Below are 72,089 nucleotides of genomic sequence, written 5' to 3' on the forward strand. Positions count from 1 at the left end.
TGCGAGCAGGTCGCTGGCCCTGGCCCTTCTCTTTGTTCCTCTCTCTCCATGTCATCTGTGTTAGAGTGAATTTGAGCAGCTAGCCTGACTTCCAAAACATTTTAAAGTGTTGTGTGGTAAGAGGTGAGGAAGATAATTTCTCTCCAGGAAACAATATGGCACAAGTGCCATATATTCAGCAGTGGGTCAACCAAGTGTTACTTCAGGATTATAAATGAGAAACAAATTGCCAGTGGATGATGAACTGAGGCCTGACCTCTCCAAGCCCATCGTGGGCTTTCTCCTCGACAGGACATATTGACGGGAAAGGACAACAAAACCAGAGCTAGTGAAATTGGAAGTGATAGGACGTCACATGGGGGTGGGGATAGCCAGGTTTTCTTATTTGTTTTCCTGACTATAATCGAATACAATTATGCGACAGAAAGACCAAGGGAGGGAGGGAGGTGGGCAAGGAAGGAGACAAGAAGGGGAAAGCCGAAAGCAGGGTTGGGGTGGGGGGAGATGAAAGATACAGAAGATGAAAAATTGCTGGAGAAAAAACGGTTCTCCTAGTTAATTTCTTCAGCTCAGACCCAAATTAACTGTGTCCTACCAAGTATCCCTCAATACAAAATAAGCTTTATTTCTGTGCTGGCTATCCCTAAGTAAATATTTTGAGCTGTTATAACTATTAGAAGGCAAGAATTGTTTCTTTTGTTTGCTTATTCCATGGCCTTTTCAGTATCTGACACAGTATGGTAGGAAACTGTGTATATAATAAAACCAGGTTACATGAAAGAAATATGACCGAATCTAAACATGCAACCAGATTAAGATATAATGAATGAATCACATGTACTGGCTTATTGTTACATTAAACGCACCAATATACATCACCTTTGTAGATATGATCTAAGTAAAATTATTGAAATAATTAGATATTTGTGAATGGCCATAAGGTCCGTTTACACTTTTTTTTTTTAAGGCTTTATCTATTTATTCATGAGAGACAGAGAGAGACAGAGACACTGGCAGAGGGAGAAGCAGGCTCCATGCAGGGAGCCCTGACATGGGACTTGATCAGGGTCATACCCTGAGCTGAAGGCAGACGCTCAACTGCTGAACCACCCAGGAACTTCTTTTACATAAAAAAATAAATCTTAACCATTCTATCAATACCACCCAATTATATACTCATTGCTTTTTTTTTTTTTTTTATGGTCCCTCTTCCCCATTAAAATACCATCCACAAGAATGAGGATTTTGTTTTGTTGATCATTATTTCCTAAGCAGTTAGAACTCTTTCCCAATGAAAGGTGCTCCATGAATATTGGATGAATAAACAGACACAATATAATAGTTACAAGTCGAGAGGGCAGATGCTATCGATGAGCCAGCATGTCTGCCTTGGGCCATCTGAGGCCACTGGTAGCTAGAGACAGTTTGCAGCATTTCTTAATCAGAAGCCCTGGTCTGTCTCCCTTCTCTGCCTGAGAGCTTTCTCCACCACTAAGGGAGCTTGCTCTCCACCATCAGATGCAATTCTGTAGCTTATCGCCCTTGTGAGCAATGCTCCCCCTGGGGCAGGATGAGAGTTAACAGGAGAGTGCGAGAGTTGGCCTGCTTCCAGTAGGTAAGAGAGTCCTGGGGTGAGTTTCACAGTGCTGCTCAGAGGGCCCTACGGCCAGGCAGGATGGTGCCGTCCTTGCTCTTAGGAGCAACTTCCTCATGAATACATTCACTGTGGGCTCTTCTCTGTCCCACTCTCCTCTCTCTCTACTTGGGTTTCTCAGGACTACACTTTGGAGAACCCAAACTATGGACACTTAAAAGTCATTAACGAGCAAGGTGTGTAATGATTAAACTTTTTTATTTTGTTATTTGTCTGAATCAAGGGGAAAAAAAAAACAACAAATTCAGGAGTCATTAAAATTATGCATCAAACAACTCAGTCAATACTTACAAAGTACTAATAGATTTCAGGCAGGTTTTGTCCAGGAGTGTGTATTCATCCTTATGCTTTATGCCAGTGCCTACATCCCTGCCACTCCTAAGTACCTTTCTAGGTTTAAGTTGTAGAAAATAACTCATCTTAAGTAACGCATAGATAATCTTATTTCATGTTTAACAGTTATTTTTCCTGGAACTTCTAAATTACAGTTCTTTTTTTAATTTATTCATTATTGGATAGAGAGAGAGAATGAGCACAAGCAGGGGGCAGGCCAGGGGGAGAAGTAGAAGCAGGTGCCCTGAGAAGAGGGAGCTTGATGTGGAACTCGATCTTCAGAACCCTGGGATTATGACGCAATGGAAGACGTTCAACAGACTGAGCCACCCAGTGCCCTACATTTCAAGATAAGCCAGTTAAAAACACGGAAGAGTGACCTTTTTTTGTGTGTATTATCAATAAGAATCTTTAGGCTTTGTGTATAATCCTTCCAAGTGTCATTTTGAAGAGTATTTGTTTTCTAGTGAATTTTTCAAATACATTCCATCTGTGAAACATCTCTTTTTGAAAAGACGACCTTTAAACATGAAGTTGAAAAGAAATTTGTGATAACTAATTTTACCATTAAATGAGAAACATCAAACTGATATATTTTTATTGCTATATTACTTAGCAATAGTACTTTTGATGTTTGGCATATTGATCTTTTTTTTTTTTTAAGATTTATTTATTTATCAGAAAAGAGAGAGAGAGGCAGAGGGAGAAGCAGGCTCCATGCAGGGAGCCCGACATGGTACTCGATCCGGGCCTCCAGGATCACACCCTAGGCTGCAGGCGGTGCCAAACTGCTGCGCCACCAGGGCTGCCCCTGGCCTATTGATCTTTGTGTGATTTAGCCAAAATCACATAAAATGAGATCCATCCTTTTTGTTACCAAAACATACTACTCGCTAACCTATGTGAAAAGAAAGTGAAAAAGAAGAGAGATTATGAGAAGGTTGTATCTTAGCACCTCTCTTTGTATGTGCCATGTAAGAAGGTCACATTAAAATTGCCTTACCACCTTATGCTAATCAGATGACCATAATGAGTTATTTGTGTTTTATATAAGCCTCATAATCACAGTGTTTGGAAAAAAAATAGGCAAGTTTATTTCACTTTTATGTAATAGTTCTAAATTAATTGTCAACATTCACAAAACAATTTTGTTCTACATGGACACTTGGCAGCTTGGATATCTCCAGCGTCATGAAACCACATCCCATACAGCATTTCCATTGTCTCAAAGCTGAATCAGCTTGGTCCCTAGCAGCTCTGTCAGTGGAGAGGATAAGGCCACAATCCTGAGGACTCAACATGGAAGTGGAAAACATCACTTCTGCTCACACTCCATAGGTAATTTGCTTAGGTAGACACTCCTCCCTGGGAGGGAAGAGAGAAATATGTTGTTCCCATGTTCCCAGAAGGAAGGAAAGACAGGTTTTGGAGGACCGCTCACTACTCCCTAAGCAAACAGTTAAGGCTTTCGGTGTAATAGGTATACCTATTACAGGTATAAAAACATTTTGTGTGATTTTAGAATTCTTGAGATTGGTCTGAGTTTAAAAGGCGGTATCTGTAATATTCATTCCCATTGTGTGTGCCTAAGAAATGGTGTCTACCAGTCTTATGAACAAGGATTCTAGTTTTTAATGTATAAATTAAATCTAGTTTATGCCATGTTTTAATAAAATATCAATGCAAAACAATTAGTGACTTTTCACATTCAAAGAAGTTTAGTGGCAAAATGTCTCCTGTAGGCATGTCTAACTACTTGTGCACAGATTTATTTCAAAGTCGTTACAGAATCGTTCTGATTCATAACATTCTAGATTTTTGTCAAAGCTTAAAAATAGCAATTGCCATCATTGCACACATCCTTCCTTGGTGATGAAATCCATGACACCTCGCAAGTAGGTAAGGACAGCTTTTTTTTTCGATGACCGTATGCATATTAGTCATAACAAACAAATAATCTTCAAATCCTCTGCTACTGCCATGCCTTTGAGAGCAGAAAATATCAATAATTTCATCTTCCAACACATCTTAACATATAGGTGGAGACATTGATTAGCCAGATGCACAACATGTTTAGAAACATTCACACTTTGAATACTTATCACTATAATTATAATTATTTAATAATTGTCTCAGCCTTCTGTTTCAGAAACATCAGTCTTCTTTGCATTGTTCTATTGTGTAGAGATTGAAAGCTATAGATTTAAAATTGATGATTGTTATACACTACTATAGCATTAATTTTACAAAATAGAGAGGCTTACATGAGCCAGCTTGATAATGGTGTCATCTAGCTTCGTGAAATAATTTCTCAAGAATACTTATTTATGAAATAAAGTAGATCTAACGCACATAAAAAATGCAGGGATATTTATCTATTTTGTATTATTTATTCATGATACTTCTCTTTTCCTCACTCTTGCCATGGTTTAATATGGAGAAAAAAAATTCTACTTTTCCAGTGAACTTTGCCTTGACCAGGTATTTTTTCCTTTTCCTTTTTCTTTCTTTTCTTTCTTTTCTTTTTCTTCTTTTCTTTTTCTTTTTCTTTTCTTCTCTTTCCTTTTTCTTCTTTCTTTCTTTCTTTCCTTCTTTCTTTCTTTCTTCTTCTTTCTCTTCTTCTTCTTCTTTCTTTCTTCTTCCTTTCTTTCCTTTCCTTTCCTTTCCTTTCCTTTCCTTTCCTTTCCTTTCCTTTCCTTTCCTTTCCTTCTTTCTTCTTTCCTTCTTCTTCTTCTTTTTTTGCCACTGGAATGCAAATAGAACAGATTTACCATTACCGAGCAGAGGTTTTTAGAGATGTGTGTTTCCACTCACCACTCTGGGAACACATCCCATGTAAGATAGGCCCCTTCATCCTGGATCCCAAAGTGAGGAAACACACAGAGGAGTGTCTCATCCAGCTTGCATCCTACATCCAGGTCCAGCAACGATAAACCCAGTAGAGTGCTCAAGAGTCATAATAGACTCTCAGACGCTGAAGCAAGACATAAATGCAAGGCATTATGAACATCGAAGTTGCCAGCGGAATATTGTGTATGATCACGACAGAACCAGACTGATGCCAAGAGTGGCACCAGATGTAGAATGTTGCCAGGACAAAACCTCAACAGCGTGGTATTTGCATTAGAGACTCATGGTTCAGGCATTCGGCTGTTATTGCAGATGCACAATATTCAGCCCATGTAAAATAGTGGGATGAAATTTGGTAAAACTGTCACCTGACATAACTTTGGGGTAGAACTGTTCCAAATGAGCCCTGGAACAAGGGCACAGGAGTTCCCTGAGCTGGAGTGGTTTCTGCTTGTTCTGAGCAGAAACAGGAAGAGGCACTGTATGTTTCTGTTTACTCCTCTGAATCCTTCCTCTTCCCTGAAACCCCATGTCCCAGAGGAGAGGAGCTCCTTCAGGTTGTGTCCTAGAATGAGGAGACTTTAATCCCACACTTAATCTGTGGCTAATCACAGCTAAATCTAGCAGAGGTCTCTCCGCAAATTACAGCATATAGTTTAGTAGAGAAGCAGCCAAAAATGCATAGACCTGTGAGTCATTAACATTTGTCACTGTCACTCACTGGTTTCCAGGGTTATTATATGCATATGGCAGGGCAGATATAGACAACTAGATTTTCCTTTACACTGTCAGAAATATATTGTTTGTCATTAAAATATTTTGAAAAAAATGCTTTGATTTTTTTCTTTTCTACAATATTTTAAAGTATTCATGAAATGGTTGCATTTATAATCCATCTAAATGTTCATCCTTTTATAGTTTTGTATTATATTGCTTCCCCATGTCTTAGAATCATCATATAGTCTTTTTTTTTTAAAGTTCTATTTTGCCTAATGTATGTGTCTGGGATATCAGACTTCAGATTCTTTTTTTTTTTTTTTAATTTTTATTTATTTATGATAGTCACAGAGAGAGAGAGAGAGAGGCAGAGGACACGGCAGAGGGAGAAGCAGGCTCCATGCACCAGGAGCCCGAGTGGGACCCGATCCCGGGTCTCCAGGATCACGCCCTGAGCCAAAGGCAGGCGCCAAACGCTGCGCCACCCAGGGATCCCTAGACTTCAGATTCTTAAAGGGAAAAATTAATTGTTTTTTTTTTTTTGGAAAAATTAATTGTTGATTACAATCAGCAGTTGAGCCAATTAAAAAAATAATTTCTGCTAAAATAGTTGGTGTTTAAATTGCATATAATATTTCACTAAAGGAATACATCAATAATTTACCTAGAGATAATGTTTTAGCAAGCAATGTTTAAAAGAATTTAGACTAATGAATTGCATAATCATTCACAAAATCAGTCATTATCGATCAAAGATTCCTTCAATAATTTGTCTAATGTTCAGATTTTAGATTTGTAATTACAAGGTTTTTTTTTTTAATTTATTTATTTATGATAGTCACAAAGAGAGAGAGGCAGAGCACAGGCAGAGGGAGAAGCAGGCTCCAGGCACCGGGAGCCCGACGTGGGATTTGATCCCGGGTCTCCAGGATCGCGCCCTGGGCCAAAGGCAGGCGCCAAACCACTGTGCCACCCAGGGATCCCTAATTACAAGGTTTTAAGGGCTACTCCAATCAGCTGTATAAATCCATAACTTTCCCAAAAAGTAAAATATTGTATACTAAATCAGACTTTCTATGATGATTAGAAAGGTAAATTTATTTCAAAAATCAATGTGTTTGTAGCTGATATGCAGTATTTTGATCTAAATTCCATGCTAAAATAAAAGTTGGTAATATTATTATATAATAATAGTTTTGAAGCAAGCAGACCCAGTCAGAACCCAGGAGCAGGTCCCACAGGACTAGCCAAGCGGGTCTTTGGCTGCGTGTAGGGGAGGACTCAAACATGAGCCAGAGAAACTGAAAAGAGAGGTTATCGTGTAGTGTAAACGACAGGTATAGCAGACAGAGTGTCTGGACTTGGAAAGGAGAGTGAATCTTGATGTCATGTAGAGCTAAGGGGTTATATTAGGAAAGGTTCGAGGGTACACATTCCTCCAGGAATTCAGGGTAGGTTCCAATCAAGGGCAGATGTGAAGTGAACAATAGGTGTACTCCATAAATAATCAAAGCATTGATGCCAGTATCAGCCCAGGTTGGTTTGAAGCTAAGTCCTGGAACGTGTTTGGGATCTGGCTCTTGTTAGGTGTTATCAGGTGTTTGGGGCCTAGGGCAAAATTCAGAGAATGATTAACTTTGCTTTCCCTGGAAGTGGGGTCTTTGGCTTATTCAGAGGCAAAATGTGGAACATGAGTAAATGGGGCCTAGCAGAAAACCAGCAGAGAGGGAGCTGGAGTCCCGTCTGCCCCCCACCCATACTAGTTTTGACTCTTTCTTGTAAAATGATCCCTGAATAACTTCTGTGTCCTTTTGAGTAACCTGATTTTCCTGAAGGTCCTTTTGTTAAGTCATCCCTACATTGAGTCAATCCAGTACCTCTTTTACTTATAAAATATATCTCAGTCTATTATATCGGTTGTGCAAAGTGAAGAAAAAATTCATTTTTGTCATATTTCCTCATTTAAATGTGGACAAAATATTCTCATGTAGTTACTGTGAATAAAATTTTTTAACACAAAACAGAGTATCCAGTATATAATAAGTATAAAATGTTTGTGCATTTCCACGTCACTGAGAAATCCCCACCTCTTCCCTGTGTAATCACCTATCTTGTTTCCAGAAGTCTTCTTTATTCATAAAAATGAATTTTCTCTTTGTACTTAGCAATGCCTACGGGTAGTAGACAAAATATGTCCTTATACAAAGGAAAGCAATGTGCGTCCGTATACATACCAGTTATAATTCTCAACATTGATATAAGTAGCTATACTCTTAGAGAATTATACATGGATATGTATGTGCACGTGCCTGGGTGCATTTATCTACATGTTCAGATTAGTAGAGAAGAGGGAAAGGATATACTTTGTAATAGACAATATAGCATCTGTTGGAGTATAGATGATAAATAATAATAACGTGTGGCCTTTGAGTCATTTTGGAAGTCACCCTTCTTCTCAAATATAAGGGAATCAAGTCAAATTCTTTAATTTGGAAAAATTTTTAAAATTTGACGACAATTAGACTCATGTTTCTAACAAGGGCCCATTTGTTGGGCTGTCACAATAAAATAATAACACCAGCATTTATGAGGCCCTGGCTCTTTTCTCCTGGAGGAACTATCTTGCCCATTGTTTGTCATGACCCCTGGCTCTACATGTCAAGAAACTCTTCTTTCTCTGTTGTGCTCTTTGGTCACAGCTTCTGTGAACGGGTATTCTGGGGCCCTCCATCCTTGGTATCATACTCCCTCTAAAGACTACTGCTTATGGAAGACTAATGGTCTGTGATTCCAAAAGTCAGTGTGCGTTTAGTTCAACCTCATGGTTTCTTTGCTAACAAGATCCCTTCACAAGTTCAAGTTCGCTAGACATTGCATTTGTCACTAATGGCAGGCAGTTTTCCCCAATCATATGTATCAAATGCTTTATTTTCTGCTGCTTTGCTCCCATGTGCCCCACCTCAATTCAGTTCTCAAATTTGAGCACTCTCTCCTGCTCCCTTCCTCCCTCCCTCTTTTCTCTCTCTCTCCCTTTCTCTACACTGTCCAATAGAGATATTTTACTGAAACTCTGGATCTTCCATTGTTTGGAGTTAGAATCGGTGGCTTCAGCTTAGAAAGCCCTTCATCCCTTCATCTGTGCCCGCCAGCTGGCCAGTTCGTTTAGGTATAAACCCGTCTCTTCCCACCTGGGTTTTAATCCGCCCACAGAAGCTCGCAAACCTAGCAAGGGTTCATATTCTGAGTCCTGTTTCTAGTTTCTCCCCTGGAACTTTGACCAGCAAATACATGTGGGTTTTTTTGTTTGTTTGTTGTGTTTTTCTTTTTCTTCCTTGTTGCAGATGATAAGTACATCTTTTCTGTTACAAACATGGATTTACTGTTTTTAAAGTCTCCAGTATTAGTTTTTCTCACTTTTTGCCATGCAGCTGTTAAGTCAATGCCACATATTTTGGGGTTGGCTAAGACAGAGCCCTGCTTCAAAAAGTTGCATTCCTCTGTGAGCTAGGATCCTAATTTTCCGTATTGTTAGGAAACTATATTTAATAATGAGAAAGCAAAACTATCCATCCAGTGGCCTCCATCCTTGGTAGTTCAAAGAAGTCAAAAGGAATGTTCAAGAAACCATATTTATTAGTGATAAGTATGTAAAAACGGCAAATATGAGAGGCAACTTGGGAAGTAATGGAATGAAAGACAGTAAAGGTGACATCCCCACTGAAAGAAGAGAGAAACAAACGAACAAAAAATATTAGCCCTTTGAAAATACCTGCATTGCACTTCTTAAATTATGAGTTGGATATGATGCTTAAATAACTAAGTCCTTCCTCCAGATATCAAGGAGGGCAGATGAAAAAAAAGAAAGCCTTCAAATAGAATAAGTAGATGTTTGCTTATTACGCCAACAACTTTAGAAGGTCCTGACTTTTTAGAAAGAATAATAAGGGATCCCTGGGTGGCGCAGCGGTTTGGCACCTGCCTTTGGCCCAGGGCGCGATCCCGGAGATCCGGGATCGAATCCCACATCGGGCTCCCGCTGCATGGAGCCTGCTTCTGCCTCTCTCTCTCTGACTATCATAAATAAATAAAAAATTAAAAAAAAAAAAGATTAGAAAGAATAATAAGTAACAAATAAGTTGTTTAGAAATGGCTAGTAGTACCATTCTCTGTGAACCAAATAAGGACAAAAACATTAGCTACGGCGTACTTACGCATATAGTTGTATATATAACATGGGATTAATTAAAGGCACCTAGGGCATTATTCAAAGGTGGAGAGAGGCAAGTTTGAGGGAGGACCCCCTAAATATAAACAGAGTAGAGAAAAGGAAATTAGTCTGTTAAAGCAATGAGCTTCAAGAAATTGATTTTACTAATGATAACAAATAGAAATGTTCTCAGGAAAGCAAGTTCAAAAGGTAAATGAGTCCCCGGAAATCACAAAGCCGACTTTCGGAAATCATTTCAGCTGTACTTTCTAAAAGTTTATATTGAATAAGAAAAAGAATGAAATAAACCATCCAAACTCATAGCTACATAATACTGTGAAATTTAAATCTGATAACATGGACATAAGGAAAGAACAATCAGGATAAAGGTAGTTCAAAGATATGCTTCTCCCAGAACACAAGGCAGAGGAACATCCTTTAAGATGTATTTTGTATTTAGGAAGAGATAACCAAAATAAAGCATCAGTACTGTCCTTTAAAGTAAACGATATGTGGGAAACGAACTAGGGGTGGTGGAAGGGGAGGTGGGGGCGGGGGGGTGGGGGTGACTGGGTGGCGGGCACTGAGGTGGGCACTTGATGGGATGAGCACTGGGTGTTATTCTGTATGTTAACAAATTGAACACCAATAAAAAATAAATTTATTAAAAAATAGATTTGATGCTGGTGGAGCAATTAAAGTGTATAATCCTTTTTATATATTTTTTCCTTTTTATATTTTATTTACATTTATTTTATTTTTTTCCCATTGCTAACAGTAATACGTGCAGATCATGACCTGAGCCCAATGCAGACACTCAACCATCTGAGCCAACCTGGGTGCCCCAAGTATAATACTTTATATATTATTGGATTTTATATACAAATAGTTTGTTGAGAGCTTCTGCATCTGTATTAAAGAAGGATATTGACTATGGTTTTCCTTTTTTGTAATGCATTTCCCTGCTCTGGTTATTAGTAGGTCATCAAATTATTTAATAGCTATAGGTCCATTTCAATGATTGATTTCTCCTTGTTTGAGTTTTGGTTTGTGCTTTTCAATTATTCTATTTCATCTATATCATTAAATTTGAGGGCATGGAACTATCTGTATTATTCCATTATAATCCTTTTAAGGTCCATGAGATCCGAAGTGATGACACTTTCTCATTTCTGATATTTGTGATTTATGTCTTCTCTCCTTCATTTTTGTTAGACTGCCTATGGCTTTTCAATTTCTTAGTCTTCTCAAAGAACTACCTTTTGATTTGTTGATTTTCCTCATTATTTTCTTGTTTTCAGTTTTATGTATTCTGTAATTTTTATTATGTCTTCTCTTCTGTTTGCTTTAGATTTAAAATTGTTCTTTTACTCTCATTTCCTGAGGAAGAAGTTTAGGGTATTGATTTTGGATCTTTTTTTCTGATATGATGTAAATTTCCCTCTAAACACTGCTTTTGCTGCATCACACTCATGTTTTTAATATGTTTACATTTTTCTTACATTCAAAATATTTTTTTTCAAAATATTTTCTAATGAGAATTTTTTCACTAAGTCATGTGTTGTTTGGGCAGCCTGGGTGGCTCGGCGGTTTGGCGCTGCCTTCAGCCCAGGGCATGATCCTGGAGACCTAGGATCAAGTCCCAGGTCAGGCTCCCTGCATGGAGCCTGCTTCTCCCTCTGCCTGTGTCTCTGCCTCTCTCTGTGTCTGTCTTGAATAAATAAATAAAATCTTAAAAAAAAAAAAAAGAAATGTGTTGTTTAATCTCCAAATATTTTGGGATTTTCTAGCTGTCTTTATGTTTTGGGTTCTAGTTTAAATCCAATGTATTCTGAGGACATTGTATGATTTCTGTTCTTTTAAATTCATTGAACTATGTTTAATGGTATGGGACATGGTCTATCATGGTGAATGTTCCATATGAACTTGAGGATAACATGTCCTTTGCTTCTGTTGGATGAACCTTTCCATATGTTCAGATAGCAGGCATTTTCTCTGCTTCCCTTGAACCAACCAAGATCAACAATTATATGGCTGCTAACCCTGTCATCTCTCTCATCACCCCCTATTTCCTTGCCTCATTGAGAGATTGATTCCTTCAAAATTTCTCATCTATATAATTCCTCAGGGAACTATCTCTTTTGTTTATCCTTAGAATCTTTTGAAATCAAATGGAATCATTCTAGACCATGCACTGATATATCTTTTGTTTCAATTAAGGCATGTTAGGTTTTTCAGAAAAAGCAGACTCCTGTCTTTGGAGTATGGCCGATACTGTTGGTTCTACAGGACTGTCCGACATCCACAATGATAAGTAGGTCAACATACTGTGTCAGATCTTTCAAAGAGTTTTGTCAGGCTGGGCCACTCACATGAAAATTGTTTAGCGTGACTCTAATAGGAATAATTTTCTAAAAAACATTCTAAAATAAAAATATTTGAAAAAAGTCTATTAAAAGTAGCACAGCTGTGGGCTAAGTGTATAGCAGTTCAATAAAATGTGTTGATAAACTGGTGGGGCTGCATAATTGGTAATTGGAAAATGTATTATAAATTAAGCAAACACCTTATTATATATCTATCATAAAAACCAATATTTGAAACAACCATTTATGTTTTGTATGAAACATTTGTTATAATGGATGTAATTTAAAAGAAGTAGAGACAGTGATGAGGTAACAAGGTTTATATGATCTTGGGATCCTTTCCCTCTAATTAATTAATTTTTTTTTTAGAGGGAGAGAGAGGCGTGCATATGCATTTATGAACAGATGGGTGGAAGGGGGAGAGGGAGAGAGAGAATCTTAGGCAGGCTCCATGCTCAGCAGAGAGCCTGACATGGGGCTCTATATCAGTACTCTGAGCTCGTGTCCTGAGTGGGAATCAAGAGTCAGCCACTTACCTGACCAAGCCACCTAGGTGCCCCACAGTATGCTTTTCTCTTAAGCAAATGTGCTCAACAATCATTTATAACATGCATATCTACCTCTTACAAACTGTAACTGTGATAGAAAACTATAAATGTAATAGAAATTCAAGCAGTTGGTAGGGGAAAAAAAGAAAAAGAAAAAGATCTCCGTAACATTTACATAATCTCCTGGTACTGAAGTGTATATTGTTTCAAATGACTGTTACTTAATAATCTATAAAAGTCATCTGACTTCTCCATAGATTTTTCTCATGCCAAAGCCCATTAGAGTCTTTCCAGTGAAATATTAAACCCTTAGGTTATAAAACTTACAAATGAGCCATTACTGTGTATTAGGTCAGTACAGGTGTAAGTACAGGCCATCTCTTGGTTAAAATGGCTTTTAATATCTCAAAGATAAAAAAAGTCAAGCCTGCACTGCAACGATTTACTATAAAAGATGCCATAAAAATAAAATGCATACATTTTCAAGAAAAAAATAACTTCTGAGATGTTTGAAAACAATTTAAACTCTAAACATTTTAAAGGGCATTATATTTCAAAAAAATATTTTGCAGCTATAAATTTTTTAGAAAGATATATATTTAGAGATTACTCAGATGCTATTCTAATTTATTCTGTTATGCGGGAACAAAACTGGAGGAATTATCCTAATTTATATCTAAGGCTGGAAGAACAAGACCAGAGATGAAGCTGGAAAAATATCAATGTGGGAAAAAGGAAAAGACACCGAGGAGTTCAGAGATCTGTGTCTTAGTCTGGGCTCTGCTGCTAACTAGCTGTTATCCTAGCAAGGCGGTTCACCTCTTGTGCTTTTGATCTCACTGTCTCTAAAACAAAGAGCTTATCGTATAATGTCTAAGGACAATCTCTGGCTAAATTAAGTACTTAATTGTAAGTGCCTTACTTAAAGGAAATTGAATTATAAATTCAAATACGATTTTTAATTAAATAAACAGATATGTTTAGAGTATCTAACACTACCAGTAGAGTGTCAAACTAAGAAAGCTCTCTAAGTAACCAGTATAGAAACGATATTATATCAAGTATTGATTCCCAGGGAAATAAGCAAATATAAGTTTGTGAATCAAAACTGAGGTTGACATTGAACTTCAGAAGTTAGAACAATCACAAAATTCCTAATTGCTTTGGTTAAATAAATGTGGTATTGGACCCTGGAATGATAAAAGGACCCAGGTAAAAACTAAGAAGCTATTAATGTTAAGTATGAACTTTAGTTAATATTAATGGATCTATAATATTTAATTAATTATGATAAATATATATTACTAATGTAAGACGTTAGTAATAAAGGAAACTGAGCTTGAGCGTATGGAAACTGTAACACCTTCACAACTGTCCTGTAAATCTAAATGTATTCTAAATTCATTTTTTCCAAGTGAAAATTTGTCTAGTTAGCCTAGCCAGTTCGTCAATTTTATTGAAATTTTCAGACAACTAGCCTTTGGCTTTATTTTTTTTTTCTGTTGTTTTAAATTTAGTTTATTTCTACATTTTTTTTCTTTTATTGTTTCTTTTCTTCCTTTAGGCTTTAGGATTACCTTATTCTCATTTATCTGTTTTCCTAAAGGAAAGCCTAGATTACTAATTTTAGATCAACTTTTTTTCTGACATGTTTATTCCATGCTATAAATTTTCTTTTAACCACTGCCCTTGCATGCCACAGACTTGTGTGCATTGTATTTTATATTCACTTCAAAAATTTTAATTTATATTTTGACTTTTTCTTTGATCTGTAAATTATTGGTAGTGCTGATTAATAGTTATCTAGAGGTTTTCTAGTTATCTATTTTTGTATCTATTTTTGAGTCTTGTTTAATTCCATTTTGTTCTGAGAATGAACAGATTGGAGTAATTTCCAGTTTGTATAATTTGTATGCAATTTGTATAGTTTCTATTTTTAAATTTGTGAAAGTATGTTTCATGGCCCCAAAGGTGGCAAATCTTGGTTAGTATTTTATATGACTTGAGAATAATGTGAATATTGTATATTGTATATATTGTATATATTGTATATTCTGCTTTTGTTAGATTGAGTCCCTTAAAACAAGTATATTTATCTTGCTTTTCAAGTCATATATATCCTACTGATTTCTTTCTGTTTGGCCTTTAACTTACTGAATGAAAAGCACCAAAGCGTCCAACTAACATAGTGGATTTATCTACTCTATTTTTAGTTCTATCACTTTTTTCCTCATGTGTTTTGGAACTCTACTGTTGGGTTCATATACATTTTGTTTTATTTTCTTGGAGGATCAGTCCTTTATCATTATTTAATGTACCTCTTTATCATTGATAACGACCCTTGTTCAGAAGTCTGCCTTGTCTGCAACTGGTATAACTGATTCAGATTTATTTTGATTAATGTTGGCATAAAATATTTTTCTCCATCTCTTTGCTATCCTTGTATCTGTTTCCTTGTATTTAAGATGAATAAGTTACTTTTAGATGACATATAGGATCTTGGTTTTGTTTATCAATTCTGACAATTTGTCTTTTAATTGATGTATTTAGACCATTTATATTTAACTATTGATATAATTGAATAAACATATACCATATTTTAACTTCTGTATGTTGCATTTGTTCTTTGTTTCATTTCTCCCCCTTTTTCTGCTTTTTTTTAAATTGAGCATTTTATAGGATTATCTCTCTTAGCACATCAAGTATACTGCTTTTAAAAAAGTTAGTGGTTGCTCTAGAATTTTCAATACACATATTTAACTACTCTAAATATACCTTCAAATAACATTATACTGCTTCACATATATAGTAAAAATACCTCAAATAGAGAATTCCTAATTCTTTCGGTTCATTTCTAGTAATATCACCATCATTCATTTTACTTATCCATGTGATATAATCCCCAAAACATTGCTACTAAAGTAAGCAATGGATTAAGATTATTAATTACATAAAATATTTCGCCTTCATTTACTCCTTCTTTGTGCTCTTTTTCCTTATACTGATCCAAGTTTTTGATCTATATGCTATTCTTTCTGCATTTAGAATTTCTTCTAAGATTTGCAGGGAAAGTCTGGTTAGCAATTAATTGCCTTAGTTTTTGTTTCATGAGAAAAATCTTTATTTCTCCTTCATAGGCATTCTTTTTCAAAATTTAGATATATCTATACATATTCTTAAATATTTCACTCCACTCTCTTCTTTCTTCCAAGATTTCTTATGAGAAATCCACTGTAATCCTATATTCGTTCTTCATGGGGGGAAGTGATTTTTTTTTTCCACCTGGCTTATTTTATTTTACTTTTCAAAGTAATGTCTACCCCTAGTATGGAGCTCAAACTCATGACCTTGAGATAAGTCATATAGTACCCTTAATCTGGCTCACTTTAAAATTTCTCTTTATCTTGTCTGCAGTTGGATTATGATATGTTTGGCCATAGTAAGTTCTCTGTTTTAGTTTTAGTTTTGTTATTATCTATTTGTTTATGTTGTTTTTAGTATTCATTCTGTTTGGTGTTTGTTGGAGCTTCCTGGTTCTGTAGTTTGGTGTCTGTCATCAATTTTAGAAATTTAGCCATTATTAGGTTTTTGTTTTTGTTTTTTCCAATTCTTTTTTCTCTTTCTTTTCTATTCAAAAAATAAATAAATAAATAAATATATTTATTACACATATTTTAGACTTTTGAAATTGTCCCAAAGTTTTACCTTTCCTCATTCTTTTTTCTCTTTATATTTCACTTTCATAGGCTAGCAAGGTATGAAGAGGGTGAGCATTCTCTAGTCTTCCAATTAAGTCTCATTATTTTAGTGGCCTGTTTTGTTAGAGCTATGAATTCCACATCTGTTTCTCTCCCTTCACCCCCCACCTGGCCCCCACCCCCCACCTATTTTCTTCTCTAGCTACAATGTTCCAGAACCCTGTGGCTCTGTTTTTCTCTCTTTAGTCGAAACATGAAGACTCTATGGGACTTAGATGAGGCTCAGAATTGTGCTCAAATTCTTTCCACAAGAGAGTATGCCTTTGTTATGGTGAAGGCTCTGGACATATTGCATACTGACTATTCTTTCCTTCTCTCTACCAGAGCCATGAAGGTACCTTTCTTGGATCTTCACTCTGAGAAATTGGTGACATTTCTAGAAGTAAAGCTGTGGTCCTGAGGATTTTCTCCATCTCACATTACTGCACATTCAGCGGTGCATCAAAATGACAAGGTAAGTGTTCCTACCAGTTTATGGCTCCTATGCCACTTACTGCAGGTAAGCAGATCTCTTTGCTAGACAAGGCCATGCCTGTTTCTACAGATTTAGGGCTCTGCAACCTCAGTTCTCTGATTTGTCCTACATGTCACTGATTTTTATATTTTTCCAGGTTGCTCTTATAAGGATGATGTGATGACTTCCAAGTTTGTTACATGTAAAAAATGAAACTCGAAGTGTAATTAAGTGCTTTTACACTTCAAATTAAGTGCTTAAAATGCTTGGGGTACCTGGGTAGCTTAGTGGTTGAGCATCTGCCTTTGGGTCAGGTCATGATCCCGGGATCCTGGGATCGAGTCCCACGTCAGGCTCCCCACAGGAAACCTACTTCTCCCTCTGCCTGTGTCTCTGCCTCTCACTCTCTCTCTTTGTCTCTCGTGAATAAATAAAAATTAAAAAAAAAAATCTTAACTAGTGGTTTCTAACTGCCTGTTTTTTTTTTTTTTTCCAGTCAGAATGGTTGTGGAAGTATCATGTAGGCAGCTTCTCAGAAAAGCAGATACCTAGAGATTTTCTTTCAGACATTGTGACTGGACACTATTGTTAAAAACTGCCCCTGATGATTCTCATGGCAACCATGTTATAGAACCTAATATTCTAGAAAATATTTTTAGCTGATGCTATCATCATTATTTTCCATTTTCTACCTTTTCTAATATCAAACATACAGATTAACTTATTTTAAAGCAGTTACTCTGATCTTAAATAGTCTATTTTTCATATTTCTTCAAGATTTTGGTCCTACAGAATAGTATAATCCAACTTATGGTTATCATCAATTTGTCTCAGGCCTAACATAGTGTATTGGATCACATTTGAATGGAACCAAGGTATCTATTAAAATTCTAGAAAGACCTTTAAAAGATGATACATGGAAGTATTAATCAGTTTCTTTAAAATGATAGAAGTAGTCCATTAAATTCATTGGCAGGGAGGGAATACCCAAAAGTACATTTAAAATTCTATAGTAGAAAATGGTTAATTAGGAAGATATAATTAGGGTGCCGGAAAATTTGATATGTAAAGTGAAGTTGAGGACCATGCTTAATACTCGATTGATATAAAAGTTAATACAAATCCCAGAACACACTTGACCTCTCTCTATATAGCGCAACACTAAATGTATGAAGAGAATCCTGTAGTATTTGATAAAATAAATTTTTATTTTTTTAAATAAAAATTTTTCTCTCAAAACTGAGCCTCATAATTTTAATTGTGTTTATTGTTATAAGTAAGATGTATCCGTATATGTGCATCTGTATGTGTATTTATATGCTGACATGTATAATTTTCCATCAGATGAAAGGGATAGAAAATTTGCAGAGACAGGCAGGAACTGAAAGAATATGTGACCTCCAAACCAACTTTGCAAGAAATTTTAAGGGGGAACTCTCAAAATTCCCCTTTAAGAAGAAGTCCAAGGGAACAATCCACAAAAACAGGGACTGAATAGATATCATGATGACACTAAACTCATATCTTTCAATAGTAATTCTGAAAATGAACGGGCTTAGTGACCCCATTAAAAGTCGCAGGGCGTCAGACTGGATAAAAAAACAGGACCCATCTATCTGTCTGTCTACAAGAGACTCATTTTAGACAGAAGGACACCTACAGCCTGAAAATAAAAGGTTGGAGAACCATTTACCATTCAAATGGTCCTCAAAAGAAAGCAGGGGTAGCCATCTTTATATCAGAGAAACTAAAATTTACCACGAAGCCTGTAGTGAGAGATGAAGAAGGACACTATATCATACTTAAAGGATCTATCCAACAAGAGGACTTAACAATCTTCAATACAATCCTCAATATATGTGCCCTGAATGTGGGAGCTGCCAAATAAATCGATCAATTAATAACCAAAGTTAAGACATACTTAGATAATAATACACTTATACTTGGTGACTTCAACCTAGCTCTTTCTACACTCGATAAGTCTTCTAAACACAACATCTCCAAAGAAACGAGAGCTTTAAATGACACACTGGACCAGATGGATTTCACAGATATCTACAGAACTTTACATCCAAACCCAACTGAATACACATTCTTCTCAAGTGCACATGGAACTTTCTCCAGAATAGACCACATACTGGGTCACAATTCAGGTCTGAACACATACTAAAAGCTTGGGATCGTCCCCTGAGTATACTCAGACCATAATGCCTTGAAATTAGACCTAAATCACAACAACAAGTTTGGAAGGACTTCAAACACGTGGAGGTTAAGGACCATCCTGCTAAAAGATGAAAGGGTCAACCAGGAAATTAAGGAAGAATTAAAAAGATTCATGGAAACTAATGAGAATGAAGATACAACCATTAAAAATCTTTGGGATGCAGCAAAAGCAGTCCTAAGGGGGAAATACATTGCAATACAAGCATCCATCCTAAAACTGGAAAGACTCAAATACAAAAGCGAACCTTACACCTAAAGGAGCTAGAGAAAAAACAGCAAATAGATCCTACACCCAGCAGAAGAAGAGAGTTAATAAAAATTCGAGCAGAACTCAATGAAATCGAGACCAGAAGAACTGTGGAACAGATCAACAGAACCAGGAGTTGGTCCTTTGAAAGAATTAATAAGATAGATAAACCATTAGCCAGTCTTATTAACAAGAAGAGAGAGAAGACTCAAATTAATAAAATCATGAATGAGAAAGGAGAGATCACTACCAACACCAAAAAATACAAACGATTTTAAAAACATATTATGAACAGCTATAACCAATAAATTAGGCAATCTAGAAGAAATGGACGCATTCTTGGAAAGCCACAAACTACCAAAACTGGAACAGGAAGAAATAGAAAACCTGAACAGGCCAATAACCAGGGAGGAAATTGAAGCAGTCATCAACAACCTCCCAAGACACAAAAGTCCAGGGCCAGATGGCTTCCCAGGGGAATTCTATCAAACGTTTAAAGAAGAAACCATACCTATTCTCCTAAAGCTGTTTGGAAAGATAGAAAGAGATGGAGTACTTCCAAATCCATTCTATGAGGCCAGCATCAGCTTAATTCCAAAACCAGACAGAGACCCCACCAAAAAGGAGAATTATAGACCAATATCCCTAATGAACATGGATGCAAAAATTCTCAACAAGATACTAGCCAATCGGATCCAACAGTATATTAAGAAAATTATTCACCATGACCAAGTAGGATTTATCCCCGGGACACAAGGCTGGTTCAACACTCATAAAACAATCAATGTGATTCATCATATCAGCAAGAGAAAAATCAAGAACCATAGGATCCTCTCATTAGATGCAGAGAAAGCATTTAACAAAATACAGCATCCATTCCTGATCAAAACTCTTCAGGGTGTAGGGATAGAGGGAACATTCCTCAACATCTTAAAAGTCATCTATGAAAAGCCCACAGCAAATATCATTCTCAATGGGGAAGCACTGGGAGCCTTTCCCCTAAGATCAGGAACAAGACAGGGATGTCCATTCTCACCACTGCTATTCAACATCGTACTGGAAGTCCTAGCCTCAGCAATAAGACAACAAAAAGACATTAAAGGCATTTAAATTAGCAAAGAAGAAGTCAAACCCTCCCTCTTTGCCAACGACATGATACTCTACATAGAACCCAAAAGACTCCACCCCAAGATTGCTAGAACTCATACAGCAATTTGGTAGCGTGGCAGGATACAAAATCAATGCCCAGAAGTCAGTGGCATTTCTAGACACTAATGATGAGACTGAAGAAAGAGAAACTAAGGAGTCAATCCCATTTACAATTGCACCCAAAATCATAAGATACCTAGGAATAAACCTAACCAAAGAGCAGGATCTCTACCCTAAAAACTATACAATACTTCCGAAAGAAATTGAGGAAGACACAAAGAGATGGAAAAATATTCCATGCTCATGGATTGGCAGAATTAATATTGTGAAAATGTCAATGTTACCCAGGGCAATTTACACGTTTAATGCAATCCTTAACAAAATACCATGGACTTTCTTCAGAGAGGTAGAACAAATTATTTTAAGATTTGTGTGGAATCAGAAAAGACCCCGAATAGCCAGGGGAATTTTAAAAAAGAAAACCATATCTGGGGGCATCACAATGCCAGATTTCAGGTTGTACTACAAAGCCGTGGTCATCAAGACAGTGTGGTACTGGCACAAAAACAGACACATAGATCAATGGAACAGAATAGAGAACCCAGAAGTGGACCCTGAACTTTATGGCCAACAAATATTCGATAAAGGAGGAAAGACTATCCATTGGAAGAAAGACAGTCTCTTCAATCAATGGTGCTGGGAAAATTGGACATCCACATGCAGAAGAATGAAACTAGACCACTCCCTTGCACCATCCACAAAGATAAACTCAAAATGGATGAAAGATCTAAGTGTGAGACAAGATTCCATCAAAATCCTAGAGGAGAACACAGGCAACACCCTTTTGGAACTTGGCCACAGTAACTTCTTGCAAGATACATCCACGGAGGCAAAAGAAACAAAAGCAAAAATGAACTATTGGGACTTCATCAAGATAAGAAGCTTTTGCACAGCAAAGGATACAGTCAACAAAACTCAAAGACAACCTACAGAATGGGAGAAGATATTTGCAAATGACATATCAGGTAAAGGGCTAGTTTCCAAGATCTATCAAGAACTTCTTAAACTCAACACCAAAGAAACAAACAATCCAATCATGAATGGGCAAAAGACATGAACAGAAATCTCACAGAGGAAGACATAGACATGGCCAACACGCAGATGAGAAAATGCTCTGCATCACTTGCCATCAGGGAAATACAAATCCCAAGGGTTTTGATCGGTTGTATCTTCATTCTCATTAGTCTCCATGAGTCTTTTTAATTCTTCCTTAATTTCCTGGTTGACCCTTTCATCTTTTAGCAGGATGGTCCTTAACCTCCGCGTGTTTGAAGTTCTCCCAAACTTCTTGTTGTGACTTAGTTCTAATTTCGAGGCATTATGGTCTGAGAATATGCAGGGGACAATCCCAATCTTTTGGTATCTGATCAGACCTGATTTGTGACCCAGTATGCGGTCTATTCTGGAGAAAGTTCCATGCGCACTTGAGAAGAATGTGTATTCAGTTGGGTTTGGATGTAAAGTTCTGTAGATATCTGTGAAATCCATCTGGTCCAGTGTATCATTTAAAGCTCTCGTTTCTTTGGAGATGTTGTGTTTAGAAGACTTATCGAGTGTAGAAAGTGCTAGATTGAAGTCACCAAGTATAATTGTATTATTATTCAAGTGTGTCTTAATCTTGGTTTTTAATTGATTGATATATTTGGCAGCTCCCACATTCAGGGCACATATATTGAGGATTGTTAAGTCCTCTTGTTGGATAGATCCTTTAAGTATGATATAGTGTCCTTCTTCATCTCTCACTACAGTCTTCGGGGTAAATTTTAGTTTATCTGATATGGGGATGCCTACCCCTGCTTTCTTTTGAGGACCATTTGAATGATAAATGGTTCTCCAACCTTTTATTTTCAGGCTGTAGGTGTCCTTCTGTCTAAAATGAGTCTCTAGTAGATAACAAATAGATGGGTCCTGCTTTTTTATCCAGTCTGACACCCTGCGCCTTTTAATGGGGTCATTAAGCCCGTTCACGTTCAGAGTTACTATTGAAAGATATGAGTTTAGTTTCATCATGATACCTATTCAGTCCCTGTTTTTGTGGATTGTTCCCTTGGACTTCTTCTTAAAGGGGAATTTTAAGAGTCCCCCTTAAAATTTCCTGCAGAGCTGGTTTGGAGGTCACATATTCTTTCAGTTCCTGCCTGTCTTGGCATCTCTTTATCTCTCCTTCCATTTTGAATGAGAGCCTTGCTGGATAAAGTATTCTTGGCTGCATGTTTTTCTCATTTAAGACCCTGAATATATCCGGCCAGCCCTTTCTGGCCTGCCAGGTCTCTGTGGAGAGGTCTGCTGTTCATCTGATATGTCTCCCCATATAAGTTAGGGATCTCTTGTCTATTGCTGCTTTTAGGATCTTCTCTTTGGAATTTTCAAGCTTCACTATTAAATGTCGAGGTGTTGAATGGTTTTTATTGATTTTAGGGGGCACTCTCTCTATTTCCTGGATCTGAATGCATGCTTTGCTTCCCAGATTAGGAAAGTTTTCAGCTATGATTTGTTCAAATACATATTCTGGACCTCTGTCCCTTTCGGCGCCCTCGGGAATCCCAATTAAACATAGATTTTTCTTCCTCAGCCTGTCACTTATTTCCCTTAATCTATCCTCATGATCTTTTAATTGTCTCTTTTTTTGCAGTTTCCCTCTTTGCCATCAACTTGTCTTCTATGTCACTCACTTGTTCTTCCACCTCGTTAACCCTCGTCGTTAGGACTTCTAGTTTGGATTGCATCTCATTCAATTGATTTTTAATTTCTGCCTGATTAGCTCTAAATTCTGCAGTCATGAAGTCTCTTGAGTCCTTTATGCTTTTTTCTAGAGCCACCAGTAGCTTTATAATAGTGCTTCTGAATTGGCTTTCCGACATTGAATTGTAATCCAAATTTTGTAACTCTGTGGCAGAGAGGACTGTTTCTGATTCTTTCTTTTGAAGTGAGTTTTTCCTTCTAGTCATTTTGCTCAGTGCAGAGTGGCCAAAAACAAGTTTTATTGGGAAAAGGAGAAAAAGAGAGAAGAGAAAGAAGAAAAAAAGAGAGAGAGAGAGAAGAGAGAAAAAAAGAGAACCAAACAGAAATAAAACAAAACAAAACAAAACAAAACAAAAAACAAGGGGGAGTATCCTCTGATTCTGTATAGTGTAAATCCCTGGACTTCCCCTGGAACTTTCCAGTGCTGCTTGGTCAATAATTTGTTTTTCCCTTGTCAGTCTAGCTGGTCTTCTGGGAGAGGGGCCTGCTGTGCTGATTTTCAGTTGTTAGTACTTGGGGGAGCTGCGCAGCCCCCTGCCTGGTGCAGGGCTCAGTGAAAGTTGTTTAACCTGTTTATCTGGTGGTGAGGCCACTGTGAGGCTCAGTGGGGGTTGTTTATCCTGTGAGGCCCCAGGAAGAACAACAATAGCAGCTCTCCAGGCCTAGAATCAACTCCTGCAGTAACTTAAGGAGCTCTCAGTCCACAGGGGCCTGGATGCTCAGGGGGCGGGGGCCACTAGTCTGCTTCGCTAGAGGCTGCCGGGAGGCTGGAGTGTCCTTGGTGTCCTGTGCCCTCCTGACTTCTGCCTGTCCCGGGGGGAGCGCTGGATCTTGGGCTGTGTCCCTGGCGCCCTGTGCTCCAGGGCCTGTGCTGCTGGAATCGTGCTCCCTGCCCCACAGTTTCCTCTGCGTGGAACCTCTGCCTCTGCCGCCTCCGAGCTGCTCCTGGGGTTGTGCAGGTCCCTCTGTGCAGAGCCATTGCCTGAGCCGCCCCAGAGCTGCTCCTGGGCTCCACCGGTGTGAGCTGCAGCCCTTTAGGGAGCCTGGCTGCGGGGAGTGGCGTGCTCTCCCCAGGGTGCACATGCTCTGTTAGTGTCCCTGGGAGCCTGAGGGCATCCCCTCCCCTCCTAGGATCCTGCTCCAACTCCCTGCAGCACCTTTCGCCTTTCTGTCTGAGATGAGTGGTGAAGCCCCTGCTTCTCCTGGACTGGGCTTTCCTGTCCTGGGGACACTCATCCCGGCCTTAGCCTGGCTCCTGGTGGGGCCCCTCCCCCTTGGAGGCCTTTTGTTTCTTTATTTCTTTTTTCCCCTGTCTTCCTACCTTGAGAGAAGCTGAACTCTCCTCACTGTAGCATTCCAGCTATTCTCTCTTTAAATCTCAAGCCGAATTCGTAGGTTTTCAGGATGATTTGAAGGTTTGTTGTGCGCACTGCGGCAACACGATCAGGGTCCTGAGGGTAAGGGGATGAGGAAAAGAAAAGTAAAGAGATGGTGACAGGAGGGACACAGTGGATGATGTCCAAGCAGTGCCAGCTTTATTCAAGGTTTTACAACATTTTATAGCATGAGCAAAACAAAGCCAAGAAGGTGTTTATTTTTAGCAGGTTTGTGAAACCCTCCAAAGTTCCCCTTTCTCAGCATGTAAGACAGACTTATGGGTGCCAGAAGACCTTGGTAAATAGATAAGCTTGTTGCTCCAGATGTGCATACTTCAAAGGAATATTAGGTATGGTAAACAGACCAGCAAGGACAGACAGACCCTTATTTACATTTATGACCAAGTCAGAATAAGTTTTATCTATTGTGTTATGTGGGTGATCACGTACAAGCGAGCCCTGAGAACCATTGCTCAAGCCCTTTCTGAAGCGTCTACCAACTATTCACCCTTTAGGCTCTCGAGCCTTTTGAGTGAATGAGGGACGCAAGTCCGGGCCTGGTTTGGTTCAGTTACTCCAGCTAGTTCGTGGTCGCCCACAAAGGTTATTTAGGTAATTCGGTGGGGACAGGTGACTTGGGAACCCTACTCTTCCGCCATCTTCCCCCACTTCGACAGTTAGGACTTTAAAAGAGGATCTTCGTGGTGAGAATCTATATATGTCTACCGGGGTGGTGGTCACACAAACCTACATGTGTGAGAAAATCAGAACGAAATATAAACATGCAAAAATCAGTGTATGTAACATCTGTGAAATCTGAATAAGGTCAATGGATTGCATCCGTGTCACTTTCCTGGTGGTGATACTGTACTGTAATATGCAAAATATCACCTTTGTGGGGAAACTAGGTGATGGGTCTCTTATATCTCACAATTGCATTGACTCTATCATTATTTCAAAATAGTTTTTAAACATCACCGTGGATGCAGCCTAAGGATAGATGGTAATGAGCTTCTTGGATCATTGGATGAGCATGTGGGTGTTTGGGGAGAGGAGGACACGGTGGGCCTGGTCTGTGAATGACCACTGGGTTTTCTACCTTGGGCTTTATCTATCAGGAGTGACACCTGAGTAGGTGAAGAAGAAAGGTGATGAATTCATTTTGCTCTTGTTGAGGTTATTTTCCACCAACCAAGCAGAGTTTATAAAATGAGGAACATAAGAAGGAAGAACGGAAACCCCTGGGCACAAGAAGCATTGGGAGTGAGACCGCTCAGCTGGATTTTGTATCCATACACTTCCTATGGCATTTCCACGAACGAGAGAATAGTTGAAATCTCAGAGTCCCCAGTGTATCACAACAGGGGAACGCAGCAACACCTGTGGGAATTTCATATACAGGGTGGAGAAAATTATTTGCATTTCCATTTGGCCATGAAGTAAAAAGGAATTGATACCGAGTCCCATGCCTGTGTAGCAAGTTCTCCGTTGGTATTTAGGCGTATTATCCTGTTTAGGCCTCACAATAGGCCTAAAAAGTTTTAGTTATCTGCAACTTAGAAACAAAAGTTAGTTTGCCAGATGAAGCAAAAAGCCTATGAGTAATTTCTTGGAGTAGAATTTGAATCTAGAGGGGTTTATCTTCTAAGCCCACAGTCTTTCTATCTGAGCGGAGAGCTTATGGAGAGTGGGGGAGAACAGATCCCAAAGTCTTAAAAATTGCAGATTTCCTATTCTTGCTTGTTTAAGGGTTGTTGTGGAGTCAAACATCTATGTTTATGTTTCTAAGTGTTCAGTTTCCTGCTCCATTTAAAGGCTCCATTTAGGTTGCCGGCTGGTCTTGAGAGGAGGTCACGCCAGTTTGGCATCGACTGAATGTTCATGGCTCACCATTCTCTGGAGACACCTGTCACGCTGGCACCTTATTGTCTGCATTAGGAAGGGGTTAATTTTCTTATAATAACTGTTAAATAGTCCCCTCTCTATTTTCCAGTTAACGTTTTCCCTGTGTTCACAGGCTATATAGATCCGTTAACAAGCATCTTTCCCTGCAGCTCATCCAAACGGATAAACAGCAGGTGTTTTCAGTTCTGCGTTTTCCAAACTTTTCATGGTGCATTAGCTCTGACTTCATTTACTAACATGGGATTCCCTAAACCTCCACACCAGTAAACAAGTAAACAAAAAAATACCTTTCCCTTTCTACAAAAAAAAAAAAAAAAAAAAAAAAATCCTACCTCCTCCCCCTCCCACCAAAAAAAAATCCTGCCCCTTAGAAGGTCTGTTTTTCTTCTTTTATTAATAATAAATTTATTTTTTATTGGTATTCAATTTGCCAACATACAGAATAACACCTAGCGTCTGTTTTTCTCCTTCTCTGATGGGTTTCTGTGTACTCTTTTGTTACTCTCCTTCTTGTTGAGGTGTTTCTTTTCAGGTCTTTAAGGTTAACACATCCTGCCTAGGATCTCCAGGGCCTTAAAGTCAATTCAAAACCATAAACTAGGGCAGCCCCTGGTGGCTCAGCGGTTTAGTGCAGCCTTCAGCTCAGGGACTGATCGTGGAGACCCCGTACCACCTCGGGCTCCCTGCATGGAGCCTGCTTCTCCCTCTGCCCCTCTCTCTCTCCCTGTGTCTCTCATGAATAAATAAATAAAATCTTAAAAAAAAAAAACCCTATAAACTATATATCACAGTCTACTTACTTTTCAAACTTCGAACACAGTAAGCTTAGGAAAGGGAACTTTTAGGTAAAAATGGGGCTTCTAGTCTTAGTCAATATAGATGACGACTTACTATTTCTAAAGACCTTTGTTATTCCTATTGTGCATAAGCGAAATTCAATTTTCAAACGCGTTTCGACAGGCAACTCGGCGCATCCCTGCCCTTGCCATGGGAATGCGGACTCCAGGCTGAGCTGCGTGTCCATAGAACTACTGAAAAGGTTTTTGGATAGTGGGGGGCGGGGGGATCCAGGGTGCTTCTGCTGGGTGGGCTCACCGGGATCCCCCACCTTCCCAAAACGTCCAGACCTTCGGTGTGAATTCAATTTCTCTCCATTCCCGCCATCTAGTGGTTCTACGGGGTATGGGTTCGGCTTTAGGGAAGATGCCTAATGACGGGGCGGGGTGCCCGGAAAACCCAGCGGTGGGCTGCTGCGGATCCCCAGTCGCTCGCCCCCCGCCCCCCTCGAGGGCTTTACCCAAGGCGGGGATGCGCGGGATGCGCGGGATGCGCGGAGGGAGGGGGGGCGCGCTCGCGGAGCCTCACACCCTTTGACGTTGATATTTAGGAATGGGTTCTAAATCCTTCCTGTCGCCCCAAGGGCGAGGAGAGGAGTTGTGGCGAGCCCCAGCCCCGGGGGGGCGGCGGCTTCCTGACTTTTTGGCAAGTTGGACAGATGACCTATTAGCTCCCGCAACGTTCACATCTGGTTTGAACAAATAAAAAGCGAAGGAGAAAGACGGGGGCGGGGGGGGAAGCCCTTAAGAATTCGGGCGCGGGGTTCCGCGGGGCTCGCCGGCCAGAAGCGACCCGACAGAGCAGCGGCTCCTGCGCGTCCCGCTCCAGCCTCCCCCGCGGCCGCCCCCGTCTTCCCCTCGCTCGCCTCCCACCGGGTCCCAGGAGGCGGCGGCGGCGAGGCGCGGGGCCCCTTCCTGCGCTCCTCCGGCGGAGCCCGCGGCCAGGCGCGGAGCCTCCCTTTGTTCCTTGCGGGCTGCCGAGCTCCCTGGCCGGTCCGCCTCCATCCACGGCCCGGGCGGCCGCGGGGGACGCAGGGGGCGCGGGGTCACGGCTGGGGCCGGCGTGGGGCGCCTTCCCGGACCTGCGCGGGAGGCGCGCGCGCCGCTCTTGATTTATCTTCTCTCCATTTGTTGATCTGCCCAGCGGCGCGGCGCTGGGGGTGGGGGGGAGATGCGGGACCACCCACCGGCTGGGGAGCAGCCGGCCGCCCTTCCGCGTCCCCGCGACGCCGCGCGCCCCCTGCCTCTGCGCTCCCGCGACTGCCCGCGCCCGGCCCCGGCCCCGGCCCAGCCGCGCCTCCTCCTCCTCCTTCTCTTCCGCCGCCGCCGCCGCCCTCCCGGCCGCCCTGCAGCTCCGCGCGGGCCCCGGCAGCTGCGGCGCAGTAAGTTGGCAGGAGCCGGTCTCCCCGTTGTCGCCTCCCCCGCACCTTTTGAACTTGTTTCTGCTGCTCGGCTCGCCTGCGCCTGGCTTTTGGAAGGCGAAAAGGAGGAGGGAGGCGCGGAGGGATGGGGGCAGGGGCCCGGCGCTCGCCTGAGCCGGCTCTCCGCGCCCTGGGCGCCGGGGACTCGGCGGCCCCGCAGCTGCCGGCCCCGCTCCTCCCGTTCTGGGTGCGCGGCGGCCGCAAAGTCTCTGCAACTCAGCCCCGCCGCGCGCTCGGCCAGGTGGGTGCCGCGAGCGGGGCGCCCTCCGCGCGGAGGCAGATGCGGCCGCGGCGGCGGCGACGGCGACCCGCGGCTCCCGGGCTGTGTCCCCGCCTCGCCGCAGCCGAGCCCAACTTGAAGCGAGAGTGAAGGGGCGACCGGGCGGACGCCGTGGGCCGCACGACGGGCGCCCGTGGACGTGGCGGCGGGGGAAGCCGGCTCGGCGCGCCCCGCGCGGCGCCTCCATCTCCGCGGACGCGGCCCCCGGAGCCGAGGCGGCGAGCGGACTCCGGGGCGCGCGGTGGGGGATGGAGGGGGGCGGGGACCGCACCGCGGAGGTGGCGACAACAGGTCTGGGGCTCCTTTGGCGGGAAGGGCCCCTCCGCCGGGGAGGCGTGCGGGAACCGGAGCTCTGCGCCCCGCGCCGGCCCTGCATTCCCGCTGAGCCGCGCAGCGCCTGCACATGCAGCTGCACCCACACCTGCACCCGCACCCGCACCTGCACCTGCCAGCCGTGTCGGCGCGCAAGTCGAACGCCTGTTTGAAGCGATCGCTGTCAAGTGAGCCGCGCGTGTGCCCGTCGCTGCGCGGCTCCGGGACCTCCGCCCGGGCCCTGCCCCGCGTGACCCTCGCGCTCGCCCGGCACCGGGGCCGCCTCCGTCGGGGCCATGGCGGCGGGCGTGGCGGCCTGGCTGCCGTTCGCGCGCGCCGCGGCCATCGGCTGGATGCCCGTGGCCTCGGGGCCCATGCCCGCGCCCCCGCGGCAGGAGCGCGAGCGGACTCAGGACGCCCTGATCGTGCTCAACGTGAGCGGCACCCGCTTCCAGACGTGGCAGGACACCCTGGAGCGCTACCCGGACACGCTGCTGGGCAGCTCGGAGCGGGACTTCTTCTACCACCCCGAGAGCCAGCAGTACTTCTTCGACCGCGACCCCGACATCTTCCGGCACATCCTCAACTTCTACCGCACGGGGAAGCTGCACTACCCGCGCCACGAGTGCATCTCGGCCTACGACGAGGAGCTGGCCTTCTTCGGCCTCATCCCCGAGATCATCGGCGACTGCTGCTACGAGGAGTACAAGGACCGGCGGCGGGAGAACGCCGAGCGGCTGCAGGACGACGCGGACACGGACACGGGCGGGGAGAGCGCGCTGCCCAGCATGACCGCGCGCCAGAGGGTGTGGCGCGCCTTCGAGAACCCGCACACCAGCACCATGGCGCTCGTCTTCTACTACGTGACCGGCTTCTTCATCGCCGTGTCGGTCATCGCCAACGTGGTGGAGACCGTGCCGTGCGGGGCCAGCCCGGGCCACGCCAAGGAGCTGCCGTGCGGGGAGCGCTACGCCGTGGCCTTCTTCTGCCTGGACACCGCGTGCGTCATGATCTTCACCGTGGAGTACCTGCTGCGCCTGGCCGCCGCCCCCAGCCGCTACCGCTTCGTGCGCAGCGTCATGAGCATCATCGACGTGGTGGCCATCCTGCCCTACTACATCGGGCTGGTGATGACGGACAACGAGGACGTCAGCGGGGCCTTCGTCACGCTGCGGGTCTTCCGCGTCTTCCGCATCTTCAAGTTCTCCCGCCACTCGCAGGGCCTGCGCATCCTGGGGTACACGCTCAAGAGCTGCGCCTCCGAACTGGGCTTCCTGCTCTTCTCGCTCACCATGGCCATCATCATCTTTGCCACCGTCATGTTCTACGCCGAGAAGGGGTCTTCGGCAGCAAGTTCACCAGCATCCCCGCGGCCTTCTGGTATACCATCGTCACCATGACAACGCTAGGGTAGGTGCCCTGCGAGGTGGGAAGGGGGGGGGACGGGACGGGATGGGATGGGATGCGATGGGACGGGATGGGATGGGATGGGATGGAGGTGCGGAGAGCTGCCGTGTGGCTGCCAGGATGGTTGGTCCAGCACGCAGCCAGGTGATACAAGGTGGGCGACATCTCTTTAACTTTTTTTTCTAATCGGTTTGGGAAAACATCGAAATGCTTTTGAAGGACTCTTCCCAGGTCCTCTTCCTCCCCCCCCCGCCCCCCCCCCCCGCCCCGTGACACACGGGTATGGTACAGTGGTTGAAGTCTAGTCTGAACCCACTGGCACACGTTGCCCATTCGTGCCCCAAAGTGTAGAATTCCTGACTGTGGGGAAAGATGGTATGATTCATGTCAATACAGAGAGATACAATAAGGAAAAAAAAAACCCACAAAATTGGCATCCAAAGAAAGGTATGTATGTGCAAGAGGTCTGTTGCGATGCCCAGAAGGTGTCCCAGGTTGTCCAAATGACAAGTTCTCAGGTATATTTGAAGTATTATTTTCATAAAAGTAGACACTTTGGGCATTCATTTTTCCTCTAAGAACCATGATTCTTATTTTACGACATTATAGAACGCAGATTACAGATACCATGATCCAAGGATCTCGTAATGTGTATGGACCTATTCTTACCCTTTGCATTTTCATTTTGGTTGAGAGGTTGTACAGTCTTAGAATAGCAGGGCTGGAACTGATCAATCTAGAAAAATGCAATAGAATGAGATTTGCAACCTATTTCAGACTGTAAGTTTGTAGCTTCAAAACAAGAAGTCAGTAACTCTCACTCACACATTTTTTATTTTAGAAACTACGGATCCCATTAGGCAATGGGCCCGTGACCATTAAATACACTTAGAAAGTAGAGCAGTATCTGGTGACGTTGATGGTCCCCAGGGGCTGATTGTATTAAAGAATTTTGAGCCTTCTAATTTCCTTGTAGAATTCTTCTGTGTATGCTTTTATCTGGGAGTAATGGTGTTTTACAACCAAGGGGGCATATCCCAGATCATGTTTTTAAAAAATAAATATGAAGGTAGAATTAAAGTGTTTTCTTTTAGATGGTAGGAAAAAGGAAAAGTATGAAATGATGAAATGATTAGTGTTAATCAAACTGCAGAAAAGTGGCAGAATTTTTATATTGTAGGATCTAATAAAATAAAATGGTTAGAGCCCTTTACTTTTATGAGTTCTTAGGTAAGCCAGGTAGTGATGTTGGTGCCCTTTCTTCAGCTGTAAGCTGTTTTTCTTGCATAGTTAATCAGTTCAATAAGGGTTTGGTAATGGCTATAGGAAAAAGTTCTTTCCAAGGCTGCTTTTTATTTTTATTTTTTATTTTTTTATTTTTTTTAATTTATTTTTTATTGGTGTACAATTTACTAACATACAGAATAACCCCCAGTGCCCGTCACCCATTCACTCCCACCCCCCACCCTCCTCCCCTTCTACCACCCCTAGTTCGTTTCCCAGAGTTAGCAGTCTTTACGTTCTGTCTCCCTTTCTGATATTTCCCACACATTTCTTCTCCCTTCCCTTATATTCCCTTTCACTATTATTTATATTCCCCAAATGAATGAGAACATATAATGTTTGTCCTTCTCCGACTGACTTACTTCCCTCAGCATAATACCCTCCAGTTCCATCCACGTTGAAGCAAATGGTGGGTATTTGTCATTTCTAATGGCTGAAGAATATTCCATTGTATACATAAACCACATCTTCTTTATCCACTCATCTTTCGTTGGACACCGAGGCTCCTTCCACAGTTTGGCTATCGTGGCCATTGCTGCTAGAAACATCGGGGTACAGGTGTCCCGGCGTTTCATTGCATTTGTATCTTTGGGGTAAATCCCCAACGGTGCAATTGCTGGGTCGTAGGGCAGGTCTATTTTTAACCCTTTGAGGAACCTCCACACAGTTTTCCAGAGTGGCTGCACCAGTTCACATTCCCCCCAACAGTGTAAGAGGGTTCCCTTTTCTCCGCATCCTCTCCAACATTTGTGGTTTCCTGCCTTGTTAATTTTCCCCATTCTCACGGGTGTGAGGTGGGATCTCATTGTGGTTTTGATTTGTATTTCCCTGATGGCAAGTGATGCAGAGCATTTTCTCATATGCATGTTGGCCATGTCTATGTCTTCCTCTGTGAGATTTCTTTTTTTTTTTTTAAGATTTATTTATTTATTTATTTATTTATTTATTTATTTATTTATTTATGATAGAGAGAGAGAGAGAGAAGCAGAGACACAGGCAGAGGGAGAAGCAGGCTCCATTCCGGGAGCCTGACGTGGGATTCGATCCCGGGTCTCCAGGATCGCGCCCTGGGCCAAAGGCAGGCGCTAAACCGCTGCGCCACCCAGGGATCCCCCCTCTGTGAGATTTCTGTTCATGTCTTTTGCCCATTTCATGATTGGATTGTTTGTTTCTTTGGTGTTGAGTTTAATAAGTTCTTTATAGATCTTGGAAACTAGCCCTTTATCTGATACGTCATTTGCAAATATCTTCTCCCATCCTGTAGGTTGTCTTTGAGTTTTGTTGACTGTATCCTTTGCTGTGCAAAAGCTTCTTATCTTGATGAAGTCCCAATAGTTCATTTTTGCTTTTGTTTCTTTTGCCTTCGTGGATGTATCTTGCAAGAAGTTACTATGGCCGAGTTCACAAAGGGTGTTGCCTGTGTTCTTCTCTAGGATTTTGATGGAATCTTGTCTCACATTTAGATCTTTCATCCATTTTGAGTTTATCTTTGTGTATGGTGCAAGAGAGTGGTCTAGTTTCATTCTTCTGCATGTGGATGTCCCAAGGCTGCTTTTTAAAGTTTTGTTTCTGGCTAATTTAATTTTCTTCTTTAAATGACATTGTGGTTAAAGTCAACTTAATTTTATTAGCCATGTGGCATGGAACAAATTCTCGTATTGTCATATGGCCAACTAATGGAATATTTTATGTGTGAAGAATTTTTGACTAATTTAATTAGTAAATGATGCTAAACTAAAATATGACGCTCATGAATTTGATTCAGCTTCACGAATTTTTTTAAGACCTGCTGGTGCTTTAAAAAAAAATGAAGTAGTGAAAATTTGAATCCTTCTGCTTATATGTCCTTTTTATCCTACTGGTAGTTCTGTGACTGATTTTGAAGGCATAATGTAGGTGCTCATTTCTTATCAAAGAGAATTTTATATATGTATGTGGTTTTGGCTCTTGTTGTCTTTGTGTCATTTGTAATCTTTGGTAGGACAATTGGAGAGTGCAAATCACTTTCAGGACTTCAAATCAGAAATACATATGAATAAAAAGAGAACTCCGTTTTAAGAGGAAATAAAGAAATACTAAAAGGAAATATATTTTTCAAAAATTTGGTGTCTATGGTAGTGTTTTTCAGGAAGTGTCAGTGAATCATTTTAATGCCTTATACTGTGTATGTGATTGAGTATTGGTATTATTATAATGAAGGTTGGTGGGATGCTAACTGCATCTGGCTAGAAATTCTATTCTAAACATGAGAAGTTACTGTTATTTTAAAATTTGTTTCCTGGAATAAAATGAATTTAATTTTTTGAGTTTTATTTTGAAATTGATTTCTGTTTTCAGGAAGAAAAAGAGGAAGTGTTAGCCATTAATGTTTTTTTTTAAATATAAATAAGACACTTATCAGCATCTGCTTTTTGGGGGCGTGGGTGGCTCAGTCAGTCAAGTGGCTGCCCTCAGCTCAGGTCATGATCTCGGGATCCTGGGATCCCGGGATTCAGGCCTGTCTCCGTCTCCCTGTTCAGGCGGGGTGGGGGGGGGGGGTGGGGGGGTGGGGGGGTGGGGATGGGGGGTGGGAGGGTCTGCTTCTCCCTCTCCCTCTACCCTTTGCCCCCTGCTCCTGCTCCCTCCCTCACTCTGTCTCTCGCAAATGGATGAATACAATCTTAAAACAAAAAAAGCAGCTACTTTTTCAAATGACTTAAGAAACTGAATCAAAAGGCCCAAGTCAAATCTATGAGATGAATTTAGTTCACACGTTATGTACGTAAGTAGATTAGAAGAATTAAGTATATACACTTGCTCAAAACTTGGAAGCAAAATGGAGTTACTTTTAAGACTCAAGTTTCACTGAAGTAGAAAATTTTAATTTTCTGGAAATTAAGCTAATTAATGATCTCAATGGAATATAGCAGTCATACTTATAAGACATAGAAATGTTGATGCAATCGAAATACATTTATTGGAAAACATATCTGAACATTTAAGAAAGTATATGCTTGTAATCTAAAAAAAAGTTTCTTAGAAAGATGTCTTCAGTTCCTCATCAAAATATATTTATAATGTATTTTGTTTTCCTAGAGAAATAGATATTTTTTAAAGATCCTGCATTTTGGGTGTCTTTGGTTGTATTGTGTCTCAACTACTATCTTTAAGAACAGAAAATACTCGGGATCCCTGGGTGGCGCAGCGGTTTGGCGCCTGCCTTTGGCCCAGGGCACGATCCTGGAGACCCGGGATCGAATCCCACGTCGGGCTCCCTGCATGGAGCCTGCTTCTCCCTCTGCCTGTGTCTCTGCCTCTCTGTCTCTCTCTCTCTGTGTGACTATCATGAATAAATAAATAAAATCTTTAAAAAAAAAAAAAAAAAGAACAGAAAATACTCAACAAAAGCCATTGCCTGAATTTATCTTTTCACTGTAGTTTTTTACTTATAAGCCCAGGTGTCAGGCATAAACTTTCTGGAAAATATGCAGTAGTGTGAGTTAGTATCAAGCTGTGTCTGATAGATGACTGAGAATTTCCCGATATACTTTCTGAGCCCTTTTTATAGTTGGCTGATATTTTTACTAGAGCTAATATTCATCAATGAATGATAATAGAAGTGAAAATGGAACTCTAAACAGTGGCTATCAAAAATCTGGCTTGTATAAACATTTTCTACATGAGCAGGAAAGAAAAGAGCTTTGGAATTAAGGATTGGCAGATTTATCTACCTCCCAGGTCCTTTTAAACAATGTTCTGTTGGGTTTGGGTCTGAAGAAATGGGTGGGTCCATCTTAGAACCCTTGTGTATTCATCTAATAATCATTTTTGTGCCCCAAATCTCAAATATATCACTATACTATAACTTAACCATGATTGTTATATAACTAATTATTTAATTTGCCAGTAAAACTATTGCTTTGAAGAATCATTTTAAACCTACCCCATCCCAGTTAAAGTCAGAAACACTAAGAGCACAGTTTTAAAAAAATCAGGAAAGAAGAATATCAGCAAGATTTTTTGGAACAGTGTTTAGATAGAGTAGCCATATCCATCTGTTCATCTTTTCTTTCTCTGCATATTTATTGACCTTCACTCCCCCACTTCCCTCCTTTCCATAACATAAGCTCTAACTGCTGCCTTATTAAACAGCCTTGGGGGGAAAAGAAAATGGAATTCCTCTTTTGTCCTAAGGACCTTTGGCAGATAGCAGCATCCAGTTGTTATTTGTCATTCAGGGGGTGGTACCCAAACGGTGCCAAATTTAGGAAATTTCCAAATGTTTATCAATATCAAAAATGATTTGGTAAAAAATATTTAATAGGGTCCAACTTCAGTTGACATTGTGCCTTGGGTTCATGACTTGTGAGTTAGAAGCGGTTCCAGGGGGCTTATTAAAGAATTTGAAGAGCTTATATACTTAACATCTGTCTTTTGGGTCACGATTACTAACCATTTAAACCTTTCTTTTTAAAACAGGGATTGTCATATTCCTCATAACGTAAAACTTAAAAACTTGAGAAATATAAGTTCTGTCTTCCACCACTTTAATTTTAAAACAGTTGCTTTCGTCAAAGTTTTCCCTATGGGAAAGAAAGTTTCTATGTGGCAGTTCCATAAAGTTTATGTTTAGGGATCCCTGGGTGGCGCAGCGGTTTGGACGCCTGCCTTTGGCCCAGGGCGCGATCCTGGAGACCCGGGATCGAATCCCACGTCGGGCTCCCTGTGCATGGAGCCTGCTTCTCCCTCTGCCTGTGTCTCTGCCTCTCTCTCTCTCTGTATGACTATCATAAATAAATAAAAAAAAATTAAAAAAAAAAAAGTTTATGTTTAAAATGCAATTTTATGATTTTTTTTTGATATTTTTTTTTAATTTTTATTTATTTATGATAGTCACACAGAGAGAGAGAGAGAGGCAGAGACATAGGCAGAGGGAGAAGCAGGCTCCATGCACTGGGAGCCTGACGTGGGATTCGATCCCGGGTCTCCAGGATCACGCCCTGGGCCAAAGGCAGGCGCTTAACCGCTGTGCCACCCAGGGATCCCCAATTTTATGATTTTTAACTACATAAATTATATTCTGATTCCTGAACAAATCTAGGAAAAAAGTTCATTTATAGTGTGCTGTCATCAGAAACAAATATAGCCGAATTACATCTACGCTCTCAGAAAACTTAGTGTGGTAGTATTAAGACTCTAAAAAATTAAATATTTTCCTGCTAACCATCATATTCTGACTCCATAGCTTTGGAGAATGTTGGGAGTATATCTTGTGGAATTGTTAACATAGAAACTTCTGGTTTACCCAGTTATTACTCAAAATGAGTAGAATTACTTTCCCCTGCATCAGCATCTGCTCATGAATATTGCTAGCCCGTTCATCAAAAACATCTTTACAAGTTGGGAAGTACCAACTGTATCTTTCCTTCTGATGAGGAGCCGTGCTATGATGGGTACCATCCATTTTTATTTTTCATACTATGACCCATATATGTGTGTGAGTATATATATATATATCGTTGTTAAGGGAGTGCACGATGGGGTGCGGGAGGAGCAGAGAGGAGGGAAACGAAAATCTCAAGCAGACTCTGGACTAAGAGCTGGACCTTACAATCCTGAGATCATGACCTGAGTGGAAATCAAGAGTCAGATGCACCCATTGAGCCACCCAGGCACTCTCTATAGATAGATAGATAGATAGATAGATAGATAGATAGATAGATAGATAGATGATAGACAATATATATATTTATATATAAATAATAAATATATATAAATATAAAACCACATATATATATAGATTTTAGGGTGGGGGTCTCTCTATTTCCTGGATCTGAATGCCTGTTTCCCTTCCCAGATTAGAAAGTTTTCAGCTATGATTTGTTCAAGTACATATTCTGGCCCTCTGGCCCTTTCTGCGCCCTCGGGAACCCCAATTAAACGTAGATTTTTCTTCCTCAGGCTGTCATTTATTTCCCTTAATCTATCCTGATCTTTTAATTGTTTGTCTCTTTTTCCTCAGTTTCCCTCTTTGCCATCAACTTGTCTTCTATGTCATTCATTCTTCCACCTCATTAACCCTCATCCTTAAGACCTCTAGTTTGGATTGCATCTCATTCAATTGATTTTTAATTTCTGCCTGATTTGATCTAAATTCTGCAGTCATGAAGTCTCTTGAGTACTTTATGCTTTTTTCTAGAGCCACCAGTAGCTTTATAATAGTGCTTCTGAATTGGCTTTCCGACATTGAATTGTAATCCAAATTTTGTAACTCTGTGGGAGAGAGGACTGTTTCTGATTCTTTCTTTTGAGGTGAGTTTTTCCTTGTAGTCATTTTGCTGAGTGCAGAGTGGCCAAAAACAAGTTTTATTGGGAAAAGGAGAAAAAGAGAGAAGAGAAAGAAGAAAAAGAAAAAAGAAGAAACAAAAGGAGAAGAAAAAAAAAGGGGGAGAAGGCAAACAGAAATCAAAAAACAAAAAACAAGGGGGAGTATCCTCTGATTCCGTACACTGTAAATTCCTCAACTTCCCCTGGAACTTTCCAGTGCTGCTTGGTCAATAATTTGTTTTTCCCCTGTCCGTGTAGCTGGTCTTCTGGGGGAGGGGCCTGCTGTGCTGATTTTCAGGTGTTAGCACTTGGGGGAGCTGCTCTGCCCCCTGCCTGGTGCAGGGCTCAGTGGGGGCTGTTTACCCCGTGAGGCCCCAGGAGTAACAACCACAGTGGCGGCGGCCAGCTCTGGAGCCCTGGAGTCAGCTCCCGCAGTAACTAAGGAGCTCTCCGTCTGCAGGGCCTGGAGGCTCCGGGCTGGGCCGCTGATCTGCTCACCTCGGGGCAGGAGCGTCCTCGCTGTCCTGGGCCCTCCCGGCCTCTGCCTGTCCCGGGGGAGGCCGGATCCTGGGCTGTGTCCGGGCGCCCTGGGCTCGGGGCCTGCGCTGTTGGATTCGCGCTCCCGCCCTGCAGCCCCCTCCACGGAGCCACCCCCGACCCCCCCCCCCCCCGAGCTGCTCCGGGTCCCGCCGCCCATGCTGCAGCCCTTAGGGAGCTCGGCGCACTCTCCCGGGGCGCAGGTGTCTGTTAGTGTCCCCGGGAGCCCGAGGGCATCCCCGCCCTCCTGGGTCCTGCTCCACCTCCCTGCGAGCCCCTTTCCGCCCGGGAAGGTCGGTGCAGCTCCTGCTCCTCCGGGACGGGGCTCTCCTGTCCTGGGGACACTCGCCCCGGCCTCAGCCCGACTCCTCGCGGGGCCCCTCCCCCTTGGAGGCCTTCTGTGTCTTTCTTTCTTCCCCGCCCCGTCTTCCTACCTTGATAGAAGCGCGAGCTCTTCTCTCTGTAGCATTCCAGCTGGTCTCTCTTTAAATCTCAGGCCGAATTCGTAGATTTTCAGGATGATTTGAAGGTTATCTAGGGAATTTGGTGGGGACAGGTGATTGGGGACCCTACTCTTCAGCCATCTTGCCCCACCCTAACTATTTATATATATATGGTTTTATTGCTTTATTCATGAGAGACCCAGAGAGAGGCAGAGACACAGGCAGAGGGAGAAGCAGGCTCCCTGCAGTGTCCTCGACGTGGGACTCGATCCCAGGACCCGGAGTCACGCCCTGAGCCAAAGGCGGACGCTCAACCACTGAGTCACCCAGGGGCCCCTTATGACGTATATTTTTATAAAAATCTTTATAGAGCATGTTAATTGTTGGGAGTTGAAAATGAACTTTTTAAGGAAATGTAAAGAAATGTGACAAGTATTACAGGTAACCAAATTTTAGCTGTCTTTATTTTGTTTTAGTCATCATTTGACTGGAGGTAGTATTTGACACGACATACATACGTATTTTTTGAATGTGTGTATTTACCTAGCATTTTCCTTTTTTTTTACAAATATTTACTTGGCTGCCAAGAAGCAGTATGTCAGGAAGAGATCATGTTTTCTGTCAGCATAGCACACTAGGGTAGGGCTATTTTCTAATTTTCACTGGGTCTTGTTAAGATATATATATATATATATATATATATATATATATATATATATATATATATATTTCTTTTCAGGATCTCCCTTTAGACTACAGGTTAACTTAGTCTTATTTGTATAGTTACTTCATTTAATTCTGATGTCATGTATGTTGTATTTGTGTAAACCTTCCTCCCAATTATACTTATCTTTGACGATGACTTAATGAACCTCAGATTTTGTACTACCTACTTTCTGAATTCCTGGTGGAAAGAAACCTAGTTGTTATTTATTTTAAATCCATCGTTTTATAGATGTGACACCTTTGGGGGCTTACTGATAGTCACACACTTAAACAGCGGCAGCATTTTTGTTTGTTTCATTTTTACTCAGTTTTCCCCCTAAAGACCTTAAAACATTATCTGGGAATATGTAATAATAACTCACTGGGGATTCTGTTGATACTACAGGGATAAGGAAAGGAATACATTTTCTCTTTATTTCATTAACATAATGCATTTTCTCCTGGTTCTGCTCTCTGTGACTCACACGCCATTTCTCAGCATCACCGCTACCTCTGCATGTACTTACCCGGTGCTGGGGTTTAGCCTGGCAGTGCCCAGCTGACATAATAAAAGCATGTGTTCTTGTTCAGTGAGCTGTTAGACCATCGGGAAGCAAACCATAAGGTGGTAAGTATTTTGCCTGCCCTGATGAAGAAGAAGATAAATCAATTATTTTGCTTGAATTTTTGGAAAAAAAAAAAGAGATGGCTTCTGAGTTGTAAAAACTATGCAGTTTACCTTTTATTTCATGGAAGGAACAGGAATGGTGAAAGGCGTATTCGCTGAAAAGGAAATATTATTTATCTTTCAGAGCTATAATAATGATTTTACTCTTCCCCCCCCAACTCTCCATATGTCCTATACCGTTTTCTGAGCACAACTGTATATGTACTATATGTGCTATACAGTATATAGATTTTACATAATATATATGTTTATATATAGTCCAATTTATATATATAGCTTATATATAGTATATATTTGTTCATATATAGTACATAGATTTATATATAATTTATATATTTATATATACCATATAGTTCTATATATTTAAATATATATTATTTATATATATTTATATGCTATTTATATATTTAAGCCTAAATAAATATATATATTATATATATATATATATATATATATATATATATATATATATATATGCATGTGTGTGTGTGCGCGTGTGTGTGTATAGCCATTTCTCTCCTTCTGGCTACAGCAGCTAGATTTGATTGTGGGATATAGTCTGGTATTGCAAAGAAACCCAGGGGTGCAACACCATCTCTACATTTCTGTGCGCCTTGACACTGTTTCTTACTTTAGTATATCCCAGTGGAATTTAGCCTTTAGTGCCTCCTTTGAGAAACAGACTTTGCAGCAGCCTTCTCCATGAAGCCTTCTCAACCTCCCATATCTACATCATCTGTAGTTGGGATTTTACTTGCCGGTAATAAGTGCTATTTTATATATGTTACGTTATAGTTTTATTTCTTGCCTTCTTAACTAGGCAGAAAGGCTTTTGAGGTTTGGGTCTATACCTTTGGAGGACTTGTTACCTACTAGTTCAGTCCCTAAATGTAGAGAAATCTGTATTAAAGTTTTGCAATCACGGTGTGAGGTGATAACCTGCACACCGTGGAGAACTCCTTAGCCATGGAATAGTGCCATCCCCAATATCAGCAGTCATCTACTAAACTAGTCTTTCACTGTGTTCGGTGTCGAGAAAAATTGGAGTTTTATTGTTTGAATGTTTTGTCTTTGCACTACAGTCTACCCTTTGCATTTTTCTCTTTGGACATGGGGCAGCCATGAGACTCCTTCACTCTTTGCTCTGTGGCTAATTTTCTTCAAAAGTTAGAACTATTGGCTGTCAGTGGCCGTTGCTGTAATCGGTTTGCTTTCTGGTGAAGGCTGGTAATTGCAGATGCCTCTGGGAAGCATATGGGGATATCTTCTAATGTAAGTGAATCCGCACAGAAATGTACTGTCCTGTCTTTCAACCTCCACTCCCAGTAAACATGAGCTGGCACTTTCTTTCTTCACCCAGGCCCACTCATTGATGCGTAACATGGAACTGCTTAAAAATAATGAACTGCTGTCTATACATGACACACAAAAATCAATGTAGTCTATCGGAAAAAGAAGTTACTATCTGAAATGATTAGAAGACGGGTGTACACCGTGTAAACAGACGTGTGGGTGTCCGCATGGCACAGCGCAGGGCGCGTGGCCTTGGGAATTTCGACATGTCTGTTAGGTAAAGAAGATCTGAGTTATAAAACAGTGTGGAGAGAATAGGGAGTGTGTTAGCAGATGTTAATAATGAGAAAGAATCGGGATCCCTGGGTGGCGCAGCGGTTTGGCTCCTGCCTTTGGCCCAGGGCGTGATCCTGGAGACCCGGGATCGAATCCCATATCAGGCTCCCGGTGCATGGAGCCTGCTTCTCCCTCTGCCTGTGTCTCTGCCTCTCTCTCTCTGTGACTATCATAAGTAAATAAATAAAAATTAAAAAAAAATGAGAAAGAATAACATTGAAAGAGTAGGATGACAGTTGAAATAACGTCAAATAGAATGAGAAGGTTTTGTTCTAAAAGTGAAAGGTCTTGTCCTGTTTTGCTCTCATGTGGGCCTGATCCTTCCATTGTCCTCATTCTCTTCACTTTTAAGAATAACAGTAACAGTGCTTTTTGGAAACCCAGAGTTTTACCAGCAGCACATACCTCAGCCTCCCCGCAAACTGTGACCCATCGAGTTCATTTCAATTTAACAGACTTCTGTAGATCACTTCCTACCAGTCACTGGCCACAGCGATGACCGGTCACGACCAGCCTCCCGAGCTTGAGAACCGTGTGTTCTGGTGGTGCAGGCAGAGAGCAAGCCGTGGACACGTGTCACTCCGACTGGTGGTGGGTGCTGCAGACAGCACATGAGGGTCAGAGGTGCCCAGGATTGGAGAGGAGACCGGCAGGACCTTGCCAATGGAAACACTTAAGCTGTTGGCCAACCGAGGGAATAAAGTGACTTCTCTCAATATCCGTATTAAAGCCTTTGATGAAGAGAGAAGAAAAGTACAAAGACCTCAGGATGCAGGGAGGCTTGGCAACTTCCACCCGAGGCCACTGTGATTAAAGCAAATAGAGGGAGGAGCTCAGTAGCAGATGCTGTCTGAAAGGTAGTGGGGACAGGATGACGCAGGACATTGTAGACCACAGGAAGGACTTCTGGTTTTATTCAAGACATAATGGGGACACGTTAGAGAATTATGAGCATGGTAAGGATATAGGATATGATTTTTGTATTGAAATGAGCACAAGCTCTGGAACATTTCACATTTTTTTAAGTGGTCATTTTAACATTAATTTATTCACAATGTCTAAATCCTCATCCTGTGTTAGATTCATTATACTTACCTTAACTTAAAATTCATATCTAATTATTCATGAGATTTTCCAGAAAAAATGGAGTATTTTATAAGAATGCGTGATTCAAGTATTCCTGACTGACAAAAGTAAGACTAGTTCAAATGAGAAAATGAATTCCACATTTTAGCTGAAAAGACAGAAGTGTTTCTCAGTAGATATGGAGCTATCTGGGAAATAAGTGGGGATTATTATTTATTTTTAATATAGATTTGCAGACCTTACAGTTGTCAATTCTACTGTGTGTGCTCAGGAATATCATATATGCTTTGGATTCTCCTTAAAGAATTTTCATTCCCAAATGACAAATACCCACCATTTGCTTCGACATGGATGGAACTGGAGGGTATTATGCTGAGTGAAATAAGTCAATCGGAGAAGGACATACATTATATGGTCTCATTCATTTGGGGAATATAAATAATAGTGAAAGGGAATAGAGGGGAAGGGAGAAGAAATGGGTAGGAAATATCAGAAAGGGAGACAGAACATGAGAGACTCCTAACTCTGGGAAATGAACTAGGGGAGGAGGACGGGGGTGGGGGGTGACTGGGTGGCGGGTACTTAGGGGGGCACTTGACGGAATGAGCACTGGGTGTTATTCTGTATGTTGGCAAATTGAACACCAATAAAAAATAAATTTATTATTAAAAAAATAAATTAAAAAAAATAAAAAAATAAAAAAAGAATTTTCATTCCTTTTTTTCTTTTTTTTCTCCTTTCTCACTTTGCAGTAGGTACATGTATCCCTGTTCAGGTGTTTGGCTGTTTCTGTGAGTTTGAAAGTAAAAAGGGTTAACATGTTCTGAAGAATGCCAGAGGATATGTATCTTTAAACCCAGATTAAATTGGAGCCATGCATGTAGCAGATGTGTCTATGCAGTGAAAACTTAGAGAGGCCTTGCCTTGGTAAGAATCACCCGCTGGAGAGTAAAACATAAACGTGAACAGATAATTGGTAAGAAGTTGTGTTTCGAAGAAGAGGAATTGGATTAAGAGCATAAAAAAATAAAAACATAAACAAATAAAAACAAAACAAAACAAGTTTGTGTGTGTCTCCCAGACTTGTGAAAATAGTTCCTGGCTCTAGGGGAAGTTCGCATGGCGCCTTGCTTTGGCATTCTGTTTCCGTTAGAACACCTGTCCTTCAGGTAATTCTGCATCCTACCCAGTACTTCTCTGGGGAGATGTGATTTCCGATGGCATAAAGTGGGGTTCGTGAGGATCATCACGAAGGAAAAAGTATTCCCTGGAATTCCCTGCCTTTTGGAAGTGAGATTGACCGGTGGCAATTACATTGTAATAATTACCAGCCTTTCTTTATTTTGAATGGGGATCTGCAAACCTTAAAAAAAAAAGGCAAGGTCATCCATGAAGAACTGGAAATAATATTCATTTAATTTCCAGAATTAAGAATTTCCTGAAATGGAGGTAATTTCCTCTTGACATTTATTCCTAAATCCTGTTTCACAGTAATGTATCTCCTTTTAAATGTCTGAGGTGCTTAATTTTTTTCTAACTGCAGTAATGTTGTGGTAAATTAGATAATACGAATGGAGGAGATGTGAACAGTTTCTTGGTTGTACACATTTGTTTGTATAAAGTTATATGTAACATTTTATAAAATACTACAACATGTCAGAAAAGCAACTGAACATCATTTTCAATGCTCATTCTTAATTTCACATGAATGAGTAAACCAAAGCCTTGCAAAATATTTTCAGGTTTGACGTTTTCATATTATTGGCCTTGAGTTCAATATTAGATAAGGTTTGCAATAAAAGACAAGTGTTTTGAAAAGCGTAATTAACTCACAGTGTAGATATGTTGCTCTGTTGTCTTTTTTTTAATGTAACATTTGTGCTTTGGCCTTTAAAATCACATGAATTTGATACAAAATGTCAGAAGATAAAATATTACTATAAAATAAATATTCCTATAAAAAAGAAAAGAATGCAATTTGCAAAATGGCTATAAACTTTTCTCTATGTAAATAAGGCACTTTTTATTCATGATTGGCATAGTTTTAGAGTAGTAAAAAGTAAAGTGCCTATTGATTTCACAGAGAACTTTATTATTTTCATAGGCAGAGTCCAAATACCTTCATAATCACCTAAATGAAAAGTAAGATTATTTTATTTCAGAATTAAAGGGTGTCGTTTTTTCAGTCAAGTAGCAAATTTTAGGAATGTGTTCTGAAATATACTATTTGGAGGCAAATTTTGAATAAATGAAGTCACTTTAGACTATTCACGTTACTTTTACTTCCATCTCCTTATTATTCTCCACATCACACAGTGCCCACTTTCTGGATCTGTTATTTATTTTAACTATTACTAAAATATGTGTTAACATATAACGTATATTCATATATACCTTAAAAAACACAAACACATAGGCATCAATACAAAATGTATAAATATGTAAATAAATATTATATACATGTGCCTAAGTTGATACACATTCTGTCTCCTATTACTTTTCTGGAAGGATGCGAAATGAACCATTGATGATAATTCTTTAAAGAAGCCAGAGAAGAACAATTTTATATTTCATTTTGTACCTTTTTGAATTACTATTATTTTTTCCATTAGCTTACAGAACTTCTGTTAAAAAAGGACTCTCTGGCAATATTTGAGGCCTTTCTCTTCATATTTTTTCTATATAAAAAAGTCTTACCAGATGTTATTTAAAATTAAATCTCTTCTTCTACAATAACCCTTTTGATGACTTACTCAGAAAGGTCTTAAATATAGAGTAATATATTAGAAATGGCCTGGATTTAAATACCAGCTCAATGATGTTGGTCACATTAACCTAAATTCTTTCGTAAGATCCCCCATTTGTAAAAATGGGTTAGTGGTACCAACCTTATAGGACTTGCATGGAAATTAAATGCAAATATGTGAAGTTCTGACCTCCTACCAAGGTGCTATATGAGGGATTATTATTACATTATGATATGATAATAATATTAAATATAGTACTTTTTCACATAAAAATGTAGTAAGGGAGCATGGAGGAGCTTTGGGAGGTGATGAATATGTCTGTGGCCTTGATGGTAGTGATGATTTCATGGGTATATATTTATCTCCAAACCCATCAAATTGTAGACATAAGTATGTACAGCTTGGAAAGAAGAAAGGAAGGAAGAGAGAGGGAAAGAAGAAGAAGGGGAAAAGGTCTCTATGGGTCACCCAATAGACAATGAGGCAGGAAATGATTTTTGAAAATGAAGAGATACTGATTGAAGACACTAAGTCAAGAGGCATTTCCTATTTAGAAACTGGAATTTCATCCAGTTTTATAGTCATCCTATAAAACTTTTTATTGTTACTGAAAATTCAACACTTAATGAACTTGGGTTACCAAATTATAAAAATTTTATGTCTCTGGCAAACTTGTTTTGGAATTACATGCTTAATCATTCCTTTATTATTTTTTTAACTCTACCAATTTTGAGAGAGGATTTGAAACAATTTACTATCAAACGAAACAAAAGATTAAATAAACAAGTGCCAAGTATTAAAGATGAAGGGAGAAAAAACAATGATGTTAAATAAAGGCATAATGAACGTAAGGTCAGCTCTGAATTTCCTGGCAGCCAAAGAAAAGAAGGAAAATGTAGCATATTTCACAGCTCTGTTTATCCAAGAAAGGAAACGGTCTTAATTCCTGAGGAGTTTCTTTTTAGAAGAAGTAGAATCTAAAATAATCTGGTCAGGTTGGTTCCATAAGCTGGTTATTTACCAACATAATAAACAGCATCTGCACCAAGAGTTTCACAAAATATTTAGAACTATTTTTGATTTGGACTTTTTATGCAAAGTAAAAAAATAATATTGCAGGAACATGAAGGCATTTTCATAGGAAATACAAATGATGTGATCAAAATATATAACTTCCAGATAATGAGATTCATGTGTAGAGTTTAGCAAATTCCGAGTGACATTTCTCTCTTTGTGGACTGAAGGCCACCAGAATTAGGACAACCTGGGACACTCATTAAAAATGCATATTCTTGGCTTTCACCTAAAACCATTTAAATAATCTCTGGAGGTGGGAGCCATGACAATTGCGTTTTTACTTCTTACATCAAATTTTAAGAACCACTGATCTGTAAGAATGTGTCTTGAGCTTATCTCTATTATCATCCTGGAATATTACCAACCTTGGGCGGAATTTTGAAATGAGGTAAGAAGAAACCATGTTAAATTATGATCCAGACAAAGTTGTGGAAGTGATAGTTTTCAATATGCATTAATGAATGTGTACAGAGAGAAACATGGATAGAAATTCAATAATCTTGAATATAGGTGATAACCTGATTCTTTATTGCAAAAGCCCTATGCTATCTTGTGCTACAAAATGGGTTTTCATGGACAGTAACCATTAGTATTCGTATTCGGGAGAAAACTGGAATAAAGAAGATGCAGCTGATTCCTTTGGGGGAATTGAGGGTTATAAGTTTTTAACGGCATTGATTTCTTAACTGTCAGGGATGGGTGGGTTGAGCTTTCCTTAGTGGAAGCCTAGGTTAATTGACCAGTTGGTCATAATGAAAGTTAAAGAACATGGAATCTTGGATCAGAGCCCCAGAAGGAGGGAGAAGCTCATGAGCAAAACAGCACCATGCATGAAGATTGTCTAAATCTCGTGAGATGGAAATTTTCTTTGGGTAAATATATTTTCTCTCCTCTTCCCCTCTTTTTTCCTACTATGTAAACGGAAAGTTGATTTGAAAGGATTTACTTTCCAAAGAGGATAATTTTTAATCACATGTTAGAGATTTGAACTGTAGAAGATCTGAAGATAGAAAACAAACTACTGGTGGATTCTTAGATCATAATGGAGCATAAAAGGAGGTTTTATGTTAAAAATCTACTGAATGGCTGATTTGATGTTGAGCTATTTAGTTGGCTTTTCATGTTAGCCTGTCCAAAATGACTTCGTGTTCTTTCCTGGTAGATAAAGGGAAGTAGGCAGTACTTCGCAATACGCGGTCAGGGTGCAGAGAGAGCCACCTCGTGAAAGGACTATTCAAGATTAACATGGCCAGGGATTGACATTCACTTCCTGCCTTGGAGGAGGAGCTAATCCTGATTAGCTGTGGCTACAGGATTTCTGATCAACTTTCACAAAAAGAAGAAACCAATACTGCAAAGTTGTGATTCAATTATAAAGGTTCTGATACACATGATCTTCTGCAAACTCAAATGTTAACTTAATGTTAAGATCGGGAGGTTTGACATGACACTTTGAAATCTTGGTTTGAACTGGGTTCATTTAGATGATAAAGAGAAAGAAGTCTTGACGATCCCTCTGCAAAGCCTCTTTTCCTGAACAGAATATATATGGAGAGGGAGGGGGAACTAGAGAGAGATGTGTAAGGAGATAATATCTTACGGCAGGGCAAGGAAGAGTCTACCCTGATTGGTCCCCATCACCACCTGAGCCATCTAGGTGCTCCTCACCTTTATTTTAGTTGATTTAAGAGGAATTGGTTTTCCTGAAGAGCTAGGCATACATTAAAATTTTTTTTCTATACTTCCATTATATTTGTTTATTTTCGGTACCTCTAGAAACCAAATAAGGAAAACAAAATCCATAGATCTATAATGCCCAACCTGTAGACTTGTGTTGTAAGGTGCCTCAACATGCCTGCTGACAAAAACTCTCTCTTCAAAGAACCTCCTACTTGAGTTGAAATCTCCCCCACAGGTTTTATAGAACATTGCTTTGTGGATCACAGATACTGAGTAAAGATTTTTTTTAAATCTTTTTACTTTAAATTGTTTTTTTTCTTTGCTGTTGAGTTTAATAAGTTCTTTATAGATCTTGGAAACTAGCCCTTTATCTGATACGTCATTTGCAAATATCTTCTCCCATTCTGTAGGTTGTCTTTGAGTTTTGTTGACGGTATCTTTTGCTTTGCAAAAGCTTCTTACCTTGATGAAGTCCCAGTAGTTCATTTTTGCTTTTGTTTCTCTTGCCTTCATGAGTAGGAAATATCAGAAAGGGAGACAGAACATGAAGGACTCCTAACTCTGGGAAACGAACTAGGGGTGGTGGAAGGGGAGGTGGAAGGGGGGTGGAGGTGACTGGGTGACGGGCACTGAGGTGGGCACTTGATGGGATGAGCACTGGGTGTTATTCTGTATGTTGGCAAATTGAACACCAATAAAAAAATAAATTTATAAAAAAAATCTTTTTACTTTAAAGTTAAAGGTCCAATCCATACATCACTCATAAACACAGTTGACCCTTATATCATCTGGGGTTTGGGGTGCCAATGCCCCCCCATGCATTGTTGAAAATCTGTGGATGACTTTTGACTCCCCAAAACCTTAACTCCCCACAGCCTCTTGTTGAAAGCCTCTACTTATTATATATACTGTAGTCTTACAATAAAGTAAGCTAGAGGAAAAAATGTTTTTAAGAAAATCATAAAAAAATCATTAAGAAGGAGGAAATACATGTCAGGTCCTGTACTGTATTTATCAAAGAAAATCCGTGTGACAGTGGGCCTGGGTAGTTCTAACCCATGTTGTTCAAGAGTCACCTGTACTTTCTAGCTGCTTCTCTCTCAACTACATGTCCTTGGACACACACGTATCTACATACAGAGATACAATTTCCACAGGTGCAGCCTTCAGCTCAGCATACATTAAAAACATTGTACATGAAATGAATTTCTAGAGTTTTGACACTTTTTTAGTACAGTGATTGATTCCTCTATAAAACTGTTTTCCAAATCCTTATCCATTTCCCTTAACCTTTGAAAGAATTCCCCTACATTCTGTACTGTTCTCTCATCTCCATGCTGTTGGCTCATAACTATACGTATCTACCCTGGGCCATTCTTCTGAACTTCAGACGATAATTTCCAAATTTATGACATCAGGAAATATTATGCCCTTAGCTTTTATAGACAATAAGCATAAGTAATGGCCATATAGAGAATATTTCTAAATCTAATGCAAAACCATTAGACATAGAGTATTGTCTAGTGGGCACATTACTCACCATCCCATATTACTAAGAGCTATGAAAATATAAATATATATATTTTTTCTTGTATGCTAAGTCTGTTAAAATTTGGATGTTTCCTGTGTGACTGATGAGAAAATTCTCAGGCATGTCCGGGGTCACCAGTAATGGGTCCCATGACCAATTAGTGGTGACAGCCATAGTGGGTGATAATAGAGGGGAGTTTCCTTACCTGGCACAAGCAAAGTCTCAGTGGCAGAAAAATGCAAAGCATATTCTGGGCACAGTGTATAGATTCCTTTGGCACTGAAATGTCTGTTGAATGTTGACTGAACAAAAATCTGGGATCACTTGTCAGTTTTTGGATCTTAATAAATTCCGCTATGAATGGATTTGAAAGTAATCATTACGGCGTAAATCATAATGCCTTCACTTCTCAGTTATATTGCTTCTCGTATGTACTTTTACCTTTCTTGCGTGTTTCGACTCTCATAAGTTATCAATCAGTATCTATGGAATGCATGAAATAGTAAATTACAAATGTCTCTCTGAGCACATAAAAATTTGAGTTATATTTATGAAATGAGAGAACCCATTTTAGCAGGAGGATAGAGCAGAGATTGAATAAGGTGACTCTCGAATCTCCTTTTATGGTCTTAACCCTTGAGACTCCCAAATAATCTGCGACGTGACACATTACTTTAGCTCGCTATAATACAGTTCTCTGTAACTCTATCTCTCTCTCACCATCACGTTAAGATGGGTATTTATCAATAATATGTGAAATTGATGTACGTTAGGTGTTGCCCATGGTCTAACACACCAGAGTACTGTTGTTTAGCAGAAACAAATACGATACCCAGAAACACAGAAAAACAGATGCACAGGAGTACACAAAACTTAGCAAGTCAACCCAGAATCCTGATTGGATTTAACTCAATTTATTGACTTCCTACATGCCAGAAAATGCACTTGGCACTGCGAAGAAAAATACAAGTATGAGAGAATAAGTTCTGCATGAAGCTGGGATTTTAAATCCTGGCTCTCTGCACTGTGACTGACTCTGCAGAGCCTGCATGCAGTGTAAAAATATATTTGTGTTTGTGTGATAGAAAATGTGTGAGGAACTTTCTAATGCTTTGATATGAGCGATCGTTTGCCTGCATGGGAAAGAACAAAAGTCTACCCTCAACTCTTGTTGTCAGGTTAGAGAGTCTGGAGGAGATGAAATTGCCAGGGTATTTGAACATAGGTTTTGTCTGGTCAGTACCTCTCTTCTTCTTTTTAGGCCTGTCCTAGTTAATAGGAAACAATGGCTGGGATGCATGTAAGCTCACTTTTTGTTTTTATTTTACCTTTTAAGTATGAATTTTTATTTATTTTGTCTTTAAGCTTTTATTTAAATTCAGGCATGTAAACTAACTTTTGAACGGATCTCTAAACGTATTGTTTTTCTCTTAATTTTTTTGTTGGCAAAATGTAATTGGTATTTGCTTTTTTCCAAATAGTTTAAGATCGCCTATACACATTATGGTTTTAACTGAAGAACAACATAAGTGGATAGATAATGCAGTATTACAATCAAGAATATTACATTTGCTCTCTAATATAAATATATGTTGTTTCAGAGATAATTACATTGCAACAGATTAAGTGGGTCTTTTTTGTAAATGTTCCAGATATATTTTGGGTTTTTTGTTTAAGATTTTATTTTTAAGTACTCTACACCAGACATGGGGCTCAAACTTGCAACCCTGAGATAAGGAGTTGTGGCTCCGACTGAGCCAGGCAGGTGCCGCTGTGGTAGTCAGTCATATTTTGAAAGATGCATGTCTATTTGTTTCTGTGTATTTTTTAAATTTCTTCTTTAATTTCCTGCTGTACTCATTCCTTCTTTAGTAGGAGGTTGTTTAACCTCCATGTGCTGGTGATCTTTCCAAATTTTTTTCTTGTGGTTGACTTCAAGTTTCATAGTATGATAGGAAAATATGCATGGTGTGATCTCAAACTTTTCGTATTTATTTGTTGAGGCCTGATCTGTGACCCAGTATGTGATCTATTCTGGAGGATGTCCTATGTGTGTTCTGCTGCTGTAGGATGAAATGTTCTGAATATATCTGTTCAATTGACCTGACCCAATGTGTCATTCAAAGCCATTGTTTCCTTATTAATCTGTGTTTAGATGATCCATCTATTGACATATGTGGGTCTTAAAAGTCCCCTACTATTACTGTATTATTATCAATGAATTCCTTTATTTTTGTCATTGTTTCATATATTTGGGTGCTCCTACATTGGGGACATAAATATTTACAACTGTTAGGTCTCCTTGTTGGATAGACCAACTTTATTATAGTGCCCTCCTTCATCTCTTGTGACAATTTTTGGGTTAAAATCTAGTTTGTCTGATATAACTATGGCTACTCTGGCTTTATTTGACATTAAGCATGATAAATGGTTCTCCATCCCCTCACTTTCAGATTGCGGGTGTTTTTTTGTCTGAAATGAGTCTCTTAGAGGCAGCATATAGATGGGTTTTGTCTTTTTATCCGTTCCGATGCCCTTTGTCTTTTGACTGAAGTATTTAGTCCATTTAAATTCAGAGTGATTTTTTAAAGATTTTTTATTTATTTGTGAGAGACAGAGAGACACAGAGAGAGAGAGAGAGAGAGAGAGGCAGAGACACAGGCAGAGGGAGAAGCAGGCTCCATGCAGGGAGCTCAATGTGGGACTTGATCCCGGGCCTCCAGGATCACGACCCGAGCTGCAGGTGGCGCTAAACCGCTGAGCCACCCGGGCTGCACCAGAGAGATTATTGATAGATACGGATTTAGTGCCCTTACGTTACCTGTTAAGTCATTGTTTCTGGAGACTTCCTGTGTTACTTTCTAGTTTTGTTGCTTTTGGCCTGCCTTGCCCACTCAGAGTCCCCTTAATATTTCTTGCAAGGCTGGTTTAGTGGTCACAAACTCCTTTGTTTTTGTTTGGGAAAACCTTTATCTCTCCTTCTATTCTGAATGACAGCCTTACTGGATAAAGCGTTACCGGCTGCATCTTTCTCCCATCCAGTACATCAAATATATGCTACCCTTACTTCTGACCTGCCAAGTTTCTGTGGAGAGATCTGCTGCTAATCCTGTTTGTTTTTCCTTGTAAATTAGGGATTTCTCTTCCTTTGCTGCTTTTAGAATTTTTCCTTCTATATTTTCCAAATTTTACCATGATTTGTCTTGGTGTTGGCTTGTTTTTGTTGATTGTTGGGTGCTCTCTGTATCACCTGAATTTGAATGTCTGTTTCCTTCCCTAGAATAGGGAAATATTCAGCTATAATGTACTCAGATGAACCTTCTGCCTCCCTTTCCCTCTTTTCTTCTTCTGAGACTGATACAAATTTTATTACACTTTATGGAGTTGTTGAGTTCCCTAAGTCCACATTTGTGATCTGATATTTTTCTTTCTGTCTTCTTTTCAGCTTCACAATTTTTCCTATAATTTTATCTTCTATTTCACTTACTCATTCCTCTGCATCTTCCATTCTTGTGGTCATTAGATTTAGTTTGTTTTATGTTACCCCGGGCAATTTACACGTTTAATGCAATCCCTATCAAAATACCATGGACTTTCTTCAGAAAGTTGGAACAAATTATCTTAAGATTAGTGTGGAATCAGAAAAGACCCCGAATAGCCAGGGGAATATTAAAAAAGAAAACCATAGCTGGAGGCATCACAATGCCAGATTTCAGGTTGTACTACAAAGCTGTGGTCATCAAGAGAGTGTGGTATGGGCACAAAAACAGACACATAGATCAATGGAACAGAATAGAGAATCCAGAAGTGGACCCTGAACTTTATGGTCAACTAATATTCGATAAAGGAGGAAAGACTATCCATTGGAAGAAAGACAGTCTCTTCAATAAATGGTGCTGGGAAAATTGAACATCCACATGCAGAAGAATGAAACTAGACCACTCTCTTTCACCATACACAAAGATAAACACAAAATGGATGAAAGATCTAAATGTGACACAAGATTCCATCAAAATCCTAGAGGAAAACACAGGCAACACCCTTTTTGAACTCGGCCACAGTAACTTCTTGCAAGATACATCCACGAAGGCAAAAGAAACAAAAGCAAAAATGAACTATTGGGACTTCATCAAGATAAGAAGCTTTTGCACAGCAAAGGATACAGTCAACAAAACTAAAAGACAACCTACAGAATGGGAGAAGATTTTTGCAAATGATGTATCAGATAAAGGGCTAGTTTCCAAGATCTATAAAGAACTTATTAAACTCAACACCAAAGAAACAAACAATCCAGTCATGAAATGGGCAAAAGACATGAACAGAAATCTCACAGAGGAAGACATAGACATGGCCAACAAGCACATGAGAAAATGCTCTGCATCACTTGCCATCAGGGAAATACAAATCAAAACCACAATGAGATACCACCTCACACCCGTGAGAATGGGGAAAATTAACAAGGCAGGAAACCACAAATGTTGGAGAGGATGCAGAGAGAAGGGAACCCTCTTACACTGTTGGTGGGAATGTGAACTGGTGCAGCCACTCTGGAAAACTGTGTGGAGGTTCCTCAAACAGTTAAAAATAGACCTGCCCTACGATCCAGCAATTGCACTGCTGGGGATTTACCCCAAAGATTCAGATGCAATGAAACGCCGGGACACCTGCACCCCGATGTTTCTAGCAGCAATGTCCACAATAGCCAAACTGGAAGGAGCCTCGGTGTCCATCAAAAGATGAATGGATCAAGAAGATGTGGTCTATGTATACAATGGAATATTCCTCAGCCATTAGAAACGACAAATACCCACCATTTGCTTCAACGTGGATGGAACTGGAGGGTATTATGCTGAGTGAAGTAAGTCAATCGGAGAAGGACAAACATTATATGTTCTCATTCATTTGGGGAATATAAATAATAGTGAAAGGGAATATAAGGGAAGGGAGAAGAAATGTGTGGGAAATATCAGAAAGGGAGACAGAACATAAAGACTCCTAACTCTGGGAAACAAACTAGGGATGGTGGAAGGGGAGGAGGGCGGGGGGTGGGGGTGAATGGGTAACAGGCACTGAGGGGGACACTTGACAGGATGAGCACTGGGTGTTATTCTGTATGTTGATAAATTGAACACCAATAAAAAATAAATTTATTATTAAAAAAAAGATCTAGTCTGTTTTGTATCTCAGTTATAACATTTTTTTAAATTTTGAGCCTGACTAGTTTTTATGTCTTTTATCTCTATGGTAAGGGGCTCCCTGGTGTCTTCTGCTTTTTTCAGACCCCGCTAGTATCCTCATGATTGTTGTTTTAAATTCTGGATCAGGTATGTTATTTATATCTGTTTTGATTACATACCTGGCCATGATCTTTTCTTGTTCTTTCTTTTGGGATGAATTCCCCCATCTCAGCATTTTGTCTAGGTCTCTGTCCTCTCTGTTAGGAAAGCCTGTTAAATTATCTGCTCCTGAGAGTAAGGGCTTTATTAAGAAGAGGTCATATACTGTCCAGGGCCTGGTACTTCAGAAAGTGTTCTGGAGTATGCTGTGTCCACTCTGCTGCTGTGCCTTGTCAGTCCTCTGCAGAACTTCTTCTTGTCTGTAGTGGGGAGTGTTTGGATCTTGTCCAGAGTGTGGCAAGTTTTAACTAGGAGTGCTCTGGTCTGCTTGTTAAAAGAGGCTTGATCTTATTTCCACTAGAGCTGGAGCTTTGCGGCACCCTGGTCAGCACCCACGTCTTTCAGAGAAGGGGGCACCTCTCTGACTCTCAAGCACATTTGCCCTAGTAGAGAAGCACCTGTAGAGGGGCAGGGCTTGCTGTAAGCAGCTCTGGCCTCCACTGTTGGAGCTGTGTTGATCACTGAAGTCCATCTGTGCTGATGTGTGGAGGGAAAAATAATGTAAGCCCACCCCCACCTCCCTTGAGAGGGGAGTTCATGCCTGCTGCCATGTGGAAAGCCCTCACAGAAGAGCAAACGAACTCCCCTTGTGTGTCCCAGGCACCCTTCAGATTCCTGCCTTCATCCTGTCTGTGTCTGAGCTGTCTGCCCTCTGGGAAGCACAGTGCACCTGCGTTTTATCTCGGGCATGTCAGCTGAGTTTCAAAACTACAAACTTTAGGAACCTGGCATGGTGTGTACCATTGCTGGGACTCTAGGGGAGGGTGTTATCACACTAGGGCTGGTGCTTGTTTGTCCCAGAAGGGCAGTCACACCAACATGCAGGGGCTTGGAATTTAGAGTAAAGCACAGCAAAAAGCCTGAGCCCAGGTTAACCACCCTCAGCAGGTGTCTCTGCCCCTATGTTTAACAAGTAGGGGAGAGCAGTAGCATCCATGGGCTCTTTTGTCCCTGGATAGGCAATGCCATCTTAACCAGATGCATTCCAAGAAGGGGTAAATGTCTCTCCCAGTGTGTCCCAGGGGATCCTCGGATAGTGCCCTCTGCTCCCAGGCCTCTGTCCTCTTTCTCCATGGGTACACCACAGCAGCTGTTGGGCTACACACTGGCCACAGCATGGACTTCTAAACACAGCATGGACTTCTAAAGCCCAGTCTTTGAGCTCCACTGGTGGTAAAAACTTGTTACAACGAGTAGTGTTAATCAGCACTACTCATTTTCCCAGTCAATGGTTTCGAGCAAGTGTTTTTCTTGCGTGACCCCCTGTGTGCTGTGTGCGCTCGCTTTCTCCCTCTTGCCCTGTCTCCATGATCAGGGCTCCTTCCTCTCCACAGCACCCACAGTCCTTTTCTCCTTCAAATCATGTCTTTGCACCTTCTACCTTCCACAATGTTGCATCTTCTCTCCCTCTAGTTGTGTAGTTTGTTCTCTCATTCCTCAGATTGGTTTCTTGGGTGTTCAAAGTAATTTGATATTTATCTAGCTGTTTTTGTACTTTGAAGATAGGGCCTTTCTACTAATCCACTATCTTAACTCCCTGATTCTTCCCCATATACTTTTTAAAGATTTATTTATTTATTTATGATAGACATAGAGAGAGGCAGAGACACAGGAGGAGGGAGAAGCAGGCTCCATGGAGGGAGCACGACGTGGGACTCGATCCCTGGTCTCCAGGACCAGGCCCTGGGCCAAAGGTGGCACTAAACCGCTGAGCCACCCGGGCTGCCCTCATGAATAAATAAAATCTTAAAAAAATAATAAATTACTTCAAAGAACCAACTTTTGCGCTTTGTTCATTTTTTCTTTTTTCAATTTCATTGATTTCTGCTTTTGCTTCTACTTTGAGTTTAATTTATAACTTTTTGCAGAAGCTTAAGTCACTTATTTTAAACCTAAGAAGTTTTCAAATGCATGCTTTGAGAGCCATAAATTTTACTCAAGACTGCTCCATTTGCATCCAGCCATTTCCTGCGTATTATTTGGTTTCATTCATTTCAGATATTTTCTGATTCCCTTTATTTAGAATTGTGCTTAATCTCCAAATATTTGAGGATTTTCTACTAATTTTCTGTTATTAATTTCATTTCTTTGGGGACAGAGGGTACGCTCTGTAGGATTTCAATACTTGAAATTTATTGAGATGTGTTATAGTCTTTTTCTTAATCTTCTGAGTACACTTTAAAAGGGTGTACATTCAGCAGTTGGGTGATGTTTCAATAAATATCAGTCAGGCTGAGTGGATTAAATAGTGTAAATATCCTTAATAATCACTTTTGTCTTCTTGCTGTGTTAATTATGGAGAGAAATATATTAAAATCTACAACTGTGACTGTCTATTTCTCCTTTTAGTTTTGTTAATTTTTGCTTAATGAATTTTGAAATTTTGTTAGATATATGTTTAGAATTGTCTTTTTTTTTTTTCAAAATGACTCTCTTACTATTATGCATTGCCTGTCTTTATTCCTGATAACACCCCTTATCTTAGAGTTTACTTTTGGCACAATCTATCTTTTTTCCAATCCATTTGCTTTTGATGTGTCTTTGTCCTTATATTTCAGCGTCTCTTGTGAACAAGATATAGCTGTAGTTTGTTGGTTTATGTCTTTAATCCAGGATGACAATACACCTTTAAATTAGAGGATTTAGTCTATTTATGTTTAGTATAATTGCTAATATGGCTGAGTCTAACTCTACCATCTTGATATTTATTTTTTGTTTATACCATTTGATACTTGTTCCTTTGCTTTTCCCTGCTTCCATTTTTTTCAGCACAAGGTAGATCTCTTGGTGTTATTTGCAGTTATTTTATAGTGTTGCCATCCACTGTGGTAGCCACTAGCCACATGTAGTTAAGTTTAAAATCAGTCCCTCATTATATCAGCCACACTCCAGGGACCCAGTAGCCACATGTGCTTGTTACCACATTGGACAGGACAGATTCCCGCAAAAAGATCCATCAGACAGATCCCTGCAGATTGAGGTCAGGATTTATTTTGAGTCAGAATTAGCTAGGGTCCAGGGTGAAAAGGGCAACATTTCTAGTCAGAAGATGTGTGTTTCTGTTGTGTGTTTACTATTGACGGCTTTGTAGTCTGTAAGCCTAAGAGATCTGCTCTTAGCCTCAGTTTTCTTTTCTAAAACACGCAGGTAGTAATTCCTGCTCTTTGCTTCATGGTGTGCTTGTGGAAAAGAACACTATAAAATGGTTAGCTGCTTTATGAACCCTAAGGCAGTTTTGAAGAAAACATTCAAACTCAGTTAACTGTGTTTCGTTTGGTCTTTTAGGTTGCTGACGGAGCTGGAGTCCCCTTCTTGGTGGCCATTTAGTTCCAAGCTTTGGAAGATGCCAGCAGAAACAAACCCCAAGGAAAGCACCTCAATGGCTAGTCCCAAAGTTCTTGGAAAAGAAGGGGTAGTGGTCCGAATTCCTGCTGTTATCTCCCAGGGGAATGCATCTCATGTTAAAGCAGGAAGTCTCACCATCCTTGTGTCTGGGTTGGAAATCCATGACTCCTGTTCTTTGCTCATGCACAGATTCGAAAGAGAAGATATAGATGACATTAAGGTTCACACGCCTTATGAGATTAGCATCCGACAGCGGTTCATTGGGAGGCCAGACATAGCTTATCGCCTGATATCTGCCAAGATGTCAGAGGCTATCCCCATTTTGGAGGTGCAGTTCAGCAAGAAGATGGAGCTGTTAGAAGATGCCTTGATGCCCAGAAGTGCCAGATCGTCTTCCCCAATAGAGAAGGGCTGCTCAGTCTGGCAGGCGGGTAAGTGAGCGTTGGCATTTGGAGTGTGCCTCCTTCTCCAAACTTGCAGTCAGAACGTAGCATGCCTGGGGTACACTGTTCACTTGTGTCACTTGGAGCAGCTGCTGATTTCTCTGCAGCAGTGACTGTCCATGTGTTTGTGAATGAAAACAACTTAGTACTTGCCATCTCAGAGTGTGTAAATCCCAGAGCTCAGGTTTATCACCCACTGAGTGCTATGTGGGTTTCCCCGGAGGGCAGGAGGGCTTGATGGCCCTTTCAGATCAGAGGCAGGCTCCAAGTTAGGCATTTCCCCCTTTCCTCTGTGTGACCGGCCTGCCCTGGCAGGCATCCAGTCCCTCCACCCCTGACCTCAGCCTCAATCAGGGTCATCTCAGCCTGCCTTCTGGGTACCTGTTTAAGAAATCAGAATCTCTGAGAACTGCAGCATAGTTTTTGTAGGTTTGCAGGCCTCCCCTAGTGGGGAGTGTGTGGCATTGGGCGTGGCCCTGGAGGTTGAGAGAGTCCCAGGTCCAAGCCCCAGCCTTGCCTGGGGCAGCCTGGGGTCATCTGACTTGTCAGTTTGCCATCCAGATGGTGTCAGGTAGCATCTCGCTGGTGCCTTTATTTTCATGTCTATCATTGATTGTGATGTGGAACATCTGACGCTCCTTATTTGCTTTCTGGCTTCACACATTTTTCTCTGTGGATTGTGTGGCTTTGTTGTTGTTGTTGTTGTTGTTGTTTTCTACTGTGCTGTTTATTTTTTGTGATTTGTAGGAGCTCCTCACATGTAGGTTTGCATCCTTTCTTGGCTCTAGAGGCTACCAGTACCTCTGCCAGACCGTCATTCTCCGTTACAGAAATCCTTAATTTTGCTATGGTCTAATCTAGCATTTTTCCTATTAAGTTTGTTTTAGAGCCCAGCTAAAGAAATCCCAAAGTCATAAAATACCATATTTCTTAATGCTAGCATTATAGGTGACCTGTGTCTGCATTATAATGATTTTTCTAACAGCCTAGTAGTCTCTTCTTATTAACTTTGATTGCCGGACATCTGTTACAGTTAGAGAAGTGTTTGTTACGGTTCTGGTTTCTTTTTGCTCTGAAGTGATTGATTTCAGCACTAATATGTAACCTGTTTCCCTAACACATGAACATTTCTAGATGGCTTCAAGTTTCAAAAGAAATATACCTGAAGATAGATCTGGTCCCATAAGCACCAAAATGTAAAAACTTCATTTAAAAACTTATTTCCTTAGCATTTCCAGATTTTTCTTTGGCCCCTCTCTCAAGGCAGGACTGAGAAGGGTGGGCAATGCCACGAGCCTAAGACTCTGAGCAGGTCAGGCCGTTGGCCACCCCTTGCCCCCACACTGCTGTTTTCCTGTGGGAGGGGCCAGGCAGTGGGAGGAAGAGACTCAGGGCTTCTGGGTCCCAATGCAGAGTGCCTCCAGCCATTGCTTCTGCTGCTGCTGAACCAGAACTCCCTGCGCCAGGCGTAGTGCCAGGCACCCACAGTCCCTGTTCTCATGGAGCTCCGCCTGGTGGTTTCAGAGAAGGGGCATGGCACAGAATGTCCCATGTAGGGGGCAGCTGTGAGCACACGTGGCACAGAGTGTGGCACTGTGCAGGGGAGAAGAGGCTTGCTGGGCCCTGACCCCACGTGTCCAGGTGCAGACAGGGCTGGAGGGGAAAAGGAGGTGCATGCCAGGGCCTCTGTGGCCGTCGTCTGGCTGCAGGAAGCTAGGTGAGTACAGACTCCGCAGGGCCCGCCCTCAGGAAGGGTACAGGCCAAGGCTGCTGACCACAGGCCGAATGTCTTCTTCCTCAGGGAAGCCACAGACAGTTTCCCTCACCTAAAGTCAGCTGGGGCTGGGCCTCCACCACCTCTGCAGACACCTTCCCAGCAACACCTAGATTCGGGGTGGCTCGCATGACGGGGTGTGTGGCCTCGCCTGTCACAGTCAGGGACTGTGTGTGTGGAATGAGTGGAACCACAACCAGGATGACATATGGGTTTTCATCCTGCGCTCAGCCCACTTCAGCCTCTGGCTGGGTTCCCGCAGGAGGTCTGCGTCTGCACGGAGCAAGAGGGGCCGTCCTCCCGTGGTGAGGCCACCCCATCCCAAGGAGTTTATGCAGAGGGGAGCTGGGGAAGAGGCCAGCATGTGGGCTTGTGAGCAGCACCATGTCTGGCTTGCTGGGACCTCTGCAGGAGGCCTGGGCAGCCCTCTCTGTCGCCCCTGATGGTGTTTGCCAGCACCTGTGTTTTCACTGTCCCAGGGTGGAAAGTACAGAAGCAGTGGAGGTGGAAACCATGACTTGACATCTCAGAAATGTACTCCTCTTCTCCAGGAGCAGTGTTGGTAGAACGGGTGACCAGCAGGTGGCAGCGTCACCACAGCACCCATGTTTGCCTGGAGTCCCTGTCTGGAAGAACTTTCCAGAGACCTCCACAGTCATGTGAAGTGCCGGTGGCCCAGCCAGCAGCCAGCCACAGCGGTCTCCTGGGCTTCGGGGGTGGGGAATGACACAGGGAATGCCCCCTGGGGCGAAGCCATGCAGAGTCCATGTGTGTTCACACAGCATCTTTAAAGGACTCTTTACGTCCTGGAGTATTTCAGACATGAGGAGGAGCTAGGAGGCTGGTACAGACCCCGATATTCCCCTGCCTTGCCATTCTCATCGTCACAGCGCACACGCATGTGTGCATACAGCATCACTCTGTGAAGTCTCAGTTCTGTCCAGGTTCTCTCGCACTCACTGTCCAGAACCGCATCTGGAACCCTCGTGCTGGGGGGCGACTCCCTGGGCCCCCCTGGCCCTGACGGTCTTGACGGCCTGTAGGAGTGCTGCCGAGGTTTCCTATGTCTCCCAGTTGTGCTTCACCCGTGTTTTCTCAGGGTCCTGGGGTAATGGGTTTCAGGAAGATGACTTCAGAGCATAGCCCACGCGTGGCCTTTTATCTTTTTGGTACTTATTTTTGTCTCTGTTGTTTGCTGACTGCCATATTCTGAGAGAAGCCTTCTCTGGCCCCCTGATTAAGAGACCTCCAGTTACCTGCCCTACACTTGCTCTCGGCACTGCTACCCTCTGGTTGGCTGTTGTGCTTTCACACTGGGGCATGCGCTCTGTCCTCACCAGACACAAGTTGTCTCTTCATGACCACGTCTCCAGCACCCAGAAGAGGCCCGGGCATCCAGGGCCACACGTCTGTGAGACAGTAATACATGTCTGGGGCACTGATACCCAGTGCAGGACTACTCATTGAAGACTTGGGCTTCAGACAGTGGAGTTCAGTGCCAGGACGTGGCACCACACTGACCACAGGCACACCCCCCACCCGCATGGTCACTAGGACGCAGGCACCACACTGACCACTCGCAGACCTCCATTGGGTACTTAGAAATGGGCACCCCTTGACCCCAGCCGACCCCCTGGGAGCTGTGTGGCTCTCACACACTTGATCTCTTTCCAGGAGCCCCAGGTCCACGCTGTGCACTGTGTAGGTTTGAACATTTGCCAGTAAGTGGCTTTGGCTGTAGGCAGTTGGGATTGCTTACTTGCTCTCCGTTTCAGCTCTCAGCTCTGTGAAGGGCGTGGGCATTTTGTGATGTTTGTAGGGCTTCCCACCCCAGTTGTGTATGCTTCTGGGGCTGTCCCTGTGTAGAGTAGGTGTTTCCTTCCCTGTGTCACTGATGAGGCTTTTGGGTCCCAGGGACAAGGAGGAAAATCTGCCCGTGGCCAGATGGGCTTGGAGGGGTTCTTCTGTTCTTGGGGCAGGGCCGGTGGTTCTTGCTCTGAATCCCCAGTGAGGCCGGGATCTGAGGCCAGGGTCTGCGTCTGTACGTCAGGGGGCTGGAGTCCGCAGCTGCCCATACCAGCCCAGCTGTCGTTCCTGGAAAGTGAAATCATCCCTAAGTTCCCTTGAAGCTGGAACAATTTGTGCTGATTTTGTTTAACTGTGGTAAGTGATGACTTTAGAGGCAGAACCATTGTATACTGAAGTTGATTCTTTTTCGAAGATATTTCAAGGCATTGAAGAAACTGAGTCAGTGGGTCAGGGCTCAACACAGAGCACCCAGGGTGCCGAGCTCTGTGCTAGGCGTGATCCTGCTGACCCTGCAACATGTCATAACCGACACCCCTGACTTAGTGTGTTCCGTACTGAGAAATTCGCTATTTTGGCTTTCTAGTTAAGTAAAACCCCGTTTGTTTAACATTTAAAAAATGTCAGTATGTCCCTCCCGAACATAGGGGTATTGGAATGGAAACCAGAGCGGTGCTGAAGGAGCACAAGGGTGGGCGCTGGCATCAGAGAAGCTGTGGGGTGCAACACGTTGATACCAAAGCTGTGCAAGCTAAATGATGCCAGGACATGTGAGCGAAAGTTGCTGCTGATGGAATGGCAGAGTGGAGGACATCCGTGTATGTGATGTATTCCGGGGGGCGGGGTGCAGAGTGGGCAGAGCCAGTTGGCTGGGGACAGCGTGCCAGGGTGGTAGAACAGGAGTCCACGAGACAGTGGAGTGGAGTGGACACCAAGGAAGGAGGAGGTTCTGGGCTGAGTGAGGAGACCACTGTTTGTCATCACATCAGCACCAATGACTTGCTAACGTGTGCATGGATTGGCCTGTAAGACTAATAATAGCTGGTGGCACATGTTTGCTATTTCTGCCGTCATAGCTTCCAGCTAGCTCTGACGGCTTCTACTGCAGGCGGAACTTCTGCGGTACCTTTCCTTATGTAACATTTTAGTTGTGACACTTTAGATCACGTAAGGCCAAACAGTTGCATGCTGTGGAAAGTTCCTTACTAATTAAATCCCTTAGAAGCTGGAATAGGATGAGACTTTGGAGATTTTAGAACACAGGTTGTGAGATCAGTTTGATTGGTTGCAACCAGCTTTTATTGTTTTTGAAGAATGAACGAGAAAAGCAGACATCTGTGTGCATGGTATACAGTAAGGGCTTTGGTAAGACAGGTAGGGCTCCTGGATGCAGCTGCGGGTGTGGCGGGTCTCCGTGGGGTGCAGTCCTCACAGGCGCTCTGCGTGGGTGCCCGCCCACTGCTTCCCGAATGCTCTCCTCTGCAGGACCTTGAGAAGCCTCTCTCGTCCCCACAGCAGCCTGCGTTTATCCTGGGTGAGGCCACGCTCCCTTTGCTTAGCCAGGCACCCCTTGGGGAGTATCACTTCGTAAGGATTACTTCGAGGACTGAGAAGAGAGGGTATTTCTGTATGTGTTGGAGGTGGCTGGTCTGTGCCCCAGAAGGAGGGGCTTGTGCAGTTGGTATATGCTGGGGATGGCTAGCTGGGCCCCTTCCCTTCCTGACAGTGCATTCATCAGGCTGCTCTGCTCGAAGGAGCCTCTGCTCACCGCCTCCAGGGTCCCCACGTCCAGGATCCTGTTGGCCCTTCTGTGCCTCCTGTTCCACAGAAGCGGAGACGCGTTCTGAGGAGTTGGTGCTGGCATCCAAACAGTGGATTCTCATCCAAATGCTGTCTGCTTTCCAGCATCCTGATACATGAACGTGACCATGCTGTGTATCCGAGGGGCCTTGTAATATGGGGAAGAACAGGCAGTAGACCTAACTGATGCCCTTCCCTGGACCCTGTGGTGCCAGGGTTTGGTGAATGTCAGCTCTCTAAATAAAGGACGGTGGCATGCAGTGGGGGGCATGCAGGGCCTCTTGAATATCACTGCATCTCCAGGCTGCCCTTCTGCTCTTCCAGGAGCCTGCCCAGGTGCGGGTGCTGGGAACACCCCTGAGCAGGGCCCAGCCACGTTTAGCACTCTGACTCACCCCCCCACCCCCACCCCAAAGTGGCCACACCACCAGCTTTGCTTGGCCGAGCCAGCCGGCCATTTCCTGTGCTCTGGGGAACCGCAGCGCTCTGTGGGCTGACGAGATGGTGCCGCAGTTTCCAGGACCATGTTTTATGTGCGTTTCACCAGGTTCCGCAAGTGGCCTGTTGGATACTCCCCATGTGTAGCCCTTTCCTGAGAGACCAAATACACAGCCAGACCTGGGACATTGTCAGTGGTGCACTCTCTAACCAGAGCAGGGTAAGGAGGCAGCTTGGGCCAGGGTCCCAGTGAGCCCAGGCAGCCCCCAGCCCAGCTCCACACAGCAGAGCTCAGGAAGATGGACCCACCACAGCTGCCAGCCCAGAGAGAGCTGATGGTCTTAAACATCACTCCCTGTGAGGTTCTGCATGTTCGTGCGTTGTTCGCACCTCCTGGAAGATGTCACTGCTGTTTGACTTTCCATTCCAGCGTCTGGACTGATGGACCGTGCCATGCCCCACGAGCCCTGCTCAGGGAGCCAGGAGGGCCCGTCACTTCAGCTGCAGAGGAGCGAGCCGCTCGTCTCTGAGGGGGACGCCCAGGAACTGAGACAGGTAATGTGCACTCCCGGCACCACATGGTCCCTGCATGTGACATGCTTCCTCTGCCTGCCCATAGCTCCTCGCTGGGTGATGCTGGCCTCTCTTCTGCAGGGGCCTGTCACTGTGCCCCCGAGCTCTGTCTGCTCCAGTAGCTGGAGAAAGGAAAGAGCGGTGCCCATTCTGAGTCCCTGTGTTCCGTGGCACACAGACACTCCGTGCGCACAGCCCGCCTGCTGGCTGCTCTGCCTGTTGTACATGTACACGTGCAAGTATACATGTGGGCTGTGTGTGTGTGCAGGATATGCAAGCTCATATGGGCTTTCTGTGCATATACATGCGTGCATATGTGTGGTACATGTACTCGTGTGTACATGTGTGTGCTGTGCGTGTGGTGCCCTGTATGTGTTATGAGATGTACTGTGCCTGAGATGTGTACATGAGATGTACATGTACTGTGTATGTGCTATGAGACCCATCTGTGTACATTTGTGTGTTGTGACTTATAAGTGCATTTTATGTACATGTGCTCTGTGTACATGTACTGTGTGTTCATGTGTGCTATGATACCATCCATGTATACACGTGTGTGCTATTGGTGTGCTTATCTATGTCTTCATGTGTGCGTGTATTCTGCATGTATCTATGTGTCTGCTGGTGTGTGAATGTACTGGGTGTCCCAGTGTGTGCATGTACTGTGTGTATGTATGTTGTGTGTGCCACGTGTGCATGTTTTTCTGTGTGTGTGTGTGTTGTGTCTATGTGCCATGTGTGCATGTACTGTGTTTGTGTGTGCCGTGTGTGTACTGTGCTTGTCTGAGCATGTCTGTGTGCATATCCTGTGCATGTTTGTGTGCTGTTTGCATGTGTCTGTGCATGCCTGCATCTGTGTCTTGTGCATGTGTGTGCTGTGTGTACATGTCTATGCATCTGTGTGCACGTCCTATGTGTGTGTCTGTGTGCAGTGTTTGCGTGTCTGCATTTCTGTGTGTGCCTGTCCTGTGCGTGTGTCTATGTGCTGTGTGTGCATGTCTGCGTGTGTGCATGTCTGCATGTGCACATCCTGTGCATGTGTCTGTGTGCTGTGTGTGCGTGTGTCTGTGTGTGTCTGTACATGTCAACGTGTGCATGACTCCACAGGTGCACATACAACTGAGAGTACTCACTCATCCCAATGCTCTCAAGGGCTTGCCACCAGATTCTTGCCACTTTTTGTCCGGGAAGTAGAAATTTAAACAACATTTGCTAGAAATACTTTTAAATTGTCTTCCTGTGTTATTGCTGGACAGTACAGTGTTTTTTCCTTTTATTTTTGAGTAGTTTTGAAGCAGATACCGAGTGTCACCTTGTTCATCAGCATCTCAGTGCACTTCTTTAGAACATAAAAGCTGTTAAAAGCCCTCATGCTATGCTGCGCTAGCCTTGGTTTGTCAGAATCCATTGTCTCATTCAGGGAGATGTGCTTGTTGGTTTGTGAGAGAGAGAATGTGTGTGTGTGTGTGTGTGTGTGTGTGTGTGTGTGTTCAGCTCACAACCGTATGAGGCCTGTTCCAGCTGCTCAGCAAAGTGCTTCTCACTACATAGCTTCCCTCTGTCCTTTCCGTTACCTTCACAGTCTTTTTGTAGCAAAAACTCAGTTGTTTCTCTGTGGAGATTTTGGTTTGCTTCTTCCTGACTCAGTTTCCCTGGTTCATAGCTCGAAGTTTAGTCATATCCAGGCTCTGGTCTAAAGAGGTTGTGTCATCCCTGGCACCACACACTTCCACCAGGGCACATAGGAAGACCATTTGTCTTTCAAACCTGTTTTTAAAGAAAAAGGCTGGGATCCCTGGGTGGCGCAGCGGTTTGGCGCCTGCCTTTGGCCCAGGGCGCGATCCTGGAGACCCGGGATCGAATCCCACGTCGGGCTCCCGGTGCATGGAGCCTGCTTCTCCCTCTGCCTATGTCTTTGCCTCTCTCTCTCTCTCTCTCTCTCTGTGTGTGTGACTATCATAAATAATAAATAAAATTTAAAAAAAAATTTAAAAAAATAAAATAAAAAGAATTAAAAAAAATAAAAAAATAAAAAAAATAAAGAAAAAGGCTTACTGACATGTCAGCCTAGGCATAGCCTCCTTTAAACTTGGCCATTTCCTTTCTGGAAAAAAAGTGCTCATCTTTGCTATGGGATATTTTAAATATGCATGATTTGTCACTCTTTCCCTGGGTCTAACTTAGTCACTTTGAGTAATGACCACGGAAATGCTGCTTTCTAGCTGCGACCAGCAAATGCTGCAGGTTACCGACTGAGGTTTTTGATGCACATATTGACTCCAGAATATGGCTTCAGGACTTGAGAAACCCCCATCCTATAAGGAAACACTCCCATTCTCTTGAGAATGGATGCGAGCCCACACACCTCAGGCTGCTGGGATCTGAGACCCTTCTCCCACCCTCGTGTGAAGCTGTCCTGCCGCTGTGTCAAGACCAAGACAGGGACACAGCTTTTTGATGGGAAATGTAGGGATTTTATGTTAATTCTGGTGATGGCCATGTAGTGTGAGAAGGCCCTTCCAGTTTCACACCAGCAGCCTCTGCCCTAGAAGCCAAGATGGTAGAGGTCATGATGAAGATGCCAGCAGCTGGGAATGGAATGAGCTTCCTCACCCACCTTCCACGTGAGAGCATGTCTGTGGGGTTGGTCCTGAGCATCATCAGCAGCTTAGTGAGCCCTGTGGTGTCCGTGCTGGGAACAGCAGCTGCTGTGCTGAGTCAGGACGTTGGCCACAGGGTGGGGACGTGGTGACCCTTGAGTGGTGAGCCTGGGGAGAGCCGCTGCGGAAGAGCAGGGCTTCACACCAGCCACCGGTCCTTCTCCCTGCAGGCACCCTGGGTCCACCAGAGAACGTTTTCTGGAGGTAAAACACATGTTTCCTATTTAGAGAATTCTTAGCTGTGTAGCTGAAGCCCCAGCGTAAGTAGGAATGAGGTAAATTTCTGGGGAAAACAGAAATGCGAGAACCACTCCTCCCGTTCAGCTGTGGTTTCTGTGGCAGATGCGATTACCGTCCTTACGTGGAAATGGGTCTCGGTGACTTAGCCCACAGTGGATGCTGAGAGACGCGGCTGGTGTGGTTGCCCCAGGACAGAAGGGTTCTGCACCCTGTGCCAACTACCACTGCACGTGGGCCCCGGAGCAGCCCTCACTGCGGCGTCCACTGTCCATGGGGAGGGCCTGTGGTGGCAGCAGCCAGGCCAGGAAGCAGATTCACTGGGATAGGTTTGGCAGAGCGCCCTGAACCGTGGCTCCCATCTGAGGTGCTGACCTCTCCTCGCTCGAGCTGCTGCTTGTTTGTCACCAGATCTGTGTCCACTGCCAGGTCCATGCAGTTTGAGGTTCCATCAGTCACCCTGCTCCCCAGACTGTCCATCCTGACCTTTCCCCCCTCTCCCCACCCAAGACCAGGATGAATAGTGAGCACTGCCAAGGGGCTCCCCTTAGGGGCTGCTGACCTTTTCCATAGTGGGGGTGCGGCGTGTGGACTGGGGCGCAGGTCACGGTTCCCACAGCAGGGGGTGCAGTGTGTGAACTGGGTGGGACTTAGGTCACGGTTCCCACAGCAGGGGGGTGCAGCATGTGGACCGCGGTTCCCACAGTGGGAGTACCCTGTGTGGACTGGGGTGCAGGTCACGGTTCCCACAGTGGGGGTGCCCCGTGTGGACTGGGGCACAGGTTACAGTTCCCACAGCAGGGCGTGCAGAGTGTGGACTGGGGTGCAGGTCAGGGTTCCCACAGCGGGGGGGTTATATGCTATTGTTTTCCTGGCCTGATACCAGTGCAAACACTGGCCATCACTTAGGCCCAGTTGGGCATCTGTTACTTTGTAAATTATTAACAAAGCTTCCTGAATACATCAAGCCTATGTCATCTGTTAAACCAGCAGAAGGGACTTGGTACCAGGAAAGAGGTGCTGAGTAACTTCTCACATCCATGGCAGGTGACATTTCGGGGAGCAAACGTCTATCAGGGGACCTGCCCTAGCTGGGCCGTCTGGTCCTGGCACTGGTGCGGCCCTGCTCTTGGCCCCACAGTCCCGGGTGGGCTGCACGCCTGCCCTGGCCCTGGCCCCCGCCTCTGGACAGCAAGGGCTCTGGGCAGGAGGGACCCTAGAACCCTCCACCTGCTGCACAAATGAGCACAGTGACAGGAAAGCTGACTCACAGGAGAATGTCATGCCCCACCTTATGTATTATCCATGGGTTTTCTGTACACTCTGCTGGTGAACTGCATCACTGGCAAACATGAGCTGCCACTGTGGACCCCCTCTCCAGCCTCTCTGTGGCTTCACGTGCCCTTCGTGCTCTCCTCTGGGATCCTAGACAGCCCATTGCGCTCTCACACGTTGGCTGTGGCCCCAGTCAAGAGCTGGCCCATGCTGTCTGTGGCAGTGGTGGCTCAGGTGGGGCTGGCAGGGCCCCTCACCCGCACTCAGAAAGGACAGACCTGGGCGGTGCAGATGCTTTCTGCCCCCTCCGCTGTCTCGGAAACATGAACAGGGCGGGAATGCCGGATAAGGAACCCGGGGTCTTGTCCATTGACAGGATTCCAGACGTGCCAGCGTCTGAGTGAGCATCTCCCAGGGCAGCTGCTGTGCTGTGCAGACAGAGGAGCACCAGGGCCAGGGGCAGACGACGCTTTCCCGTCTTCTCAGTCAGCCTAGACATGCCCCTGCCGTGTTAGGGGGTTTGGTCGTTTATTACTGAGTTGCCTGGCTGTTTTTTATTGTAGGGAATGTATATGGTGTAAACGTTGCCATCTCGCCCACTCTCAGTGTGTAGTTCAGTGGCACTGATCATGCGCAGAGTGCCCTGCAGTGCCACTGCCCCCAGACAGTCCCCTGCAGCGCCAGCCCCGTGCTGGCCCCTCCAGTCCTTGCTCTGTCATGTGTGTGTCCTTCCATGCTGGCCCCCCTCGCTTTGCACTGTGTTTTCAGAGCTCATCTGTGTTTCCTTTTCACAGCTGAGTGGATGGCCGACAGTTTGTGTGTCCATTCATCTGTGCCTGCAGTACGTGGTGCTGCTCTGAACATTCACACAAGAATCTGTGTGGGTCTGTGTCTGCTCCTTGGGGGCATATGCTAGCTAGGCGTGCAATTGCTCGGTCACGGGATAATTCTAGGTGTAGATTTTTGATGAGCTGCCAAACTCTTTTCCATAACGGCCATACCATTTTATGCTCCTGACGGCACGGATGTGGGGAAGTGAGTCCTCTAGCTTCATTCTTCTTTTTCAGGATTGCTCTGGCTCTTCAGGGCTCCATGCAATTCCATATGGATTTGAGCATCCGTTTTTCTGTTTCTGGGGGAATAAAAGGCTGCTGGAAATTTGATACTGCATTGAATGTGTAGGTAACTTAGGGGCGTCTTGTTGTCCTGCCATCCAGGAGCACAGCACATCCCTCATTATTTAGGTTGTCTTTAATTTCTTTCAATGCGATGTGTGGGTTTTAGGCCTTTACCTCTATTTGCTTGTGTTCTGGGCTGAGCCCTATTTGGATCCCATCGTGACCTGATAGTGGGCTGGTTTCCAGGGTCCCCCTACAGCACTGTGGGTCCTCACGTGCATGTGCCCTGACTGGACCTTGAGTTAGAGAGGCCCCTGGAGGCTGATCAGCCAACTGTGAGTGAGGGCTCTCAGGGTCTCGCAGTTAGGCTGCAGATCTTGAGGTGGGGACCGTGGTGGGGGCCTCCCTAGAAAAGAATCCTGTGCTGCTATCCACAGATAGCCCTTGGGGCCTCAAGGAATGCAGCAGAAGGGACAGGGTGGGACGTGGGGGTGGTCTGTATGTGCTGAATGTGACAGATTGTAGCCTAGAATGTTCTTTACAGCCTCCAGAGCTGTGGCTGTGCTGGAAGCCAATTTTTCCCTCTTTACCTTCTCTATAGCATATTAATGGCCCCAACTGGAAGAACTATTTGGAGTTGCAGACAGCTTGATTTATCCCAGCTCT

At 42.7% G+C, this 72,089-nt stretch overlaps 2 protein-coding genes across 3 annotated transcripts in view; both read left to right on the top strand.

Annotated features, from left to right (window-relative positions):
- Positions 1 to 29,734: 29,734 nt before the first annotated feature.
- LOC607881 (potassium voltage-gated channel subfamily D member 2-like) lies at positions 29,735 to 59,371 on the top strand. Its single transcript, XM_038556397.1, has 2 exons — positions 29,735 to 30,848; positions 59,240 to 59,371. The coding sequence occupies exon 1, from the start codon at positions 29,735 to 29,737 to the stop codon at positions 30,836 to 30,838; it is 1,104 nt and encodes a 367-aa protein (XP_038412325.1). The 3' UTR covers positions 30,839 to 30,848; positions 59,240 to 59,371.
- A 1,937-nt stretch (positions 59,372 to 61,308) lies between these two features.
- LOC119874502 (synaptosomal-associated protein 47-like) overlaps positions 61,309 to 72,089 on the top strand; it is a 15,634-nt gene continuing 4,853 nt past the window's right edge. The window contains exons 1-2 of one of the 2 annotated variants that reach the window (XM_038556399.1): positions 61,309 to 61,459; positions 65,991 to 66,115. In XM_038556399.1, the coding sequence (XP_038412327.1) occupies positions 61,417 to 61,459; positions 65,991 to 66,115 (168 nt within the window). In that variant the 5' untranslated portion in view covers positions 61,309 to 61,416. Of the gene's footprint in view, positions 61,460 to 64,190; positions 64,857 to 65,990; positions 66,116 to 72,089 lie in introns of those variants that run through there. The other variant, XM_038556398.1, reaches the window with a different exon arrangement.

This window comes from Canis lupus, chromosome 14, assembly GCF_011100685.1.
Source record: "Canis lupus familiaris isolate Mischka breed German Shepherd chromosome 14, alternate assembly UU_Cfam_GSD_1.0, whole genome shotgun sequence".
Lineage (NCBI taxonomy): Eukaryota > Metazoa > Chordata > Mammalia > Carnivora > Canidae > Canis > Canis lupus.

Bases quoted from the DNA above. Each gene is read 5' to 3' on its own strand.
- LOC607881 (XM_038556397.1), top strand. From the start codon at position 29,735: ATGGCGGCGGGCGTGGCGGCCTGGCTGCCGTTCGCGCGCGCCGCGGCC.